Source organism: Parus major, chromosome 1 (assembly GCF_001522545.3).
Source record: "Parus major isolate Abel chromosome 1, Parus_major1.1, whole genome shotgun sequence".
Lineage (NCBI taxonomy): Eukaryota > Metazoa > Chordata > Aves > Passeriformes > Paridae > Parus > Parus major.
The window spans coordinates 97,364,706-97,436,794 of record NC_031768.1 but is presented as its reverse complement, the minus strand read 5'-3'; positions in this window follow the sequence as shown (position 1 = coordinate 97,436,794).

The window sequence follows — 72,089 nt, the reverse complement described above, 5'->3', positions numbered from 1 at the left end:
TGTTGTTGAACACTTTCAGGGATGGGGCATGTACAACTTCTCTGGATGACCAGTTCCAGGGCCTCACCACCCTCACAGTCAGGAATTTCTTCCTAATATCTGATCTAAACCTACCCTCCTTCAGTTTAAAGCCAATCCCCCTTGTCCTATCACTGCATGCCTGGGAGGATTTTTTTTGCTCTGCCCCACTCCCAATCACCTGAATATCTTGTGCAGCTCCTAAATCCCCTTCTGTCCTTTTGAAAGGCTGCACAGCATTTCAAAATTTCAGCAAGTTGCTCTAATGATCTCCAGGACAGGGCTGAAGGATAGATGAATAAATGAGCCCACTGACAGTTCCTGAGGTCCCCCTTGCAAATCACCTAAATAAAGCTGCGCTAGTCCATAACACTCCAGGAGCACATTTAATTAGTACACAAATTAAAACAAAAAAATGAAGCTCAACCCAAAACTTAGGTGCCTGAGTCACTTAACTGTGACCATGCATATGGAACAGGGGTAGTGCTTTTCTGCTGGCATGAACATCTCAGGAATCAGCACAAAAAAACTTTACACCCCAAGTGCAGGGAGTTTAGTCCTGGCTAGAGAGTGCTATAAGATGAAGCAATAGGTAATGAGGGGATGGATGACTGGGACTGGGGAGGAAAATTGGGGTAACATGGTTCCAGTTTTCTTTATAATTTATGCTAAAGTTTCGTTTAAAAAATAATTCTAAAACTAGCAAAGGGTTTGAATTGTTTTGCTTGGATCCAAAAAACAATTTTTTCAGAGCTGTCACACAGATGCAGCATTAAAACTTTTGGGATCAGAGAAACAGGAAAAATAACAACATTCTTTTTTTTCCCCATGGACATTTCAAATGCCCAGGATAAGTATTTATGACACATGCAACCATTCCTGAAATCAAAGGCTCATTAGAGCTGCAGATAAAATGCACTAATTAAATGGTTAGCTGTAAGTTTATTTTTAATGTTCCTTTTATGTTGATGTCCACAAACGAACTCAGCTAGGGGTTCCTACATTGCCAGTGCTGTAGAGATTTAAAGCAGCCATTGCTCTTGGATCTGTACTATAAAACTTGTGTTTGCTGTTTAAGATCTATTTTTTTTCATCATCCAGACTAAAGGATCTACTGACACTGGGCAGTGCTGTTTTCACTTTTCATGTCTGTACTCTTTCCTCTCTGAAATAGCTTTGCTCTTCTTTTTGTTGCTAAGAGAAAAGGAATGTTGCTGGGGAAAAAGTGTCCAGAACACAATGATGTGTCCTCTGTCAGATGTCAAAAGCATTCCTCCTAAATATTTTCATGTGCATACAGCAGAAAAGTCGTAAACATGAGGGAAAGGAAAGGTGGAATTCACCAGCCTTGCTCATTGATGTTCAGAACACTACTTCTAGATACTCTGTAGTGTACTTCTTTATTTTTTCCTAGCCCAAGCAAAGGATAAAGCACCAGACCTAAAACCTAGGAGTATTTTTATCTTATTCATTTGGAAGTGAAGTTTGTTCTTTCATGTTAAAATACCTCATGTTAGTGTTATGTGGTCGGGGTGTGCAAAAAACCCTCAGAAAAAAGAGCAGCCTGGGGCGTGGCTGAGGCAGTGGTTTGTTCCTCCTAGGTTTGCTCTTGAAACTGTGAGCATCCATCCTGTTGCTGGGGGCTCCCATGGTGTCTGTGGCACATGCCAGGAGCAGCAGGCAGAGGTGTTTAGTGGGTGGTTGGACTGTCCTTAGCTTGGATTTACTCCATGGTGTAGAGTTAAACCTTCCAGTTCACAGATTCTAAATCACAGGAGTTAGATGGCTGAGAATGTGCAAAGTCAAAATCTCCTGGGGGAGAAAGAGGCAGTAGTCCCTGTACCATCCTGGAACCAGGGCTGTGTGCTCTCAGTTACCAGCAGGATATTGCTGGAATATGGGAATGGCATCTCTGGAGCATGGAATACTCTTCCTCATTAGACATCCTGTGCCAAGGATGCTCCAGGACAGTTTGTGGTACCTTACACTGTGTGTGCTTGCACTTGCATGCATTTCATCAGTGCCTTTGGTAAAGACTTCAAACATAGTTGGTGTTTTCCACTAAACTGAGTTTTGGCTGCAAGCAACATGGAATGATGTTGGGAATTAAATGTAGGTAGGTAGCACTTGATTCAAGAAGTTGGTAAAGGCTGATGTTGTATAAAGCTAAAGAAGTTGAAAGGAAATGGATAAATGTTATCACAGTTTTATCATGCTATTTGCATAAAATTATATATCTGGTAGATTTTAGCCTATAAAGACTTTGTTCTGGCATATCTGGGTTATTGACCTAAATTAGCATTTCTGTTGTCTTAAAACAAAGAAGAAGCAAAAATAGTGGATTCAGAAATAATGATGTACAGCTGTGTGTTCGTATGGTCTCTGCAAAGTCTCTGGATTGGGTCCTTATATGGGAGAGTTGCATCCCATGACTTCTGCTGTAAGGAATGCTTTGAATCCTCTGGTCAAATCATCATGAACAAAAGGGGAGAAAATTAGCTGTATTTCTCCCAAGCTATTCTTAGGCCTCTAGCCTAAGCTAACTTTGGTCAGGAAACAACCAGAGAAAGGACTTTAGACTTTATTTCCTAGAATTTCTGTTAGCTGGTTTCCAACCATAAACAGTTTTTCCAATTTACATCTTAACTAATTTAAAATTGTTCTTCGAATACCTTTGAGTCTTGAGGTAAACAATTAACTCACTTCTGGTGCTCTTTTACTTGTCACAGCTGCATTATGCAGTATGGTTCTGGAGATCCCTGCCTGTGTTCCTGTCATGTTTTTTGCCTTGTCAGAGCAGGGCTGTGGAGACCCAGTTGACATCTGGAGCCAGCAGTGTCCTGTCAGCCCAGGGAATCAGCCCAGTGTCCTGCAGTGATGCTGACCAGCCGTGCTTCCATCCGTGCTTCGTGTTAGGACCTCAGCTCCACAACCACAACCCCTGCTTCAGCTCAGCTTGCAAAACTGTTTCTTGGAGAAACAAAAGCAATAAAAGTCAAAGGTGCTTCTAATGATAAGAAATGCTGATGAACAAATCAAGGTGATTAGGGAGTTTCAATCACACCTCCTTTGTGTTGAGCTCATTGTCTACTGTGGAATTGCTAGAAATCATAAAGTTTACTATTCTATTTTCTGTGTCTTGCAAAACTCAGCTATTATCTCACTCACCTCTCTCAAGGATTAAGATTACAGCTGGGTGTTCTCCCCTTTCATTTTAGAAACTAATATATATAACTTGTAGAAGATACTCTTTTCTCTTGTCTTGCTAGATCTGTGTACAAACAGCTCATATTGTCCTCAGCTGATTGAGTTTGTTGAACAGACAATTGTCAAAAGCAGAAATGCACAGATAAAATGTTCTTCAAATTTTAACTATTACCTGTAACACTCAAGTGAGGTTACTGTACTGTTTGTGCCTCATACAATAAAAAAAAGATTGTCTAAAAGTCTCCTGCAGAAAAGAGTAGTGCATACACAATTTTTAGAAAATGCTATCCTCCCTAGAAATTCATACACAGAAAGCAGGAGTCCGTTTTCATGAAGTATATTCTGGGGGTGCTTGACATCCTTTTCATTTGTAAAAACCAAACAAAAGGAATGTGGATAGTTGTGAACGAATCTTCATTGTGTTATTTGTTCCTCAGTAGCATTTCACACAGAAACAGAGACTTGCAGTTTAAGTAATTCTGATGATGAGTGAAGAAGAAACAGTTTCCTACATGTAAATCAGATTCACCTTTTAAATGGTTTACTTCTTCTTCCAACTTGGTATTTAGCAGCATGTCAGTATTGTAAAAAATACTAAAAATTAGTTGACATTAATTGTGCTTTGCTTGAGCAAAACCATTTCTTTTTTAAGAAATGTTATTGAAAGAAATGTCCTTTCAGTCTCTAAAATCAAAAAGTTAATTTTGTTATGCCTAAACAGGCTTTCTTTAAGGTTAGTGAAATTGTTTGTAATGTAGTAAAAAATGGTAAACAAAACTGACTTTACAGCTGGAAATTTCCTTAATAAATCTGGATGCAGTTCTGCCTGGTGCCATACACAGTACTTTTTTATACAAAAAAGCAAACCTATCCTGTCTCAAAAATTTAATTGATCAAGTATCTGAGAAGATACTGAACAAAAAAGCAGTTAGGGTTTTGGTTTTTTTTGATACATAAGCTCATTTTTATATGATTGAAATTGCTTTGGTGATTTTTATTCTACAGTGTAATGGTTAGTGGACTTATGGGCACCCACCGAAATAACAATTTGAAGTGAAGGTTTTGGCTGTGGGAAGCTTTGCTTCTTAACAGCATGCAAGGGCCCTTAAAAGTATTTTTTTTAGGCAAAAAAGAAGTTTTGCTTGCTCTGTGATTATAATAGAGATGGTCTAAACTTTGTGTGATTAGCAACAAAAATTCTGGTCAAGTCTGCTAATCTTTTCCTGTAAAATGTTAACCTCTTCTATTAAGAATAAATGGCAATACATTCTTTTATAGATGTATTTTCTCATTCATTTAAGACACTGTCAGGTTTTTGGTGCAGGATACTATGTTCTAAATTCTCAAGTTAATGTCACCAAATAGTTACTGTTATTTCTGAAGTTCATTACTCTCTAGTGATTTCTCAGTATTTTGCTGCTTTTGTTAGCATTATTGCTGGTTGTGAGGCACTATTAATTTGTTACCAGTATTAGCTTCTTAATGAAACTCTCTTCAGGTAGATTTTAATCTAGGTATTTGAAGATGCCAGAGAAAGGATGAAATTAAGGTCAATTTTCATGGGAGCTTGGGACATTTTACATATCTTCTTTTAAATTTTCAATTTTCTTTTAATTTAGAAACAAATTTGGATGAAGCTGTATTGATACATTGTGATGCCTACAATTTTTTTTCCAAGTCCTGTGAAAGAGAACTTGATTTGATGACCTTATTGAAAGTTAATTACTGCTAGTTGATTGAACCACTTCAGAAAATAAGCAAGGAAGTCTGTAACTCTCTCTAAAATATTGGTTTTGATGTAGGTGAAGATGACTTTGGACTATTCTGAAAACACAGAGAAGAGCAAGAAATTTCGCTTTTCATTAAGGTGAATGCTAATTTCTGTTCTTATAAATGTGGATATTCGAGGTTCATTTTTATATTTTGATGATATATGACTAATAGGAAATGTGTTATCTTAACACTGGTTTACATAATCTCTGAAACACTCTGCATTTTAATATTTTTGAGGGTGATATAATTGACAGATGGAAGTAGCAGCCAGCCATAGATCCTGTCAGTGTGTGGATGTAGTATTCTAGGACTAATGAAATGACAGATTTCAACATGCCTTGGCACACAACACACCATGGATTACTTGCTTTCCTAGGCACAAGTTATAGGTGAGGCAGTAACCTGTAAATATCAAAGTGCAGCTTTGCACAGTGTGCTGTGAATGGCTGACCTAATCATACACAATCTTTTGCTGACCCTGTCTCCTCTGTATGTTAACTGCAGGTTCTCACATGTGGTACTTCATGTATTTAGTCAGCAGAGTGTCCTGGGATCTTGGTTCTCTGTCAGAACTCCAGAGACCATCTCCAGTCCCATGGCATGTGTGAGATCTTGTGCTAGGTCTGTGTGCTTGTGAGCTATCAGTCCTGTTTTAGAAATATTGGGAGCTTGGGATGGTGCTTGGCCAAGAGATGGCTTTACTGTAATAGATGACTTGCCTTTGGTCAGTCCAGAGTTACCTACAGAGAGAGGAACTTTGGCAGGCTTTTTTTCTAACTTGAAATTAGGCTGTGCTTTTTTTGTTCCTAATGGATTTTACATCAGTTTCCTCATCATTCCATTTTGCCCTCAGCTGCTAACAGAATCTGATCTGTTTGTACATGTATTGAATGCAACATCACCACAGCACTTGAAATTGAAGTTTCAGATTTACCTTAGACTTTGACTTATTTATTTTTCTGTAGTCTTGGGACATTACTTGCTCTTGTGCACCAAGGCTCAGGCTCTTTGCCCAGTGCAGAATTAGGCAGCAAACTGCACTGTGTGATGTGGCCAGCAGCCAGATATGTTTGCTTTCTAGTGAAGTCTGTGGGCAAGGAATTTGGGAATATATTAAAGCTGTAGGGAGTTGCCTCATTTTCTGCAATGGCAGCAGTTGTTCATTGAGCTTGACTTCAGGTCCAAGGTTAACTGGTCTCAGGGGACCAGGAGGAGTGAAGGTGGATTGCAGGGTTTTGAGAGATCAGAATTTTCCCTTCGTGACAGGGATGTAGGAATGGACATATATGGCAAGAGAGCAATTGAAAGAAAAAGGAAACCTGTTTCTCTGCTGCTGTTTTAGTGTGCAAAGTGCCACAATAGTTCTCTTTACCAAATTTATTTGTTTGATCAGTTAGTCCTTTTTCCCTTTCAGTTTAAATGAATCAATAATAGATTTAAGCAAGAAATTAAAATTACTCAAAGTAATTAATTTTTTTCTGTTAATCATCTCTGTAAAATTTTCCTTTTGAAATTCAGTGATTGACCTGCCATCTCAAGTCTCTTGCTTTAGCTGGAGATGTCTCTGTTTAGGCAGCTCAAGTCCTGGCAGTGCTCTGTTCATCTGGCACACCTGCTTTTTCCATAAACTGCTGGTGCACAATCTCTTTCTATGAGTGGAAGGAACGAAGAGAGTAACACAAGTAGGAGGTGAAGAAAAAATTGTCACTCAGTTTCTCCTGCTACTTTCTTTGCCTATTTAGCCAGTATGTAGTGCTTTCTGTATGAATTGAGGATTGGGTTTTGGACAGGAAAGTGGCACTGACTAATAAATAAATGATCTTGAATTAGAACAAAACAGATATATTGGAATAATTGTTCAAGTGCATGTCATCAGTATACTTTTGTGTGTTTGTTTATACATCAGTGTGCTTGTGTATTCCCCAGTGGCCTTTGCTCTTTGCCCATTTTGATCCCTCTTCATCTTCTCGTCTTATAACTTAATCAGGGTAAAGTTTTGATTGTAAAGATATTGAAGGATAATTAGAGTTAGAAAAGGAAAGGCACAACATGAAGTCCTTGTGGGCTATTTCCTGCTGTGTAAAAACAAGCTGAGAGAAGAATGTCTGTCACAATATACTGCAGATAAAAACAACTATTCAATATGAACTGCTGCATGTTATATTTAAATGGGTCCAAACTTTATGTATCTAGTCACATTTCCCTCTGATCTCCCAGGGACAGGTGTTCACACTGTAACTTTACAACTGCATTTAATGCCTTAAAAATACCCCCAAATTTTAATATTTCAAACCCCAAATCACCTGCTTCACTGTGTGTTATGTAAAACAGCTCATTGAAATGACTGGTCATATTTCATTTTGTGAGCTATTGAACTAGAGTGCATTTCTGCTTTTTCTTTTTTTTTTTTTTTAAGGAAAAGTATGAGAACATTAAGTAAGAAATAGTCAGAAAATACAGCTTATAATAATGTGGCCTTTCTGCTTTTAAACCATTGCATGTGAGGATGGGTAGTACATTATTACAGGGACCAAACAAGGCAAAGGACAGGATGTGCATAGTGGAGAATGGGATCCTAACTCCAAATCTCATGACTAAAATCTTTAAATTTGGAGCTGTGCTGTACATGCCCTATGAAACTGCCAAAACCCACTGTATAAGATTGAGAGGGAGGGTAAACTACCTAGAGAGTCCCTTTAAAAACTCAAATACTATCCTAGAGGTAAAGAAACAAGATGTTAAATCTTGTGATTTTGTTGTTTCCTAATGCAATATATGCTGAAAATCTACATGGTAGATCAATAAACCTGGAAGACCAAACTGCAACAATTTCTGTTCTTGGGAAGATTATTTCAGTCCCCAAAAATATTTCTAGTCTTCTGTGCAGTGACATTTGAATTTAGGTTTTCAGTATGCTAACAGATTTGATGAGACCTGAATTATACTCTGAAACTGATAAGTCTGTGGGTGATCTGGATTTGGGCCACTGTTTAATTTATTTGTGTCTCTGTTCTTTCCCTGAACTCGAGTTTTTAAGTAATAGAAGCTGTCTGTGTATGACAAATGAAGATCATTATAAATGTGTGGAATTGGATTGAAATCAAGCCCAGCAATATTTTAGTTATTTGTTATTCCAAAATATAGTCACCAAGTAAACAGGGGAAAAGAGGAGGATTGAGTTTCTAAATTTTTGATGGAATTACTGTGATGCCCAAATGTGTTTTGGAGTACATGAGAAGAGGTAGAAAAGTAAAACCTGTTCTGTTTAGTTGCCTCTGGTGCTTGGGAAAGGGATTTATTCAGGGCATGAGTTATTAATTGCACTGGGTGAAGACTTCTGTTCCAGTTATATATTTCCATTCAATAGTTCTGAGATCCTGTGAGAAAAAGGTAGGACCTGCTCAGCAGATGTCAGATTTTAGTTTTCTTTGTCTGCAGAGCAAAGTTGCCTTTTAACATTTAGGAGTGAACAAAGCTCAGTATCATCATCTCTGTATACCTGAAGTTCCCTGTTTGGACAAATTGTTTCCAATAACAAACAACTTAAAGTGGTAGATTTTTAATTTTAGTTTAACTGAAACTTCACTACCACTGCTTAGCATAAGACATGTATGCTGTTCTTTGTTGAACTTTGAATAATGCAGGCAGAACTTCTGCCCTTGAATTTGTCAAATCTCATAAAAGCCTTTGAAATTTAGAGTAGGTCCTCTTAGAATTCGGTGTCTTCCCTAGATGACAAAAGCTGTTTGATTTTTGTAAAATGATACTTTCACTAGAACTGATATTTTTCAGATACCAGCTCAGATATTTCTACTTGAGGATGTTAGTTTTTTTCAGATAATAGGTTCATTTCTTGCCCTTTGGTGCATTCCATGTTTTGAAGTAAGCTATTCAGATACCTCAGGCTGCACCAGTTAGAAATCAGTAAAGTGTATTCTAATTAATATTGTCACTTTCCAAGGTTTCACAGTGAATAATAAATATAAAAATAAATTTATTAATATAAATTTATAGATTAGTCCCAGAAAAAAAAATTAAATTGGTACATCTTTCTAAGAGAGCAGAAAATGTAAGAAGGCTCTTGGAAGCTGACCTGCCCACATCAAGCCATCTACACCCTCTGAGTGAGACAAAGGCCAAGGAGACACAGTTTCTAGGAGCCAGTGCTATGTGAAGGGGATGGACATAAGGAAGGACAGGAAAAGGCTGAATGGACATAAAGAAATAGAGAAGATGAGGGTGGTAACTCCTTACAGACATTGGAGAAATTCAGAAAGCTGGTGAGGTGTTTCTTTGGATAATTACAGTAGGCTTCCAGGAGATATAAAGCTTACAGTTAATTTACAAAAGGATCAGATGCTCTGAGTGATGCCAAATCAACTTCTCAGCTGCACTTCCTGTGATTTTGCAAGGCAGAGAAATGTATATCTCTGCTGCTTCTCTGCATCTAGATTTAACCCACATTTTAGTAAGTGCTTGTAGCTTTATCTCCTATCTGACCAGTAAAAGGGGAGATTTGAGATTCCCTTGCAGCACTCTGAAATAAGAGATGTTTTCAGATATGAGTAGTGCAAGAACTAATGTGTCAGAATGGATGGCAGCTCCTGACTTCACAGGCTAAATATCTGCCTGCAGCCAAATCTTCACTAGAGAGCTGCAGATGCCTAAGTACAAGATATGTAAACATACTGAATACTGATAATTTTTGCAATAATTGCAAAGATGTAAACTGTGTGAAAGTTTTATATTTTTTTTTATTTTTATTTTTTTATTATGCATTTTATTTCCCTTTTGGGAGTTAGCATGTTTGGACATTGTCATTCATACCATGGTTACCCTACTGTTTGCTTTGATTATTCAGGCACTTGCATGGATGTGTGGCAGAACGTGACTCTTAGACAGTTTCCCAAGCTACCATCTGCCAGCTGACACCTTAAGTAACTGTGTGCATTCCTATAGCCCAGCATGGCTGTAAAGCTAAATGCATTTTCAGCCTCAGTGTAAAAGTTAATAGCAAAAAAACCCATTCAACCAAAGACCTCCTGTGCTATTATTTCCCACCTTTTAAAACTTTTATTAAGAACATGTTATTTATATTTGAAAATGTAATTGTGAGCTGGCATGGTGTCTGAGCTGGTGGTTAGTGACTAAAAGCAGCAGGACACAATTTTTTGGCTGTCTCCATGCACCTAATTTAGGATGTTTTTGTCTAATTTTTTTTGATATATTGATATCAAGCATCTTGGGATGTAATTCTCATATGTGAATGTGGTGATAAGTAGTCTGGTGTAGGACTGTGTCATTAAAAATGTAAATCATCAGAGTGAACACATTATCCCTGTGTACCAAGGGTTTTAAGAAAAAAAACAAAAATATATTTTATTTCATTATTCATGTTGTTATTTTTGTTATGATATTAGCTCTCTGTTGGTGATACACCTCTGCAAACAGACAAGCTCTTAGCTGGGAGCAGTGAGGCAATCACCTCAGCAGAACAAAATTTAACACTGTGCTTACAATAGCATCTCCATGTCTGATATGCTTTGAGTAGGAGCATATGTTTTGGTTTGTTTGGTTTTGTGGATTTGAGATTTTTGTGGTTGTTCTGTGGGGTTTTGATTGTTTGTTTGTTTTCAATACTGAAGAGCTCACCATGTAAAAAATAATTTAAAAATACTTAAAATACTTGACTCCTTTCTACTCCACAATTGAGAATGCCCATATCAGTTTGAATACCAGTACAAAACATTGTAAATAACATTTCACATGAGTGGAAAACATGCAAGATTTCATCTGTACACCTCTTTTTTTGTTGTATACTCCACTGTGAGGAATACTGAAAGATTTTACTAATAGGACTGCCAGTAAATCTCTTAATATTTTGTTCATAATTTTATTTTGGGTTTTCTGATTTTTGTTTGGTCTGTTTCTGATACTAGCTTCTGATTTTTCTCCTTCCCTCACGCCATTAAAATACTACTCTAGATATTGTCAAGAAAAAATTCGCTCATAATTACTCATATAGCACTCTATGCATTGAATTTTATCTTGGGCAATTATTTAATTAAAACACAGTTATAGGATGCCAACTTCCCAAAGCAGATAGATGAATCCAAATTTCACTTGGAAATACAAAACCTTCAAATTCAGCTGCAGAAAACAAAAGAATTACTGACTGTAAAAAGAACTGGCTTTTGGGAATGATGCTTATCTGCATCAGTACTATAAATGCATTTTACTTTGAAAAACTCCCCAGAGGGTTCATGAGGCTTGTTTGTTTGCTTTTTACTATAAATCTGGTAGGGCTCAAGGGTTCCCATTAAACCAGTGTTATGCATACAGCCTTCTGGTGGAATTACTAAAAAAGCTTTTCAGGTAATATTACAAATAAAATTGCAATTGAGTTACTACTTATTTAAACTAACCCAGGTGCTGGCAGAAGTTGGAGTTCCTTACTTAGTTTTTTCTTATTCTTTCTTGCATCATGTTGTGTTTTTTCATGCATTTTGAAGATAAACTTTCTAGAAGCATCAAAAGATTAACAGAGACCATTAAGCTGAGGCAGATAACAACTGGGAAATGAGAGAGAAACCTCACACGTTGTGGGGTTTTTTTCGGGGTTTTTTGTTTGTTTGTCTTGTTGGTTTGTTTTTTTTTTCTTTAATCTGCTGAGCCTTTCTCTGCTCTACCTTTGGCCTGGAGTTGTCAAGCATTTGGTCATTTTGGTGCTGGAGTTTAGATTTCTGGCTTCAAAAATATGAATGTGAAGTGAGTTAAAACTCAGCTTTGGTATTTAGGTACCATCAAGCTTAGAATATACTACATAAAAATTAAACTGATATCCAAGTTAATTGTATATCCATTTAATAAATGGGCTGCTTCCTTTTGGGAAGCCACATTTTACATTACAGAAAGAATGTTCCTATCATTTAGCTGAAAATACTTGCCCCAAATAAATTTGTTGTTCATGTAACAGAGCTCCAAAATGAAAATAAATCAGAACTGAATTAAATGGTTGGATTTCTTCCAGGAAACTTACAAATGTATTGGAAAAACTGAATATGCAATGAGAATTAAGGAAGGATTATAAAAACGTATTAAATTCAGTTAGCAGGATAATTTAATAAATTTCTAGTCTAATGAAAGAGTAGAATGCTGTCCTTTCACCACTTTTAGTAACGTTACTAATCTTTACTCATTCATATGATGCTGATCCTTTTTCTGCTAATGAAATAACTTCTGGGATACTACAGCATTATGAGGATATGTTAGCCTGTGAAAAGAACTGTAAGCCTGAGATAAAACCAGAAGACAAATACTAGAAGGAGTGTAAGTCTGATGCAGTTTCCTTCCCATCCCCCAGTTCTCCTAAACTGCCCATGTCAGTCCACACATGCACATGCTAAGCTCTCACTCCATCAGCATGATTTAACTGTACAAATCTGTGTTAAAAGCAGCGAACAAAGCAAGATTAAATCCATCTGTTCTTGCAACAAAACGTTGGTGTTGTGGAGATGCAGCCATGTCATCCAGAGAAATGGTTCTTCATGTGCAGGGCTGGGCAGTGAGGATACATTTGGAGGAGGAGATGGGCACATCTGAACTGCAGAGACTGGCAATGAGTATCAAGCCTGGAGCAAACTGAAGGCACAAGCTTATCAATGGAGACACTTATGCCAAGCTCTTGTGAAATTATTTAGGTAGGGATTGGCTTTTTTTTTTACACCTTTTTAAACATATGTACGATACAAAGTAATTTAAATCGAGGTGAGTTAAACGAGTAGGAGCACTATGATATCTGTAATTCAATATTTTCTGTTAATTTTTTAATGAAAATATGCTGTACTGTGACAGTATTTCCACCACTGAATTTTTCAAAATGCTTTTAACTCTTCTCTGTGTCAGCTCTGCATGTGAAGCCTCAGGGCCTGAGGCCGATGTTTGAGCCCTGGCACATTGTGCATGTCACACAGTGCCCCACAGAGCACCTTGCAAGCAGACAGACCAGCCAGGAATGGGATCCAAAAAGGGACATCTCCTATTGTTTCCTGTTCAAGCAAGTTGGGCTGGGAGCTGAGACTTTCATGTTTCCCAAGAGGAGGGAGCTAAACCGCTTTTGAACAGTTCTCTGTTTCCTCTCCCTTATCCAGGGACTGCTACAGCCAGTGAAAATAGCTTACAAACAACACAATTTCACAGTAAACTGAGTTTGTGTTCTGCATCACTGTAAGAGATGCTAATATTTTCCAGAGGACTTGCTGCTCCAAAATACAGTATGATCCCCCCCTGTTTCCAGGGGGCAATTGAGATGAATGGTCAGTAATTTCCTCTGGAGATGTGGAAGAGAGGTAGATTTTTAGTTTTAGAAAATAATTTTCAATATGTCTGAGTTTATTTATTGAATAACTATTTGAAGCATTAAAAATAAAATTTAATAATTTTTGATAAATTAAAAAATTGAAATGAATTTTTTAGTTTTTGATAAAATTCAATTTTTTATCCTTGATTTCAAGCCATTATACTGCAGGTATGAAGAAAATGCAGTCACAGACTGTCATTTTGCCCATATGAACTACAACAATGGCAGCAGATGCTGTTTTTTTCCAAAAATACTTCTTCCTGTTTGTGTTCAATTAATCTTTGTTTCCACAAAATTTTTATATTAATTATTACCTTAGTCTCTTCACAGAATTTTCATAGGCTGTGTAAAGAAAGTAGAATGATTTCCTTAAGAATAGAACAATAAATAAACCAGTTAAATACAATTTAACAATTGCATCAGAAAACATGTTCAAAACCAAGCACAACCCATTTTTTTTCTCCCTCTACTCTCTCTTCCACCAAGTGTAATATCAGTTTCCACTCCTGGAAAGACTGAAATCTCCTCAGTTTTTAACTTAACTCTTTCACTAGAAAGAGTTTACAAAACAGTGAGGTAAGAAAAGAAGGAGTGTTCAAAAGTGAGAAAAATTAAGTAAACTGGATGTTTTAATGTCATCTTATTTTCATATGTGGTTTTTTTGTTTTTAAATGGTTTCTAATATATATCCACATCAGAAAGCAGAGTGGGCAGGGAAATATCACATTATTTTGCAAGAACATGAGCTCTCAGAAATGTTTTATGTCTGGAGACAACCCAGTGTGTAGAGTACCCTCCAGATCCCGTTCCCCCAGTTCACGAACAAAAGCCAATCAGCAGGTAAGTGAGAATTTGGCTCTCTTCATTGTGACTTTCCAGCAGCTGGCAGTACAGGAGGCAGTCAGACCAGTTTCAGCCCTGGCCTGGCAGTTTGGGGCTCCTTGGTGTTCGAGCACCACCCTGGCAGGTGCCCAACAGCTCCAGTGTTTCCCTTCTCTGGTAGCTGTAATAGCCACATTCTTAGGCAGGTGCCTAAGTTAGTATAAATTAACCAGTCTCTATCATTAATGTGCTAAATGAGAAGTTTATCACTATGTTTTCTCTGATTCTCCTCTAAAAGCATGTAAAAATATTCATTGTACTGTTGCAGTGGCATAAACACCTGTGGGACGCTGGGGTTGCAGGCTCCTGACAAAATTGCAGTGGGATGCTGAAATTCTGGGGTTCAATGACAGCACTTTCTGTCAGTCCCAAAATGCAATGACAGCTTGTATAAGGGTATTGAGGTATAAAAGTGATTTTAAAATGGCATGGTTAAGAGACACCTGACACTGACAGTTGGGAAGGTCTTTAGGTGACATTAATGCGGTTTAAAGTAGTGAATTAGAAAATCAGTGATATGTGGTAACGCTTACATACATTTGATTTTTTTAAAAATGTTACTGTGCAAGTCACTGATTTTGAATGATAACTGTGATGCTGCTTTTGAAGCAAATAAAATTATACGTGGAAAGCTGGAGCAAATCAAGTAAATATGATTACTGCTTGAAGTCCTCTTCAGAAGCATTTTATTTGGTAATAGTTTAAACATAAGCTAAAGTGGTTTTCTAATGGATAATGCAATATTTCTGACCTAAAAGTAAGAAATAAAAACATTATCCGTTGTCCAAAAATGTCCAGAAAAGTATTAGGCTATTGAAGGATTGTTGGAGGTTTTTCTCCTCAAAGTGCACTTGAATATAATATTTAATTATTGTGGTGTCTTTCATTTGGGCTGTCTGAACAGTCCTCTGGAGCTGATGAAAGCTGGAAACAAGGAGTAGAGTTGTCTAGTTTTGAGCTGGCCAAAGGAAACTAATGGATGGAACTGCCACAAACAGTCATGGGATGGTTTAAACATAACCAGAAGAATAGCACAATGTAAAGAATGGCATTGGGAGGAAAAGTCATGCATGCTGGTTGATGCTGACAAGGAGGAATCTAGCAGTCTTTCAATCTTTGCTGAAGGATTCTGTCTTTTCCTACTTCTGCCTTCATTTCTCTGGACATTGTTTTAAGAGACACAAAACTATGAGTAGAAAGAGACTGCTGTTTGTTCCTCCTGGAGCTGTACTACAGTAAAGAAAACTAAAAGTAGAGTATTTCTGACAGGACTGAAGGATCATTTTAATAAACAGTAAAAGGATTGATATAGAGAGCTTGAATTTACATATCTGCACAAAGGGCCTCTTACATCTGAACACTGCATCTCTTAAGAGTAGAGATTTTCTTAGGAAGTTGAGGGAAGGAATTTTAGCAGAGCCATCGAAATTGAAATACACCACAAAAGCTGGTTTTATTTTTTGCTATTTCAAAGCCTTGATTTTCTTCTATAAGTAGTGCTTTGGGGGATTGAGAACTGGGATAAAACACAAGCCAGTAAACTCTCTACAAAAAATCACTTCAAGCACTTCCTCAAAAGTGGCCATAAATAGGGTGGGATTTGAATGTGACTTTAAGGATGTTGTAGAACTTAGCAAGAGAATGATGTGCTGGTTTTCCCTCTTTACACTCATTATATTTTATTTCCTAAAAATTTTCTTTTTTTCTGTGAGTTTTATACAGAAACTTACAGGGCTCCCAGGTTTTTTGCCAGAAATATATTTTTTTAGAAGTACAGCTTCAATCTCTCTGCCACAGCCATGAAAGCTGGTCTGTCACGTATATGAACTAGTATGTTAACAGGACAAGAGCCAGGAAAATATATCTTGACAGCTTTAAATTGTGTACTGAGAAATAACATGAGATAAGGAAAATTAATGATAGTAGCACATCAGCTGGTATAAGTGTGACTGGCAATTTTTATTTGTATATTTCTGGTTCTGAGCCACAGAAATTATGCAGAGAGTAAAAAAAAAAAAAAGACAACTTGAACAGCTGCCTATTGAAATTCAGTGCTTGATATTATGAAATTTGTAGATTGGTTTCATCCTGTGATTTCACTGGTCGTCATTGTGACATCTGCTAAAAACTCTCATGGTAGATATTTCTAACACATTCCTCTGAGAGCATTAATGATTCATTCTTTGGTCTTGCTTTTAGGGCTTTTTTTCCATGCTCCTTGCATGTAGTTCTTTCATAGGCTCATTATCAAAGTTCTGGGGACAAACTGATCCCTAGTGGATCTTCCTCAAATCTGAGCTGAGGGCAGGAGGGTTGAGAACAGCTAATTGCTAACATTAGGAACAACTATTTGCTGGAGTCGTATTGAGTCCAAACAGAACTACTGGATGTGAATGTGCTTGGAAAATACTAGATTTAGAAACTTGCTTAGGAGCCCTTTTGTCTAACTTGCACTCACAAATGATCATATTTGTAAAGGCTGTGTGCTAGATTTCTACCTAACTTTTGAATTTTCTATAGTTTTAATTGATCCCTACTCATTTATCATTTTATCTCAACATTCAGAATTCTACTTGTCTGTGGATGCTGAATGCAAAAAGCAAGCAGGGAACACAGAGCCTGTTTGAAACTAAATCACACAAGCTTCTCACTCTGGCCTGAGAAAGCATGAAGAAGAATCCAAACAGTCCTAGAAGAAAACAAACAACCTTTTGTAGGTGTTGTTTAGGATCCTTGTTGTTGACTCATAAGAAACAGTCAAGGGGTGGTGTTCCACTTGACCAGTTATAGTGATGTGCAAGTTTAATGACCAGTGAGAGTTTTATCTCTCAGACTTGTCTATAAATGAAGATCAGGGATAGTAAACTTTGCTTCCTTGGACAATACAGCTAAGAGAGTCTGTGTTGTACTTTTCACTGTTCCTAATATAGTGTGACACTTCAATCATATTTTGAGGTTGACTAACACTGCTTAAATTTTTCTGAGTCCTACCCTTTTTTGACTGAGTTACATGAATAAGCCACACAGGAGGAATGTGTTTTTACCAGATCAAGACTATTTTTTCCCTGGTGTATTGTCTTTCTGCTCTGCATGATAATTTGTTGGTTCAGAGTCAAGTGGATGCAAACCTGATGTTTTATTTGGGACTGGATACTTGAAGACATATCACATCTAAGGATGAAGAATCAAGCTGTTTGTACTTGACACAACCAACCATAAAGCATTTAGTAAAGATATGTTGATGGGGTAAGAAGTAACAGATATAATAACAAAGAGAAGAAAAGTCCTACAAGAAAGATCAGTAGAAATTATGTTGTTCAGTAATCATCTATTTCAGACTTGCTGTATAGCTTCTAGAGTTTAACTGGTGTAAATTAAGGTGTTCCTCTGTTTCTAGGGATTTGAGTTTGTTTTCTTCCCACTTAGACTTGCTAAAGATCCTTAAGGCTCAGCTTTGCATGTCCCCTGATGTACAGCAGTGGTGACATGCCAATATTCCTACTGTGCAAACAGTTATACATCACAAGAAAAAAGTGATTTGTTTTAGTAGATAGGGAAACCCCACAAAAATATTTTGTCAGTAATTAACTTTTTGAGGGCTTCATTCATATCTTAATATTTTCTCCTGGATAACTGGGTATCTAGATCTGTTTCTAATTCACTGCTCCTGGTACTGTTTCATTCTGCCATAAATTCTGCTCTGTTTTCTCTCCACTCTGTGATGATTGTTCTCCACGTCTTTGTTAATTTGTGCTGCTTTCCAGTGGCACACTAAATTTTACCTATTGCTTGGAGTTTTACAGGAATCTGAGACATTGTATACTCATTTTATTGAGGATTCATTCCCATGCAGTTCATTCTTACCTTGAATATGTGTGTGAGCTGAGCTCTGTGCTGCCCTCATTTTGTGAAGTCACCTATCACATTCATTGCAAAAGTCTGAAATATCAGACAGAACACTGGGAAGTTGCCCATATTTAAAATGCAATGCAACTGATGACAGCCTTCTCTACCTGGCCTCCATTCTTTAATCCTTCTTGAGCTATTGTGCTTCACTTGGAGCATAACAAACCTTTGTTATTCCCTGGCACTCTAGGCCAGTTTCAGGATTTAACAGTTAATCTGGATTTAGGGGTGGTGGGGGGTGCTTGTGTAGTTTTGTGTGTTTGGTTGGGGTTTTGTACCTCTTAATTTTGATGAACCCTCTTTTAGGTGGTTTTCTGTGCATCTTCCTAAATTTTACATAGATCTTTTAATATGTTGCCTTAGAGTATTTTTCCTACTTGAATCACAGTAGTTTCTCGGTGTTCCATAATCTGAATTTAGGATCTGGTTTTTTATTCATTATTTTTGATCCAAGTCAGAGGCACAACTCTGTCTCTCCCATATCCTGTCTGAAAGGAAGCCATTTGGCACTGAACATAAGCCTGTGTAGAGCAGGTGTTTACTTTGTGAGAAGGTGAGACTGCAGATCTAGGAAATAGGAAAGGTGGTGTGGTTTAGCTCCCCTGGCAACTAGGTACCATGCAGCTGCTCACTCACTCTCCCCCTGCTCAAGCAGGGAAAAATCAAACTTCATGTTTGCAATAAAACCAGTTTAATAATAGAAACAAAATAAAATACACTACTACTACTACTAATAATAAAAAGTATAATGATAGGAAAAGAGCAATACACCTGAGACAAACAAGTGATGCACACTACAATTGCTCCCCACTCTCTGAGTGATGCTCAGCCCATCCATGAGCACTAAATGGGCATTTACAGCCAACTTCCCCCAGGATATATACTAAGCATTCCATGATGCAAAATATCCCTTTGACAAGAGCAAGCTATGCTGGCTGTGCTCCCTCTTGGCTTCTTGTGCACCTGCCAGTGGGCAGAGGATGGGAAACTGAGAAGTCCTTGGTTTAGAGGAAGCACTACTCAGCAGCAACCAAAATATCAAAGTTTTATCAGTATTATTCTAAAGCCAAAACACGACACTTTATCAGCCTACTAAAAGAAAAATTACATCTATTCCAGATTAAATCAGGACAGAGGGTTACAGGAAAGGGAATTCAAAGCATAGGGTTGTGTACTCGAGAGTATGAAGAGCTGAATTCCAAGTGATTAACAGAAGGGTAAGAAAATTATCAGAGCACCTAAACCCTAGTGTTGTGGAAGCCTGTTAACTGTTGATGTTTTAATCCAAGTATTTTCTTGTTAATCAAACCCAGTCTACCCTCCTGGTCATAGGATAATGATGTAGTAAAGCTTAGATCATTAAAACAATGCACCTTTTTTGCTCTCAGGATGAGTACATGCACAGAAGAGCAATGTGCAACAGTAGATCAAAGAACCAATTAGGTTTGAAAAGACATTAGAGATCATTGAGTCCAATCTGTGACCTAGCACCACCATGTCAACTAGACAGAGTTAAATCCAGACTTCAAACATTCAAATCTAACAAGTGCAAATGAATATATTATCTTGAAACTTAGCCTTCCCTCTGATTTGCTGAGTTTACTTTGATTGATTGGAACATGTATTAAAATCTTCTGACAAATCAAAAGGAAAAGCTGAGAAGAAGATGCAAAAATTAGGTAACTTTACATAGTGGAACCAGCACTATTTCATGTACAAGCAGTTACAATCCCAGCTGCTGGAATTTTCTTAACTTGCAACTGAGTACCTAAAAATGGTGCCTTAAAGTTGTGGTCTCAAGTGATGGTGTAAATTGATGTAGTTCTGTCACTTGCCATTGTATTTTATTCCTGTGACTGAACAGGATCTATTTTCACTTGACTCATTTGAAAAGCCTCTCCCACTATGCATGATAAGTTTTGGAGCCAGAAAAGATGTATTTTTCTTCTCAGGCCGCCTAACTAGCAGCTTTTTGTGAAGGCAGAGCAGCTCTGTCAGTAAGAAGATGATTATTCTCTAGAGGTTTTCCCTTTGTTGTTATGCTCTGACTGGTAATGAATTTAGCTGTTTTGTGACAGAACTGGTGCTGACATGGCATAGGAACTCTATTTGCTTCTTCTGATCCAGTAGAAATGCATTGGTTGAATGATGCTGTAAAGGATGTGATTTCTCTATACAAACACTTCAATCAAGTTCAGCATGAAGTGCTATGGTTCAGCAGTCATTAAGAGATGTTCACATGTTTTAAAAAATAAAAATAAAAAAAACAAGGCAAGTATATTAAACTTCATGGATTTACATGGCATTTGGCTTGTGCATTTCTTCTGGAGCAGCATATGAAAGTTTAGGGCATTTATTTCTCCATCTACCTCCCCTCTCCAATTTCTCACCAAACTGGGTTATTCTACCATCTAGATGAGACTACTACTTGATTAAATTGCTTTATTGTGTTTGCTACTAGCTAATTTTATTGTCATTCAACAGAAATTAGTTTTTACTGATTGAGTATTTTAAACCCAGGAACACCTACTACCAGCTCTATGACAAATTCCATCATAATTCTGAAGCATGAGGAATATCACTTTACTGGGACAAGTATAAAACAGTTCCTGGTTTAGGTATTTAATATTATTTGTTTGTGTATCACGAAGTAATGATCTTGTTACAGTCATCTGGAGTCTAAGTAAATTTAAGCTGTAACCTGTATTCAGTAGTCCTGTAGCAGCTTTGCTAGTATTGGTTTTGCCAAGATAACTAAACTTATTTAGCATTGAATCAAATTCACTCTTTTCTGTTTTCATTACTCACTTTGAATGATTGCCTTGAACAATGAATATATAGACTGAAGGTTAATAAAAGCCACCTTATCAGCAGAGGTACTTTTATTCTGTCTGAAACAAGGCACAGCCTGTGTGTGTTTGGTAATTTGGCATTTATATTGTGTAATAATTCCTCTGGAATGGTTGAATTAGATGCTGGGTTTAATTTGATTCAAATGAGAAAAAAATCTTCATGTGTGAATAAGAAAGAATAAAATAATTTATTGTCCACGTTTCTGAGACAGATTCTGAAATTGGATATATCTGAAAACAGAAAATCTGTATGTGATTTATGTGCTGTTGTGTCATTGCTTTAGGCTTTCTCTTATATATAGTTAAATATTAGATTAAATGCATAACATTTTTTAAATATACTGATTATTTGACATGAAGAACACCTTCCTTTGGAAAGTAAGCTCTGGAGATAGATGTAATATGTTGGCTTGAAGTCCCTCATTAGACAGTAGTATAGCAAGGCAGAGGTGTTTATTTAAGGAAACAATTATTTCCAGAAAGAAAAATTAAAATCCTTCTTGAAGGTGAAGGAGAGAATGTACCTGTTTACCATTAGCAGACAAAATGAATAGTGTTCCAGCAGATAGTATTTTGTACATCTGTTAATGCAATTACTACCATAGTGTATGTGAGCCTAATAAGATTAGATATAACAGTATCTTTGTGAGGTGTTTGTCTTCTTGCTGAACTGTGTTTTGTATTTATTTTTCTTTATGCTAGTCTATTATGAACAAATAATATAGTTTTCTATAGGTGGAAATAAAACTGATTTTCATCTCAGTAAATGGCTTAATAATAGTACCATATTTTTGCTTTTGCCTGTCACCATATGAAAAAAGAGCATCCACTGCTCTGGGTAAAATTGGAGTTTGAATTAGGCTTGCCAACAAAACTCAGTAATTTTGTGAAAATCATGGTGATATTTTCCCAAAAAGATGACACTAGCTCTCATGTAGGGAAGTACTACATTCATATTTCCACTTGGAATAATGCATAAACACAGAAGCTAAATGTGAGCTAAATGTTAATACCAAGCAATATTCTGTGGCATATTCTTGAGCCACATTTAGATGCTTGTATAAGGAAATAATTATTTTTCTTTGTAACACCTGCCTACCAAATAACATGGAAGCATCACAGATGTGAAAAAATGCCTTCAAACCAAGCTTTGGAATCCCTGTCACAAGGAGCTGTTCTTTTATCTAAATACCCCTGTAGGATTTTTCCTGAATTAATAACTTTTGATTTACATTCAGACTTTACTTTTGGGCTTTTCTTCTACTTGATTAGTAGGGTAAGATTAAATGGATTTATTTGAAACAAACAAGCAAGCAACAATAAAAATGGATCTGGACAAGAATAAGCAGGTCTATTTTGGGTTTTATGGAAGAAGGCTCTTAAGGCAATACTGATGGTGTTTGCTTAGAACAAAGGTGGTCTCTGCCCTCTGCAGTGGTCCAAACTGAGAATTGATGTTTTTATCAAAATTTATCATAGTAGCAGAAATTATGTCCTGTATTGCCTTCTGGTATCTTGTTTTAATCTATAGATTGATATTACATCAGGGTGATGTAACATCCCTAGTGGAGACAGCCCATTTCAAATGTCAGGAAATGTGAAACTGTTAATGAAAGAATAGTTTTCATTGACCACCACAATGTCTATCACTTTGAAATTTCTCCAATACCAGTAGTACCAAAGTACTTTCTAGTTCCCCCACACAAATGTTATTTTACAGCATTGCTTTTTATTCATTTGTATTTACTTTCTACCTCATGAAAAACCTATTAGGTCAATACTTTCAGGGAGAAACTATACACAGAACAATATACTTTACTTTTCTGTTTAGTTATATTCATTTTTAACATGCAAAGTAAATCTCTGAAGACTTCATTCCTTCAATGTACATTCTTTTATTTATACATTAGAGTATAATGAGTTTGCAAAGCTGTGTTTTAACCTCAGCACATGCTGCTGTAGAAATTGTACCCTTTATTACAGTCTCTTTGAAAAATCAAGCTTGGAAAGTTCACCAGGACTTTTAAACCAGAACTCTGTGTTTAAAATCTGTTACTTTAGATAATCATTAAATGTGACAGGAGTAAAAAATTCTGAGGCAAAGAAATATATCGATTTGTGTGTTAACTCTGATAAAACTGGAAAATACCCTCAACCTACAATTCTCTACCAAATTGGTCACAACAAATTCTCTGTTTATATATAATTAACCCTTGAATTCATGACAAGTCTAATGCATTCATGTATAATTCCTAGTCCTCCAACAAAACCACCAAACCTAGAGCAGATGCCACTTGAGGGGGAGGAGGTAGGGTCACCTCACGTCATTACACATCATGAAGTTCAGTGTAAAGCACCTTAGAAGCAGCTGTTTTTGAGACATGTTTTGTGCAGACAAAGGGCTACTCTATGAACTTTTGAGGCCTGGGGACTGATAGTAAAGAGTAACTTTCATGTTTGATCTTGCTATGGTACTTGACATACAGATAAAAAGAAATCTAGAGATAAACATGTGGAGCACAGCTGTGAGTTTGATCTGCTTAGAATTTCTTCCCTGATGTCTCTGGATGGAATTTAGTTTGGGCAATTATATATTTTTTCTGCTTAGGTTGATGTTTAACTGGGGATTGAAATGTCAAATATAGATAAAGTTTTGCTTTTACCTGTAGCTGGAGGTAAATCCTCTCAGATTTGTTTTCTGGTCGTTTGCTCCAATAGCATCTCAAATTTGAGGGAAAATATGTAGTTGAAAAGCTACATAGCAGGACCTTAAGAGCAGAATTATAGAATTTAGACACAGCTTTTCTGAACTATAGTGAAAACAAGCCAGGATATTCTGATGACTTAATATTCCTTAATTTGAACAAATTAACACCTGCCTGTGTGAGAGGCCCCATTCAGCACTCCAAGCTGAAACTCAGATCTTCTTGGTTTCACCTGGAGAAAACAAGTAGAATAGCTGGTGTTTGAGAAAGGCAGAGCAGGAGGTGAGGGGTCAGTCCTGTGCATGCTCAGATCTGCAGAGGAGAGCTCCCTGGGTTAGGCTCTCCTGACTTTTCTCTTAAGAGTCTGGCAATGCTGGGGTCAAACATGACTTGTTATAAACATTGAGCTTTCTTGAGTTTTAAGACTTTCTGGAAAATGCCTTAGCAAGCTCTAAAGTGAGTTATAGGTGGGGAGATGGTGCCCTTTATTACAACTATTACACACATACATGTTCAAGTATGCTTCAAGTGGCTTGGCAGTATCTCTTACTCCAGGGTTCATCAGTCTTTGCCAATTCTATAAACCACTTTAGGGACAGTTTTAGTGCACTACCTTTCTAGTTAATTGACTAGAAGCTACCATTAAACCATATACACATTTGTGTATATGTGTCTGTATCTTTCATTTCGTAGGAACTCTTTCATTCAGTCTTTTCTGATTTAAACACTTTCATCTTTTATCACAGCTTCAGTAAGGAGGATGCTGTTTGGAAAGGGACAGACATCTGCTGTACTTGTGCATGTATTATTTAGTAAGTGTTCTCAATGTCTTCTAGAAGGCAGAAAGCATACAAAGTACTTTGCAATCATCAAGCAATTTTGTCAGGAAGAATCAGACCACGTTCCTCTCCTATGTTGTCTGAGAGCTACTTGATCTGTGGATGGCTCTTGTCTTGGTCTGCTGGACATCAGATTGCTGTGCAAGCCACATCTTACTGACTCCATCAGCCCAGCAAGGGTGGTTAATAGTCATTGATGACAAGTAACTTCAGATGCTGTAAAGTTGGGGTTTGCATTCCCTAGATAAATGCACAAATACTTGCTGCCTTGAGTTTCAAGAGGGCCTCAAGTTGCACGGAGTTAGGGCAGATTCTGGATGTCCTTGTGCTGTGGATCTTTAAATTGCAGGATTTAGCCTCATCTTTGCATTTCAATTATTCATTCAAACTAGAAAGCACCCTTTTAAATATTCAAAAACAAGTTTTGTGGGTGGAAGTTTGTTGAGACAGACTAGTCTCCCAGAAAGTCAGGGGTTTATCTCCTACAATTCCAGATTTATATGTAGATATTTTCTTTTGTGGACAGAAGGTTTCATTCCTAAATAGCCCTTGACAAGCTAAAGAAAGAAAGGTAGAAGTGAAATTCTACTCTTTCAATTCTGTGCTCACAAGAATGCTCACCTACTAATTTATGCAACCATATTTGACAGTTTCACATGTGACAGATTTTATTGTAAGTGGAATCTTCTATGAATGTGGAGGTGTTAGAGTAAGAGATAGAGTATTTTCTGAATCTGGATGTCTAAGAATTTAATCTGTTTATTAAGGAGGATTGTTCTCATAATATAATGTTTCATTTATTGCCATTAAACCATATCTAAATCATGAAGAGAGAATAAATTGTCTTGTAATGTGTTTTGATTGGGGAAGCCAAGCAGGAAGATTATAATAATAATAAAACAAATGCTAGTGAGTTGCTTTCCAGAAAGGTCATTAAAATAAAATGAAAAATTAATTGAACTGTGAATTCCAGATTGGTGTTATGATGAATCTCAGATCCAGTGCAAAGAGTAAACTCTGTGTATTAGAAAAATTATGCCAAGGTTGCTCCCTGCTACACCAATGTAAGAGAGATGTTTAACATCTTCTTAGATGGAACTGTGGAATAAGGGACTTAAAATATATCATCACATTAAATATTATCACCAGTGCTGAAGAACTAGGATTAAATAAGTTTATATATTGTAGAAAATGGATTAATTTAAAGACAGTGAGCCAGATTTTGGAAAAGGATGAATTCTCATGTGGTGCTTTACCTGGAGAATGTTATACCTGACTGGTTTTGGCGTTTGCCCCTTCTGTTGTAACCATTTTCTAGGATTGTAATGCCAGTAGTGTAAGAGCAATGTTGAGGATGAGAGAATGGTTTGTCACAGAGGAATGGGAACTAAACACCCTGTGTTGGCATTTTTAATACAGAAAAATGTAAAAGTTTAGAATAAAATGCTTCGGGAGATTCTTCAGTGCATGCACTGAACTTTTGGGCTTTGTTGCGGAGGGCACTGCATGGTGAGCAAAGAATTTGACTTCTGCTTTCTCCTGAACTTGCCACAGATCTGCTGATTTACTATTGTTTAAAGCCAGTTTGTCTTTCTACATCTATTCTGCCTTTCCTTGTCTTTTCCTCTATCCAACAGTCTACCTAAATGTACATACAGTTGTTTAAGATGTTTTCCAGTTTGCTTGGATAACACATAGTATAAGGGGACAGTTGTATGCTTCCATATTAATTTACTATTCCTCCAACATAAGCAGAAATATGAGATTTAATATGACAGCACTTCCTTAAAACTGATGTATATTTTCATTCAGTGTTGGAGGGTGGAACTAATTGTAAGCAAAAACCAACCTGAGAAAAACCTGTCCCCAGTTTTAGAAGTTTCAGAAAGCTAGGAATGAGCAGGAAACTGGGTACATGATGTGTTTCTGAAACACTGGAACCACAGAGAAATTAAGAAAATCCCACAGCTGATAAAATATACAGAAATTCCTACTGATAAAAAGCCTTTCTCCTTCCTGTAAAAGATACTCACCACCCTGATTGAGGTCAAACAGCAGGGAGAAAAGAGGGTAGGAAAGGGAATTTGTGGAAATGTTTGGCCCCAGTTTGAGTTGTTATTGAGACATAGATATCATCTTAGCAGACACAGTAACACTGAAGGTTCAGCAGAGACATCTGTGGCAGCTCAGTCCAGGAATATCCTGGCACACTAGCAAAGCACCAGCTGAAGTACTGCTGTGGCAGATGAGGGAGCAGTTTGCAAGCCACTGCTAATATCTAACTGCTAAACACATGTCCAGAGAGCAGATCTCACCAGGCTTTGCTGTAATTCCAAACCAGAGTTTCAGTACTGGTAAAGAGTAAAAAGAGACAATTGAATTGGCCTAGTGGAGGATCTTTCGAGAAGTTACTCTTGGCAAATAGCTCAAGCTACATGCTGATATTTGCCATGTGAGAAGTGCCAGTATCTAAAATGAGGGAAGCCAAACTATTTCAATAGTTTATGGAAAGTCTAGGAGGAACCTTCTGAGCTACCATTGAGAGTTACATTTTTTTTCTCCATGACAAACAAATAGTACAACAGAGGTGGAGTGCCTAAAAGACCTGCTGGAGGCCAGAAGTCCCCATGTCTCACTAAATAAACACCAGCAGAATGGATGTTTAGCAAAGTGCTTTGTGAGCTTCACCTCAGTAAATTTTTCTGCAGCAAGGCCAGCCAAGGCTTCATCTTTATTCTTACATATAAACATAAAAGATGGGTCATCTGTGTCAAAGTGAAGTGAATTAATAACCAAAGAAGAACTTGATATATTCAATCAATACTGTGCTTGTGAACCTTGTTGATAATAGAAATGTTTATTGCATTTAGTGAACAGTATAGTCTTAAAAACATACCTACAGCTTGCGTTATTAAGGGTTTTTTAAAAAACCCAAGGAAAAGAGATACTCAGAGCTTTGTGTTCTGGACTCTGCTTGACTTTAGAGTTTGGGACTGGAAAGGGACTTTCTATCAGGTCAAATGATCATATGTGTGTTTAGGGGCATGGTTGCAACACATTTCTCTAAAACTGCTTTTTCTACACAAAGTGGAGAAAAGTGTGTGGGAATTGGTGATGGGTTCTGACACCAGGAGTCTGATCTGCTGTGTAGTTTTCACCCCTACATGGTGTGGTGAATTGATCCTGGCTGGACACCTGGTGCCTAGCAAGATGCTCTATCACTTCCCTCCTCAGCTGAACAGGGCAGAGAAGATAAAATGAAAGGCACTGGGTCAATGTAAGTGCAGGGAGAGATCACACACCAGTTACCATCTTTAGCAAAACAGTCTCAGCCTGGGGAAGTTAATTGAATTTGTTACCAATCAGACTAGGATAACAAGAAATAAAACAGATTCTCAAAACACCTTCTCCACCCCTCCCTTTTTCCTCGACTTAACTGAACTTAACTCTCAAATTTTCTACCTTACCCTCTTATTGACACAAGAGCATGATGGATGGGGGCTGCATTCACAGAATCACACATTGTCTCTGCTGCTCCCTCCTTCTCAGAGGGATGACACCTCACACTCTTCACCTACTCCAGCACATTTCTCCTACTCCTCACACAGTTTTCCACAAACTTCTTCTACATGGGTTCTTCCCACATACTGCATGAACCTCTCCACTGAGGGTCCCTGCCATGGGGTACAGTCCTTCAGGAATAGATTGTTCCAGTTTGGGAGCCCTGCAGGTCCACAGGTCCTGACAGAAACCTGCCAGAGTATGGGCTTCCCACGGGGTCACAGCTTCCTTTGGGCACCCACCTGCCCTGACATGAACAATTCCATGGGCTACAGGTGGCCATTTGCTCTATCACAGACCTCCATGGGCTGTGGGGGCATAGTTTCCTCACCATGGGCTTCACCTTGGGCTGTAGAGGAATCCCTGTTCCAGCAGCTGGAGCATCCCCTGCCCCTCCCTCTCTCCTGACTCTCAGAGCTGTTTTTCATGCATGTGCTTATTGTTCTTGTCTCTGGCTGCACTTTCTTATGCAATAACTGTCTTTCCCTCTTCTTGCATTATCTTACATTATCCCAGAGGAGCTGCTACCATTGCTGATGGGCTCAGCCTTGGCCAGCAGAGGGTTTCTGAAGCCATCTGGTGTTGGTGATGTCAAACATGGAGGAAACTTCTGGCATGTTCTCACACAAGCCAACCCTGTGCCCTTCCCAACACTCCAAAACCTCATCACTTAAACCCAGTACACAGGGTTATCTGAATGGGTGCTTTCCTGCACTACCCCATCAGAATACAGTTGCCATTGCTTCTGAAGAAGTGTAGTTTTTTCATATACAGGATGACTTTTCCTTCCCAAAACTGTTGTTTTCTTCTCCCACCAACGACACTCTCAACAACCCTCACCATCTTTCTCTCAAGGTTATGTACTTCTGTTCTTCATGTTGTGCCAAACCATCCTTCTTTGTCAATGACCCGAGTTTCTTCCAGCCAGATTTTTCTGCAGGCATAATAACCCATCCCACACAGCAAACACTGTGCCAAAGTCTTCCTGCACAGCAAGTTCTGGTTCCTGAATGCCTTGGGGTGATGCTGATTAAATATGCCAGTTTGAATAAAGCCAAGCCAAATTTAGATCTTAATGAGACCTTCGCTTCGTTTATACTGACAAAACTTTGTAACACCTACTAAGAACTCATGAAATGTTAACCCTTAGAGCAATTTATGTGTTACCATTTATGCATTAGCAATTTTCAGTAAAGCAGCAGATCTATGTAGCAGTTTAGAGTGGCATCCAGGGGTTAAAAGCGCTAGAACAAGAGTCATGCTCTGCTTCATCTTCTTCAAAGATTGTTCTAGGATGGAGAAATTGCAGCAGCCTGATCAGGAACATCACTTGTGCCCCTATTAAATACTAATGATAAGGAGAGCTGATGAAACAAAGTACTTTTTTCCTGTACTAAAACTAAAGTTTTAGTTTCTGGTTTTATTCTGTTTTTCTGTTTTATATTCTTTTTATATATTTCTGTTTTAATATCCTTATTAAAATTTCTGTTTTATATTATTTCTGGTTTATATTATTTCTGTTTTAATATCCTTGTCCACTTTCCTACTTTTCTTGATGCTTCTCTGGAATAACAGGAAAAAATAAACCAGGGAAAAAATAGTTGAAATAAACAGGCACACTCATTTCTGCTGACTGTTGAGGTTCACCATAAAAGTCTACAAACCCCAGCTTGCTACCCCTCAGTAGAGGCTGGAGGATGAAGAGATTGAGATCAGCCCTGCTGAGAAGGACTTGAGAATGCTAATGGATGAAAATCTGTCCATGGCTCAGCAATGTGTGCTCACTGCCCAGAAAGACAAAAAGCATCCTGGGCTGCATCAAAAGCAGCATGGCCAGCAGGGTGAGGGAGGTGCCCCCCTTCACTCTGGTGAGACCCCACCTGAAGTCATGTACCCTGTTCTGTTTTCCTCAATATAAGAAAAAAATGGACCAGTTACAGTGGATGCAGAGGAGAGCCACATAAGTTATGGGGAGCTGGAACAGCTTTCCTGTAAGGAAAGGCTGAGACAGTTGAGGTGGTTCAGACTGGAGAAGAGAATGCTCCGGGTGCCCCTTCCAGTATTTAAAGGAGGCTTATAAGAAAGACAGGACCTGATCTTTTAACAGGTTCTGTGGCACTAAAACAGGAATTGGTTTTTAAATGGAAGAGGTTCAATTCAGATTAGATATAAACACTAAATTTTTGTGATGGAACTGGTTGTTGAGAGAGGTTCCATCCTCAGAAGTATTCATGGTCAGGTTAGAGCAATGTGATCTAGCTGAAGATGTCCTTGGCCTTTGCAGGAGAGTTGGAGTAGATGACCTTTAAAAGTCCTTCCCAACAGTTCTGTGATGTTCAGAAGTTGACTCACAATAAATTTTGAGGAAACAGTGGTCAGAACATGTACAAGTAGGTATGATATGAAACTTAAAGACTGATTAGTTTTCAGGTAAAAGAGATGTAAAGAAAACTCAAGCATGTCTCAGAGCAGAGGATGTCTCAGAGCAGAGGCTGCAGTAGGTTGTGAAACAGCAGCAGCATGGATCTGTCAGCAGGACCTTGGCAGAGGTGAGCTGTGCCAGTGTTACCTTGATTATCAGGAGGGTTTCTCGGGGCCTGCTGAGCTCCACACAGACCAGCTCAAGGCTGCTTCAAGAGCTGAACTGAGGGTACACTTCACTAGCCATGGACACACTCTCAGAGAACAGGTGGTGTCAGTGTACACAGGTAGACTTCCTTGGAACTTGAGGATGCTCTGGAAGGTAAATGCAAAGCTGTGTGGAGTATAGCTGGCTCTGGGAAAATCTTGCTCCAGTGTAGAGCACCATTTCCATGGCTCTGGTATATCTGGTTCTAAGGTGGTCATTGCTTTACTCTCTCACCCTTTTTCTTTCTGATATAATATACCCTTTAGGCTTTGAAACATTCTCCACTGAGACAACACAGACATCTCAGTTTAGGAGAAAACATGGCAAATTCCAGGATCATTTTGTAGATAAATCAAGCCTTTCTGAGAAGTGTGTGTGAATAACAGCTATTGAATGTTCTTTGAAATATATGATAAGGGTATTTTTTATTGTTGTTTTGATAGGGTTGGGGCTGCTAGTGCCTTTATTTTCCATTGCTTTTCCCTTCTTCCTTAACTAGCTGAACCCTTTATTCTGTAAAGTTTAGGCATATGTGTTTGATGAACACTGGCCTACCTGCATATCAGACATATAGCTGATATATGCATATCAGACATACATAGCTGTCTGTGGAAGCTGGGAGAATATCAGTGAGTGGTACCCTGTGCTATTAGATTGTCAAAGATAGAGTGGGGTGGAGAGGGTGCTTATATTCACAGTTTATTTACAAGTGGAATGTATTGCATTTTTTAAGCTTGTCCTTTCTACTGACAGGTTTTTTTACCATTTTTCTGTTTAAGAGATTAAGTCTCTGGCAAAGTATGGTGTAAAATTTTAACCAACTTATTTTCAAAAATGATAGGTCTCTAATTGTATCTTTAGTTCTTAATTAATTTAAATTCTTTATTTAACTCAACCTATTGAGTCTTTTGTTGAAATAACAAAATGTGTGTATGCAGTTTCTTTCTCACCTGGGATAACATAATGGAAAAACTGGAGCATACTATGCCAGGAGAAGATGGTGCTATGGCATGCTGCCATCACATGTCCATGGCTGTCAAAATGCTTGGTGCAGTCAGTTTTTATCACAGTCTGTCCATGTATTGGTGTGATCTTAGGTACACTCGTGTGTAAATGGGGAGGAAAGAGCTCCGTGTACTATTTCTCTAGGGATCTAGTAATCAACCATTTGCATTCTACTCAGCATTGAGGTTCTCATCCTGAGAATCAATTGCAGACCTCAGATGATATGGATTGTTTTTTTCAGATATGGAGTGTTTGCATCAGCAGTGATCTTAATACACACAGCAGCTTAGTCAGAAATGAACATAAGAAAAGACTAAATCAAAACCATGGCCCTTCCAGTGATCTTAGCTGGAACTATCAAAAGAAAGTAATGTCTCCCATTTAATGTGTCTTGTGCCTTCAATTAAAGAGGATATATAAACAGTTTACGTGACCTTGGCTGATACAGTGGCAAGAATAACTGCAAGAGAGGAAAGAATTAAAAGAGCCAAGGACAATCTAAACTGCTTTTCAGCAGACAGTGCTGACAGCAACACAATAAAAACATTCCCTCCTAGAAAAAATCGATCTTGAAAATCATCACGGAAGATCTAATCTTGACTCCTTTTGGTACGCCTACGACTGGGAGACTGCTGATGCACTGGGGTTTCTGGGCAGAACTCTTTACTCTTCAACATGATTATTTGCCCTGTGCCTGAAAATTTCATGGAAAAAAACAGGCTTTATAAGAGTTCATATTTTTCCACCTTGTTTTCTAAATGAAAGGATGAAAAATGTGCACATTGGTACTTCTCCTTTCCTGTAGACCAATTTTGTTCTTCTCCACCCCTGAAAAAAATTCAGCTGATTTAGAAGACAGGTGAAAATGTGCTGGGATGAACAAAATGAACTCCACTAATGGAAAAGCCAAAAAATGTCCTTTGATTTCATAATGGTTTTGATAGACTGGTTTTGAGGAACAAAGGGATGATTTATATTTGGTACTGCTAAAGATGAAGAAAGCTGTTGGTTTTTTTTTTCATTTTAGATAAAGGTGGTAACTGTAAAAGAAGACAATGATCAGTCTCTAAAACTGATTTCTGAAAAGTGTAAATAATTTTTATAAAAGTCCTTCAGAGGGTTTTTCCAGTTAATTATATTATTAATGTCATATTTTCCAGTAACTTGAACCAAGAAACTTTATTATAAATTATAATACTGTGTAAGAACTTGATATTTATGCTCAAAAATACTGCATATCTGTCCTCAAGATTAAACTGTTTATATTTAAGGAAATAATATCTTAAGTTATAGTAGTTTAGCCTGGGATTCTTCCATATCAAAGCCAGGTTTGCAGCATCTATATTATGTGAGTTACAGTATTCTGTACGGTGTTTTAGCTTGGATATGAAGGAGACAAGCTCATCAATAGGGAAATGGTTATTGCAGTATGAGTAAGTAAATAATGGGAAAAGGAAGATAAGGAAGCTCCTTCTGACATCTCCCCTGGCCATAATCACCTTGTACTGATATTCTATTTGCTCTTTTTTATTCTTGCTTTGTACCTTCAGCAATTCATGAGGAAATTTTAGAAAAAGATAATCTTCAGGCTGACAGAGAAAATATGTATGACCACCTCTATTAGATTTATGGAGTTTATGTGTTTTTCGCTCCTTTAGTAAAAAAAAAAAAAAAAAGGAGAAAAAATGTTCTTTTTGTAGTGGTTAACACAGAATAAAATGAAAAATCTGCCCAACCTCTTTCTGATTCCCTTGTTATAAAAATGTCCCTATATTAAGTCCTATCATCTGACTGTAGAAGACCTATATGTATCCCCCACTGACAGGCATCTTTGTATAATAGAAGAAGAGGAATAATTGGAAATCCTTTGATGACACTTGATTTTCCCTAATGGAATAGTTGTAGAATTCTTCAAGATGTCATTAATAATTGTCAGTATGGGAACTGTTACAGCCTGAAAAGCCCAGGAGCATTCAAAGATGTAATGGCAGCATGGGCAGCCCTTCCAGCATATTTTTCATATGCCAGGAATACTGCTGAATTAGCTGGAAAGGCATATGGACTTTCTTTTTTTTTTTTTTTTTTAGCATAAGCAATTGTTTTAACAAAATCTCAAACTGTGAAAAATTGCCATTGAAGTTAATCAAAGGATCTTACAGGAGTAAGACCTGAAGGATTTAACTTAGGAGCAATTTACGGTTTCAATCTGACTACACAAGATGACCTTGGAGTTTTGCAAAGGTTGTCTTTGTAATCAAAATTGGCTGCTACATTATAAAAAATGCAGCAATAAGTTTGTGAGGAGGTTATCTCAGAAACAAATTTGTATGACAAAGAATTTTATTTAATTATACACTTAAAGACTAATCAGGGAAGAGATTTAATATATATCCAAAACCAATTGGTCTGTATGCAGTCACAGTGATCTAGGGTCAAGAGCCATCCTCTGAGGACTCCAAGTTTTATTCCCAATCAAGCAAGAGGCATTTTTATAAAGTAAACTTTATTCAGCTTTAATTAAAAACAAGTGTAATCTACATGATACTTCTGAAATCCATGTTCAGACAATGATGTAAGAATACAGTTGAATACTACATTTTACTTATGAAATGTGGAATAGTAAAACTTGTTTGGTGCCAATGCTGCTCTGGTTTAGAAAGCAAGTTGTGAGTGTGGGTGGTAATATTTACTACTATCAGACCATATAAATGCTTAGAAAAAAACAAAAAGTCACCTACAATCTTGAAATGACAGTAAGTGACTTTTTCAGCCATGAAAAGATTAATTATTTGAGATTATTAGGCTAAAGAATGATCCTTGTGACTGACTGAAGCTTGTATTTGATGTTGCCATGTGGAAATATTACATTTTTTATTTTATCCACTTTATATAGATAGATAGTGATACTTTTGTTATCTATCAAAAGAGTGGAGCTTTATGAATGTGAGCAAACAATATGGCACAAATGGCTTTTTACAGACTGTTGTCACAAATGTTTTCAGGAATATTAATTATAGTATTAATTTTAAATAATTAGTGCTGTAGATCTGATGATGATATTAATTGGTGCAGAGGGCTGGAGTGGAAGGAAATATTGGCAAGCAGTGAAGTGCCTCCTGATGTGCAAGTGTCCCTGTACACAGACAGAGTGTGCATAGTCTGCAGACTTCTGAGAAAGTTGTCTTTGCCATTGGCTACTCATCTTGAAATTTCTCATTTCCAAAGATGATGTTTACTTAACTGCCACTTGACAGCACAGTCTTTACTTTTGGAGACCACTGTTAAGACCAAAAGGTGTGGTGAGGAAGAAGAAATAATATAGCTGTCAGCTCAACTGTGAACTTCACTAGCTGAGTGCTTTGTACCAAAACAAAATGAAATGACGTTCTGTTATTCCCAAAGCAACTTACTTATTAGAGGCAAAAAAGCCCCAAGACAACCAAAACCCAAACTCACTCTAAAACTGTAAGCATGAGTGCTGCTGGAAGAAGCTAACACTAAGGTATTTCAGTGAGACAGATTTCCTTCAGGAATCTCAGTACCTCAAAAGCAATGGTAGTTTAATGGAGTGTCCATCTTATGTCTAGCCTGTAGTCAGAAAAAAGGGTAGAACAATATGAGGAGGAGTATGATGAGTAGTTACCCTGACAGAATGAGTGACATAATTTGTTTCAGTATCAGAATATGTGTTGAAAATTTATGAAATAGTAAAACATGAGGAGATTTTTTTTCTTATTGCCTAATCAATCTAATATATGATACAGCAGCTTGAGATTTTAAAATGAAAAACATTATTCAGACAAAGGGATATTTGCAGTAAACATTCATCTTCAGCTCTGCCATGTGTGTGTAATGTAGCCTTTGAGAGATGACTTAAGACTGTAAGCAGTGAATAGTGTCATCAGAGAGTGCAAAACTGTGGAGAAACTGAAAGCTGTGTCTGTGTTGTAGCTAAGTCAATATTCATTTAAACAGCATCGCTATAACTGCCTGAAGCCAATATGAAAGTATTACTAGAGTCTGGATAAGACAAGTGACATTTTTCAGCATTGAGCTCAAAAGTTGACATATGAATAGAGATGAAAGGAGGAAAAAAGGAAATTCTGCTGTTCATCAAAAACTGGAGAGCACATAAAACTGTCAGCTGTAGGAAGAACAAAATTGGCTGTAGCCTTCCTTTTCAGTTGCTGCTGCTTAAGAGCCTGCAGACTAAATATTACCCACCATCCATGAAAACACTAGTGGAGTTATGTTATATTTAACACAAGTAGATTTGGTATCTGGGATTGGGCTGTTTGCAGGTGGCATGTTAAAATTCCAGACTGGTACAGAATCATTCCTCCAGGTCTGCATTGCTGACCATTTTGAAGGCCTCTTTACAGTGAGATCTCCCAGTTACTCTTATTAGAAGAGCAAAAATATATAAGAGAATATTTTCTTTGCAACCCATCTTATTATTCCAACTGAACATGGAAATATTTAAGACTTAGAGAATATTAAAAAAGGTAGTGAATATTAGTGAAGGGAATGCATTGATGTGATCTTTTGAATTTGGCTGGATTCCAGGTACCTTTCATAGCCACCTTATCACTCCTCTCAGCTGGACTGTGGAGAGTAAAAGAAGATATTGTGGTTGAAATAAGGCCAGGGAGGTCACTCACCTAGTACCATCTCAAACAAACAAACTCAACTTGGGGAAATTAATTACCTTTATTTCCAATCAAATAAGACTAAGATAATGAGAAATAAACACAAACCTAAAACACTTTATGCCCACTTCTTCCCCCTTTCTGGATTCAGCTTTACTCGTAATATTTCCCTACCTCCTCTCTCCAAGTGGCACAGTGAGATGGGGAATAGGGGCCATGGCCAGTTGATCAAACATCTCTGTTGCTGCTTCCTCCTCACACTCTTTGCCTGCTCCAGTGTGTGGTCCTTCTCAAGGGAGACAGTCCCTCACAAGCTTCTCCAACAGCAGTCCTCCTCACAGGCTGTAGCTCTTCATGAACTGCTCCAGTGTGAATATCTTTGCACAGGCTGCAGGTCTTCAGGAAAAGGCTGTTCCAGCATGGATCCCGCACAGATCTCAAGTCCTGCCAGCAAGCCTGCTCCTCCTCTTTCCATGGCTCCACATGTCCTGCCAGCAGCCTGCTCCACTGCCACAGGGTCACAGCTTCCTTGGTCATCCACCTGCTCTGTATGAGGTCCTCCATGCACCTCCTTCCTCACCATGGTCTTCACCATTGATTGCAGCACGGCCTCGGCTCTGGCCCCTGGAGCACCTCCTCTCCCTCCATCACTCACCTTGGGGACTACAGAGCTGTTACTCTCATGTATTCTTTCTCCTCTTTGTGTTTGTTTTCACTCAGGGATTATTTTACCCTTCTTAAACACATTACCCCAGGGTCAATGCTGCTGTTGCTGAGGGCTCAGCCTTGCCCAGAAGTGGGTCTGTCTTGCAGCTGGCTGGCACTGGTTGTATCAGACAGGTGAGGTTTCTGTCCTCTTCTCACAAAAGAGAAGCCTTCCCCACTCCAAAACCTTGCCACACAAATATAATACAATTGGTGAAAGTGAATGCAGTCGTGCAGCTGAACTCAAATGAACTCAGACTTCCTCAATTACACTGGACAAAACTGATGATCAATCAACTGATTGTCAAGTAAATGCTGAAGCTGAATCCTTCATGATGGAAAACCAGAAGAGCATAGATGAGAAATTTGTTATTTAATGAACCATCTTTTTAAAGTAGATTCCCTCAACAGGAGTTGAAAACTGTTCAGCCATTGCCCGTTCAGTTGTGCAATGTGTGGCACATGAGACAAGACTGATTATTTCAGTCCAGTTGCTGATGAACAGTTGTCTGCATGATGAAAAAAACCCCTGATGTTCAGAGGTGTTGTATGCAATCTTAAGAGATGTACCCAAAACTGTATGATCTCCTGTGCATGATTGTTCTTGCTCTTTAGAATGCTGAGGAAATAGGGGATCAGCTGAGATGGTATCAGGGAATATTCTTTTATCATTTCAGAAGCAAAACTGCTTCTGTGAAGAAATACAACTTCAGCTGGTGAGCGTGGGAGTCTAGATCTTATTTTAAGTTATCAGAGATTCATGGTTAAACTCAAAAGCAAAATTTCAAACTATAAGTACTGTACAAAGTCCCTCTTGTGTGTAGAACTCTAGTGGGTTTTAGAACATTATTGTTACTAAAAATCTTGCTACTATGTCAAAAAACTGATAAATCAGAAAAGGGGAAAAATACTGAGCCTTTCCCTGAACTTATAACGCTGAATGTCTCATTAGGGACAGTACACAAATCCTTGCAAGACTTGTATCATAGAAGTTTACTGCCCTAGTCAAGAGCCTGTAATCAAAAGTATAATTCCATTGACTTTACAGTGCTTGTCTCAGGCATTTCACAGAAACATGTGTGTTAAAATTAACATGGGCCTTAAACTTTAAAGAGGGCCAGGATTTGACATTCATTAAAAAGGAAAGTTAGTACTTGAGTATTGAGTTTTTGCATTGCATTCTGCTCCAACAGATTATAGACACATTGGTTAGGCATTGTTCATATGATTAAAGGTTTATATTGCTAGGAGCTAATTGCTTTTCATTAGACTTTGCCAACAAATGACCTTGCTTGGGACCATGACTTGAAACAAAATGGCTGATTTCATGTGTCTCTTAACACACAGGAGAAAAGGGAAATGTCTCAGTAAAGGAGCCTGTACTGCAGATCTGCTATCCTATAAAAGAGGCATCAATGTGTATCCACTATAAAAAGCTCTGAACTTTGATATCTGACTCTGATGTTATAAAGTCTCATTCACTTTATTGCTTGTTGCACAGTGCCAGTCACATTTGAGATCTCTGCTGTTTGTGTGAGGTGATTTTGTCTAGTTGCTCCTTTGGGTTTTTTTCTTATTTTTTAGTCACCAAAATGACAAGTGACTTAGTGTTTAGTTTCATGTTATCTGCCATCGGTAAACATTACTTGATTTATTCAGTCATTAACAAGGCAAAGCTGCTAAGAGAAAAAAGGTGTTAAGGAAACCACAGACAAGGAATCCCCTAAAAGGTGTATTGTATATACTGAATTATTTTTGCTCCCTCCTGTTATTTCTGTGAAGCTCTTATATCTACTTGAAAAATCTCATCAAACTGAGCTTGCTTTTAGTTGACAAGACTCATGCATTTTGACACACAAGCAAGGTTTCTTGCACTTAGAAATTACTGTTTTGTTTGAAGGAAGCTCAGGGCTTTCACATTTCAGCCACAATTGTGAACACATATAAAATGTATTCCTCTATAGCAGCAACAAGCATAAAGTTTGGTAGCAGAGGATATGTAGTCAGAGATTCTGCTATTCACACAATTTTTTGTCCTGTAAATCTAACACACCTTTTTAATCTTGTTAACATCACTACTTTGCTAAGCTGGACTTGGATAGGGTTTTTTTCCAAGGGACCTTGGTTTCATACAGAATTAACTCCCTTGCTTCATAATAATAATCATCATATGACTGAGATCATACTCTGATGGCCTATTTATCTCTTCTTCTATTTAATTTAACATTACTACCGAGCTTGAGTAAAATAACTAGCCTATGTGTCTGCTCTAGTATTGCAGTCTGAGAGGGTAAGAGAAGACAAGAAATGAATACATGAATAAGATACATGGATTATAAACTACCCCTATCACCTATAAAGTGTTGAAATGAACATTTTGCTGTCTATATTTGAAGGGTTTATTTGCTGATATAGTCCCTGACAATTACTGATTTGCAGGAACCAGGGGTGTGGAACTTAATACCTGAAGACTGCAGAGAAATAGGTCTTTTTTCTGTCATGTAAAAAAGGAAGAAACATTGCTTTAGTTCTGTGTGATTATTTCTCTGCTTTGTCTTATGTGGTAACTGCCCTTCAGTTTCTGACAGCTGTATGCCCTTTCCTCAAAACCTGGGCAAAGGCAAATATTTTTTGCAGGAACTGAGGGAAAACATCTTTTTGATTCCCAGTGTTTAAGGATGATAGTAGAGAGGTCATATCAGCTCTATAATCTGTGCTCTCACCTAATCAGACAGCTTTGAAAAGAGGGCTGAGCACAAAGGAAGCACAACTTGTGACTTCCCTTGGATTTTCAAACTGGAAATGTATTTTTTATTTTTGTCATTTTTGGTTCCATATATTTGGATTCATATAATCAACAAAGCCTGCCTGGGCTCACTCTAAGCCAACCAACTCGGAGCTATAGAACATTCTCATACCACGCTAAAGAATTAAAGTTTCCATATTCTTTGTTAGTTAGAGTAGAAAACCTTAATTTAAAACAAACTTATTTGTCAGATACTACTGAAACCTGGTGTCTGAGGCACTGTTGCAGAATGAAAAGTCATGGGAAAACTTTAAATTAAAGATCAAGTTCTAAATCTAAGCTTACCTTTGGAGGAAACAACATATTATGTAAATAGCATCAAGATTAACCTGATCCATATGCCCAAAGAAACCCAAAAAAGCTCACTTTATCCATATTGACATATGTTTTGCCATGTTATCTATTCTGTCTATAAAAACTGATCCTAAGTAAATAGATATTTGCATATTAATCTGGATTGTAGTTTGCCTGAACAGCAAAAGATAACATTTTAAAAGTTCATCACATTTTGGCTTACGCCAAGGAAAACTAATCTTAGTATAGCCAGTATTGCCAAATGCAATACCCATGGAAAATGAAGAAATGTTTCTTAGTTGTCTTTTGTTTGCCTATTATCTGGTTTGGATTTGGTTTAACTAAACTATAAGTTGTGGACTTGAGATGTGTGGTATTTATGGTCACAGCAAAAGCTTCTCTTAAAGCACTTGGTAGTCCAGCCACATGTTTTGCTTTTGAAGAAAAGTGTCTTCTTCCAAACCCAACGTCCTTTACCATGAACAATTCATACATTAACATTTGCTAATAGCTTAGTTGATATTTCACTCCCGTGTTTAGATCCTCTGATATAACCTCTTCAGTTCCTCCAGACTTCTGTGTTGTTTTTCTCATTTCTCAGCCTGAATCAATGTGAAAGTCATCTTAACCTCAATGGTTCTGTAACAGCACCAAAGTTACTGCCATAAGTGCTTAATAGTGTATTCCCAAAATTTCTGTTTAGCATTTGATAAATGCAAGCATTAGAAAAAAAACCACTTTTTAAAAATGAATAAGCAAATAATATTTTCTATTGAGATACTTAAGTGAATCCCCTCCTTGGACTTTACTTTATTACCACCTTTGGAGACTATGGCTTTTATTTTTTTAAGTTGGCAAGATGTGCTGCATTAATGACAAACTTCGCTAAGACATTCACATTGATTTTGGACTGTTCCTGAGTTATCAGGGCTCTTGCCTAAGGAAAACAAATACTTTCCTAAAAGGATTTGAAAACTTATTTCAAAACAACATTACAGCACTGTTTTGTGACCAAAACCACATTAATCTCACTAAGTTAATACATCTCTAAGTCAACACACTCTTTTCTAGATTAAATTTTATTTGTTGGAACCAATTTTTCCCTAAATTTTTTAAGAAATACTGACTAAAAGATAGCAGGTGTTCATACTGTGAACAGCTCCCTGGAAAAATAGAGTATCTCTGTGCTATTTAAACATACTTCCCAGCAGTGGAAGCAAATAAAACCAGTAAGAAATAAAGGTCTGTAGCAGAAGAAGCTTTAAAGTTTACACATCAGAAAGTACAGGGAGCTCCATGTTCCTTAGCTGACTTTATTTCTCTGAAACAGCAAAGTTCTCTGGCAGTCTAGATCTGTATCACTTTACTCACCTGCAGAAACCAAGCTGCAACACATACTGAGTTTCCTAGTCTAGACACAGAAACAAAAAATATTAACTTCCATGTTTGTGTGTCAGTTAATGAAGGTATTTAAATTGTCAGACACCGCATACTTTAGGAAGCAATCTTCCTGTAGACCACAGCAAGTTTTCTTGTTTCCTTGGGTACTGACATTTTTAATATATTTTTCAGCTAGCCAAAGGGAACATTCTTGTCAGCTGGGAATCCAAAGGGTTACACCTGCTCGAGAATCAAAACCATGAGCTGGAAGGCTTGACTATGCCCCGATATTGTTGATTTTTTTGAAGGCTCTGAAAAGCTCTGATGTACACTAGAAAATAGGTGTCAAAAACTTTTTCTTCCCCCATTAACTGCTACTGAAGTTAAAAAAAGACAAATAAAAACCAGCTTCTGCTTTTGACTGAGAAGGGGCTGTCAGCCTCCTGAAGCTGTGTTATGAGGATGCACCTGAGCAGCCTCAGGGGCTGGTTGCTTGGGGCCAGCAGTGCTTCTCAGAGGGATGAGCCAGAGGTTGCAGTCTGCAGAAAAACTGTGGTGAGGAAAAACACTGCACGTTCAACAGGCTGCTGAAGGTGTCATACAGAGCCTCACAATGTAGCTTTTTGTGTCTGAATGTTTGTAGTCTTTCTTTCATAAATTCTATGGGGATAACCTTCTGCAGATGTTTAGGGTGCACGAGATGAGAATCTCTTTCCCATGTTGGTCATATGGCCTAATGGTCTGAATCTAGTGACGTCCTCCTCCATACCCTGAAAACTCACAGTGGTGACTGGGATTGAAAAAGACTGGAAAATAGACATCAAGCTCCTGACTGGTGTCCTTCCAGTGCATGCTGTTCATCTTGTTTAATAGACAGCAGTAGAGTGTAATTGATCAAGAATAGCACATCCTTCCCCTAGAAGCAGGACAGGAATTATATTATCTGGAGAAGGAACAATTTACAACAGCTCAGTTTCATTGGTTTTGTCTTTGTGGAAAGCCAAAAAAGAGGAGGATGCAGAGCTAGACATGATTTCTGTGCTTGTGGTGGGATCTTGCTTTAGTCCTCTGACTCTCTGAGTTCAGAGAGTTCAGCTTTTGGCAGTAGGAAAAGGCTGGCTAATAGGTCTCCTTTTCTAGCTTTTGGACTAGGCTTAAGTAGCTCTTGATAATAAAAATTAGATGAGAATTTTGAAGAGCTGCCTATCTGAACTACAGGTTATTTCCTTTAAAAATTCCCCAGTTATTTTTTTTCCTAGCTGAGAGAGGGTGCTCCTATGAATTGTCAGTACTTTGTTTCTCATTCCTTCTCTCCCTCAAGAGTGAAATGTTTCTCATTGATTGATTGATTCTTAATTAAGGGGTTACCAAAAAAAAATCTCTGAAATAGTTTTTTAGTTTTACCTTTTCTCATTAAGTTAAAGATTCTTTTAGATAGGCTCAGCCTTGTTTAAGGATCTGCAAACTCTAAAAGAATAACACTTTCCAAGTGTATCTGTGTACTAGTGGTTGGGCACATCTTAAGACATCAGTTTAAAAATTATACACACAGGAAATCCATTTGAGAGCTGCTGTGTATTCCAGCCTGTAAAAATAGGCCTAGAAAAAGTGATTCATCCTTTTAACACACTGTGTAAGTAGCCAAGTTGTGTTTTACTGGTATTCCAGTCCTAGGAAAATGCTGTGATAATTCCACAGTATTAACCTGCTGAAGTTAAATTGACTCTCAAGATTTAACTGGATGAGTGAAATATGAACATTAAAGTTAAGCAGATGCCTCTGCAAAGATTGACCTAATTATGCTGAATGCTGTTCTTGTCTTAGAGCAAACTGTTTTCAGCTTTTCAGTCTAACCAGTAAAAAGAGTGACTCTTTGATCAGCCTGGTGTTTGTATACATAGTCAAATCTAGATCATATGCAGTTGAGCATGTAACTGCATGCTGACATTTCCCAAATCCAGACTTTCATGCAAAACATTACCTACTTGAGAACCCTAGGAAAAGCTTGGGAAGTCATTAGGAGATCCTGGAAGTGCAGTGTTACAGAGTCATCCCTTAAAAAGCATTGCTAAATTGCATTGTATTACTTGCAGCATTACCAAAACACTAAAAAAAATCCTTAAATTATTATTTTACTATCTTAATTTAATTGTTTTCAAAAACTGAATAATTTCTTAAAACTCATAATTTTTTATTCAATCTATAAAAGTCTATCTTGGTGTCCTTTTTTTTTTTAAATAGGATTACAATCACTGCTTAGTAGCATAATAAAAGCAGGTTGGTTTTGTTTTGTTTTCAGTTATGTGATGTTCTTCTCCTGATCAGGAAGGTAAAAAATTTAATCCTTGAAAGATTCTTTTCTATCTTTTTTCTTTCTTTTTTTCACTGGGCATTGTGAGTGCCTGATTTTTTTTTGCTTTGCTGGTCTGTGTAGCCTTTCCTGTAGCTGAGTTGTTTTTTGGTCAATAAAGGGCAAAGAATCCCCTTCTTGAGACTAAATTCACCAGTTCAGTATGTGGTATTCTCCCTTAGAAGAGAAAGTTTCTAAAAGCTAAACCTATATAGAGAACTTTGACTGCTCCGTGTGACCACAGACTTCATCATATATGCCATGATTCCAGGAAGAATGAAATGGAAGGCAGGTCCCTAATGTGATAGTTTTTAATTATTTACAATGCTGAGTGTTTTTTAATAGGACTTATGTACCTCTGCTTCAGATCATTTCTCCATCTCCTGCCTTCAAAACTCAACAAATAGTGGGGCTGTAGCAGAGTTCAGCACTAATACTCCTTCTCCCAGCTCTTAAAGACTGATGATACTTAATTGGAAGATGTGATGGATAATCAGACTAGACACCTTTTAGTTTGTTCTCTCTTTCTCTCTCTGTTTTTTGGGTTTTTTTAATGGACAGTTTTGTTGCTCAGTTGGAAACCTATGATTCTTTTACCCATCTGTGCAATGCTAACAAGTTTGAAAATTAAAATAATACTTAATCAACTAGTAATGATGTAAACCTTAGAAAATGAAGACCACGGCTGTTGTGTGTTTTACTTTGGGTTCAGCTGAATATACAACTCCATCCAAACTGCAGGCCTTAATTCGTGAAGGGTTTTCCTCTGCTTTTCAGGGCTTCATAGGCAAAAAGAAATTTACTCCCATTGTTCAAATTCATATATATCCCTCTCATATACATTCTTTTATAGGTATATTTTTAATGCTCAAAGCTCTGTAAGGAGAGGAGCAGTATCAGCCTCTAACAAATGAGGAAACTGAGGCACAGAGCATGGTAGAGACCAGCAATCTCTAGCAGGAATGTACAGGGGAACCAAAGTTTCCAAAGTCCCATGAAAGTGATCTCAGAAGTGAACCAGTCTGGGAATTGTTTTTGAGAAGAACACTCCAGGTTGGCCAGTTGTTAAGGTAGCATAGTAGCTATGCTTGCACCAGATTCAGCTGGTTTCCTGAAGCATTATTTACATGTGGATGTCACATAGTGCCTTGGCTTACTGGAAATGAGACCTTAGGACTTGATATGGTGTGTTCTGCCAGGTTGGGACAAACATGAATTCACACAAATATCTATGGAGAAAGCATATTTAACAAAAACAAAAACAAAAAAAAAAAAAAAAAGGGAAAATTATTTTAATGTTTCTTCCCAGGGGGAAATTAGCCCATATTCCATGCTGCTGTACAGTATAATTGTTTGCTTTATGATTATTTATGCATGACATAGAATGTTGCTTCTTTTCACTGACTCACTGATACTTGAGGAGAACAGTTACAGTAATATATTTACATTTATAGAGCATTATAAAATTGTGTCAAACACAAATATTTCACCTGATTGTTAATGTTCCAAACAGTAGGGTGTGCAGAACCTTCTTGTCTTGACAAGAAATCTGTATGGCTAATGTGAGTTTTATGGATCTGTGAAAATAAATAAATAAATCAATCAATCTCAACATTAATAATTAAAAACAAACACTAGAGCATAATTCAGGAGGTGTCACCATTTGCAGATAGTGTGACTCATGCAATAAGTGATCCTTATTTAGCTTTTTCAACAAAAGCAGCACAAGTTTGAATTTCCCTTCAGAAAATCAAATAATATAAATACAAATCTGGGAAGAAAATAAATAGATCCCAGAGCAAGAAAGCTTGTCTTTACAGCCAAATTGCAGGCACTGGGATGCTCAACAGGCTATTATTTTGTACTAGAACATTTGGGGAGCAGAACAGAGGAACTGAAAGGCAGGTTGCTTATTCTGTTTCAAGACCATTATTTGGATAAGGAAATTTTCTCCTTGTGCAAATGCTAATGCCTGCTTGCTTGAATTTTGTGCCCAATTGACAAGGGTGGTGGTTTCAAAGTATTGTCATTCTTTGCTGTATTTTCTACATGTTAATTGAGCACTGGTATAAAGGATAAGAATCTTGGTGCAGTACAGAATTGTTTTGCCTAGGTGCAAGCTTATAATTTTTCAGCTGTGTCTGCTCAGTACTTTCAAACACATCTTTAAATGCCTTGTGAGGGAATACAAGCCTGTAGTTTAAAATCATAGTTATTTTGAGGTATTTTGCTAAAAATGGGCATTGAGCTACTGTGAAGTAAAAAGAATAATTGAATGAACAACATTCAGTTAAACTAAAGAGGTTGTGTCAGTATTCTAATTATTGTGGGCAAAACTGATTAACTTAGTCCCATACTCTGGACATGTATTTATGCAAATTGCAAGAAAAGGAGAAAGGAATCCTTTCTCTGCAATGAACTCATCAGTGCAGGGAAGCTTGCAGTGGTGGATTAGTCTGGAAAAATTAGGAGTCAGACTTGGCTATATTCTTTAATGGAAATATAATCAGCAATACATCTTGATGAAATGTGCACTGCCATCACATAATACCCACTTGGAGGTGAGGTAAGGGCTGGAGGCAGTAGTCCAAAACCATTAACATCCCCCAGGGTGAATATAATAGGATGATAAATGCTCACTGGGAAAGGATTCATTTCAGTTTTCAAATGATTTTGAAAGTAGAACAGAAAGTCAGTAATTTTATATCAATTTAGCCAGCCCATGCTTTAATTCAGTAATGAAAGACTTTATGTCCATCCAAGCTCAGTGTATTTGTAATGCCTGAGTTAGGTGTTGGCATTATTTTTGTTAGCTCAGTTTCACAAAGGAAGGTGCCAGGGTAGAAATCCTTCCAGTGTACATCTTGATTCATTCTTCTACAGCACAGCATCAATCGACTGAGTTTCTGTAATGGAACAGAGTAGAAAGGCCCAGTCCCTGGACAGATATTTGGGTCAATGGACTTGCCCTGACAGCATCCTATCTTTTTATTTCTGCCAGCTGTGATAGGGGCTGGGATGGATCAGAAACAAATGTTCATCCTGGATATTTTAAAACCCTTTAGAGAAGGAAAAAACTGGCTTGACTATTTTGTTTTTCATATGAGGAGGCAGTACTTTAGCAACTTATTTTTCAATGAAAATAAATTAATTATGCAAAATATTTGGAGGTGCTATAGATGTTAGGGAATCTTAGTGCTTCAATTTACCTATTCTTGTTACAGCAGTAGGCACCTTCTGGATGACAGCAGAACAAATATTTGATTTTAGCTGGATCTCTAAAGTGTCATAAATCCCAGTGGATTAAGTTTTCTAGAATATAGACTGTATAGGTCATAACATAGAGAACCATATAATTGTGTCATTTGATTTTAAACCTTCATACTTTTTAAATCTTCCTCCTCATTTTAAGGGACATGAAAGCAGAGGAAACACTGTTTTTCTGCTTCTGATTGGATATAAGGAAGTGTTATTACTTTGACTGAAGTATTGGGCTTTGAGAGAGATATTAAAAATAAAATTACCTTCTCATGAGCTAATAAATCAGTCTTGCTAATAAATCAGGGTCTGGTATCTACATTACTCATAACTGAAAAAATGGGGAATTTTTTGACCTTCGCTTAGTAAAAATATGATGCTGCAAATGGATCCAAATTGACAAATATTTATGTGTATAAAATTAGCCACTTAGATTTCTCCTTTCTATTATTGAGGAGTTTAGTTCTCCTGGGCAAGTGCATCATGGACTGTACAGTGTCTCAGCACATCTGAATCCTTGTAAGAGCAGATCCATCCATCCATGCTGTTAGTAAAGCAGCAAACAGAAATCTGGGACTGCTTACCTTTGACTTAGAAGAAAATAGAGAAGCTGCATGAAGTAAGATGTGTAGGAGAGATGGCACTTGTAGTACTCTCTACCTTTTTAGTTTACTGCCATCCTGGATACATTCAATAATATTGTTGATGCATAATATTTGTATCTTACTACTACTTAAAGTAGTGTCCTCTTATCAAAATTTAGGCACAACTGTTCCCACAAGCTCAAATTCTCTCTTAATGGTGTTTTTGTACATCTGGAAAATAGTGAACTTTCATCAGAGATTTAGGAATGCTTTAGCATCTGGCTAGGTATGGTGTAAACTAGAGCTTTAAGGGAAACAATAATTACATTTTTTGTATTCAGAATGGGCATCAAATGTTGACTCCTAATGTCTGTCATTACAGTATTGAAGAGAAATGCTAATAATGAGATAGAGTGGAAGCAAACAAGTTGAATATAGTAGCTTCCTATATGGATACTTAAGGTTTTTTGTGTTTGGATACTTGGTGGATAAATGAGAATCCTTCTTAACACTGTATGTATGTGTTGCTCATGTAGCCAAAAGTTTTGCAGACTGTCAGGGAGTGGACAACGCTGCATGGTCTGGAGAAGATCAGTGAAGTGCAGGCAATGTGCCAGGCAGGCATGAAAACCTCAGTGCCTGAGGCATGGAGAAAAAGGGAATGTGGTACGTCTCATCTGAAGGAAAGGCAAGTCTTGCTGGTTGTAAAATCCACCAAGTCAACATCACCTGGAAGTCCCTGTGCTGAACCCTAGCCAACTTCAGTTCACCTAAAATGCACCAATACCTGGTTTGGTTCTGGAGTCTGAGAGCTGAGCCCAAGGAACACAAGGATGAATAAAATCCAGGTGTGCTGTGTATTTCTTTCATTTGCTTTGTGACTGCACCTCTTTCTGCTGACATTGTGGTCAGAAATTGCAGGGTGGTTTTGCTTTTGTTACTCTTGTACTCATCTCTTGAGCTTCCAGAGGTCTGGGGGGAAATGGTTGCAGAATAAAAGGTATTATTATTCCTTCATGAGGAAGGAATTCTCTTTGTTAGGCATGTCTCTGCTCAAGCCTTTTCAGGAGAAACCTACTGATGAGATTCAGGATTGTAGCTGGCATCCGTTTCAAAGGATTTGCTTAAGCCCTGGATCCCTCTGTATGACATCCTTTAGTATTGCTACATCAGTTTCCAAACAACTGGACTAAATACTTGTCTGTGACATGTCAGAGGTGCCTGACAGACTGCCACTGTTAAATTACTCAAGGCAGATACCTACAGTGACCATTCTTTCTGTTTGGTGATACAGGGAATGTGTTGTGCCTGGCTGAGAAAAATGTCAGACTTGTGGGAGAAGCAGAATCAATTGCCTACAGGTCATGTGTCTTTCATTAAGGAACCTGTGAAAGGAATTGGGTCCCCCTTCAGAAATTCTCTACCACCATTTCCTATTAAGCCTCTTATCCTAGAGACAATTCTCTGGGAGGACTAATTGTGTGTAGCTGTAATGGAGCATAAATCATTCCTTTTTCAGAGTGGTAGATGACTTGTAAGTGTAGTGAATGTGTGAGGTGAAGTATAGTGAAAACGGTGTGAGGTTGTACATGATCTGCCTCCCCAGCCAAGGGTAACTTAGGTTCTTGCTAATAGGTTATTTGGGGTGGATTAGAATGAAATGACACTGAGTGATTGGTGTTGATAAATAAATATATATGTGCTGGTTGCAAAGGAAAGGAGGTATGCAGCTGGGTTTTTTTATTATCTATAGAAATATAGTAATATCAAAGCAGAAATGAAAGCACTTCAGAAAGGGTACAAGGAAAAGAAGGAAGAAAAAAGGGTAAGAGTAGATAGCAGATCACCACTGTAGCTCCAGTGATGAGACTTGATGTTTGCAATTTTGAAGTCTGTTGGCTGAAGTGATGTCAGGGGTGGGAGAAGCCCATGAAACACAAAGTTCAGTGGGTTAATATACACTTTGTTTTACATGGGAACACCCAGCTAGCTCTCCTGGGGGGGCAGTTTTACACTGCCTGATGCAACACTGTCAATCATGTGGAGTCCTCTGGTGGAGGGCCCCAGAAATGAGTCTGGGGGTACTTCAGGGGTCTTTGATGCTTTATGACCTTCTAAGGCATGAGAGCTGCCTCACTGAGTGAGTTATGCCCCATCAGAAGGGATGAATACCTTCAGGCCTGCATGTGAATGTCCTGGTGCTTCCCCAGGGGGAAGTTTTACATCTGAGGCAGGTGGATAAGGGAGAAGACATTGGCATGATAAAAACCATTATCCCACCTAGCAGATCTGTCTTTTACACTTCCCTTATCTGGCTCAGCTTGTTGCTAAAGAAAGGTTGGTTTGTTGAGGTCATTCTCTGGTGAGGGATGTTCACCTCCTCTGTCCTATGCAGATCAGAGGTTTTGCCACCACACAAAAACTCTTCTCCCTCTCATTTGTGGGGTGCAAATCAGTAAAGCACTCTCTGATTTTGCAGATGGCTGAGTTTTTGAGTCCTTAACCATTAATATTTCAGTGTCTCTCATGTTTACTCATTTGCCAAGAGACAATAATAATAATTGTTGGATAGCCAGCAAGTAGAGAAGTGGTTGATGTGATTAACTGCTTTTTCAAGTGATTTAGATTATACAAGTTTGAGAAAGGCATTTTTGCTGCCGTGCTCTAGTTATAAAATCTCTTTCAAATTCTCCTTTATTAAAATAAATAAATTCTGAAGAAGAAATAGCTTAATATATCCGTAAGAGTGTTTGACAGTTCTATGCTGATTTTCTCATAATGGTATTTTGCAGCTGTAGCTTTATGGAGCTGGAGATGAGAGCTGGGAGAACTGTGCTGAGGGTCAGGCTAGAGAGAATTAACAGAATGGAATCTTAAAGTAAAACTTCCCTCGGCAAGTTTCAGGTCTGAAAATGCTTGTTAGCCTAGACTTTACTATGGGAAAAAGAGAGAAAGTTTTGTTTCGACCAGAGCCACTCTGGTCTGTACCTCTCCAGTGTCATGGACTGGAGAAAAAAGAAAGATTACATCAATTTTAGATAGTATTTTAGACTGCAATGAAAATTAATTTTTTGGATGTTCTGGTTTTAATGGTGACTTTTTAAAACAAGGCAGTCCATTCTGTAGAAGGACATTGAGGGAATGATCTCCTGGATTGCTAAAATCTGTATAACAAGTGCTATTGTAATTTTAAGGTTTGAACCAGGCAAGATACCAAGGATTGCTGTCTGCTTTTTTCACAGAATTTAGGCTGAATTTGAATTTCTCCAAGTTCAAAACTCCAAGAATTTTAATTAGAGACTCTTAATTTCTCCCTCACTGGTATTTCATAATTTCTGAGGTTTAAAATGCAGAGGAATTTAAGGATATATATATTTTAAAATTTTTTTTATTGTGTCCTGTTAAGCCTACAAGTAAACATTCAAAGACCTGTGTTTACAGATGTAGTGCTGAATTATCACTCAGACTAAGGAAAACAGCTGAATTCCATATGAAGATTGCTATCAATTTTTGAGTATTGAGGATTAATTTACTACCACTTGCCTTTATGTTTTAGTCAAGCACTTTAAAAAATATAATAGACTGAAGTGTCATCCTTAAAACAAGAAGCTGTAGAAAAGAGGAAAACATCTCTCAGATTAAGAGGAGAAAAGAGGTATGTGTCATTTTCAACCCACAATGCAGACTTTTGCAGCTCTGCTGTAGTCATGGGCAGGAGTGTAAAATAGAAAAATGGCAGCTCAGGAGGAACAAAATTATGCCTTGATGACTCCCCCAAGGATAGTTCGAGCTTTAAGTCAGGGCAAAGAACACTGATTCAAATGCAAGCTACCATATCTCTCCCCCTTTGTTGTATATTTCTCCTCTGAGATTCCTCTTGCTTCTGGTTTTTGTAAGCGTGCTGCATTTCATAGTAAAACTGGGGATAAAGACAAAAATAGAAGTGGAAGAGCGATGGTGAGTATTTTATGTTAAGGACCAAACTTTGAAGGGAGAACATAGCTGAGAATGAAAATGTGAGGGGCTGGAGCTCATTTCACCCAGTGTAAAACACCTTCTGCAAGGTAATGATGAGAATGCTTTGGACTCCCAGGATGAGGCTGTGAGTCAGCTAAACCCTCCTGTTCCAATCTAATAGGTCTGGTGTAGTCTTTGGCTGTGAGCCAGCTGTTCCACACAGGGGGCCCAAATTTGTCCTTCTCAAGCAGCTGGGTGCAGCTTGCCAGGCAATGGTAACATGGTTGGGTGAAGGGCCAGTGTGATGATGCAGAACAAATGAGTCCATCAGACTCTTTGGTTTATTTGCTTGAGGTTTTTTCTAAAGGACAGTCACTTTAAAATGTGTTTCATTTCTAATTATGTGGCCTAAAAGATTGAAGACATCTAATCAAAAGATTATCTTAATTACACTAATTACAGACCCTTATACTGAGAGAAATCTCAGGATATTTCTAATGTGAGGAGCTAATTAAGGTCTAGTAGAATAATGACAGTTTAATTGCTTATGTTTGTGTGGAGGTATCAATTTAGAAAAAAACTTGTATATAACCTGCTATAATGTGGTAAAAATAGTAATATTCTTAAGTGCACTTAGGATAAAATTACAGGTTTTAAATTGGTTTATTATTATCAGCCATCAAGGGAAGTATCATTAACTTAAGGTTTTTTATTGAGAACTACTTTTGATAGAGTGTGCTTCTAGATCAATATGAGATACTTGATTTGCAAAATAGGATAAATTTGCCTATTTAATATTACAATTTAAGTATTGAACACTATTTATTTATCACTTGAAAAGATACTTTGCAGTTTAAAGTTTTTGCTAAAGAATAAATTTTGAAACCTTGGGAAGACAGTCAGTGAAGACAGACCTCTGATGACTTGTGGTCACTCTGACTTTGGGAACTGAGTTTAAGCATGTCAGGTTTTTTGAGAGGAAAGTCTGTTATTGCCCTCTTTATGCTACAGAATACACATTAAAGAGTCAGGATAAACCTTGCTGGAAATGACATAGCCAAAGGAACATGTGATAAGGAGATAAGGAATTGGGTTTCCTTCAGACCTCTGCCTTAGTCTTCATACATTGGTCAGGGACTAAATTGGAGTAGGAGCTTCTGGGTCACTGCCTGCTGGTCATCATGCCCAAAGATTCTGTTCATGCTTGAGGGCAGAATTAATCCAGAATTTTGGCTTACAGGCCACATCAAAAATTTGCTTTGGTTTAGAGGAGGAGAAGCTTGACTGTTATTTTACTTTAATTCAGTTCTTTAGCTTTAAGCTGCTTTCCAAATGTAAATTTAGTAAAAGGACAAATATAGAGAGTTATGGTTAAACAAGCTGCTTAAGACCTGACAACACCTGACTGAAATGGTCCACGGCTCCTTTTAGTCACGGTAGCAAGATGAGCAGGTCCTGAAATCTTGGCTGCCAGGAATTGTTTGGCTCTGGAGCCATCCATAGGCTTTAATTTCCAAGTCCAGCCTCTCCTGAGAATCTCAGGGATGACGTTTTGGTTCAGCTGTGGCCCTAATCCAGCCCTGAGCAGAGTCAGGAACCCCAGCCCATCTGCTTGGCTGGGCTCCTTGGGCACCAGCTTGGGATCCTCGAGGACTGTTCCTGGGAAGCTGTGCCTGGATGAACCCCCATGGCAGCCCTGCTCTGCTCTGCACCCTCACAGCAGGGGTTGCAAAGTGTTATTGGAAACAGCTCTCTGCTTATTGCTTAAAGAGGGTGTGTTGGAGCCTGGGGAGGAATCTACTGCTGACCAAACTTGGAGAGAACTTCTTTAGAAAGAGGCTGCATTGTCTTGGAGCAAAAGTTAATGCTGTGCCCTCAGCTGCTCAGGCAGTAATAAAAAAATTAAACATCTTACAAATCTGTGCTGTGAAATAATCTATTTCCTGGGAAGATTAATACAATGCAGGCAAAGGCCTCTCCTGCCACAAACTGAGAGTACTCCCTATCCAGCTCTGCTTTCTTTTTGTGTCTGCAGGAGATTCTGCCCATTGTCATTATGAAGTTGTTTAACAAGTAATTTTGGTCATTGGAAATTGATGCTTACAATTAGATGCTTTTATCTGTGAGATTCTTGCAGATTAGCACAAACCTTGAGAATATGTGTGGCAGCTCTTGGGTGCTGTATTCATGGATGAAAATCACCTACAGAAATCCAAGAATCATGGAATGGTTTGAGTTGAAAGGGACCTTTGAAGGCCATCTAATCCAAATTTCCTGTGATGAGCAGGGTCACCTTCCATTAGACCAGGTCGATGAGACCAGAAAAAGGACATCTACCACATCTCAGAGAAAGCTGTTTCAGTGTTTCACCAGTCTCATTGTAAGAAATCACTTCTTTATAACTAAGCTATAACTGAAATCTTCGGTTTCAAACCACCACCCCACTTTCCATCACAGTAGGCCCTGCTAAAAAGTCTGTCCCTATCTTTCCTATAAGACCCCTTCAAGTACTGGAAGGCCCCACAAGGTCTCCCCAGAGCCTTCTGTTCTCCAGACTGAATGACCCCAACTTTCCAAGCCTTTTGTCATCTCTATGAGGTATTAATCTCCAGAACTGTTGAGCATTGCTGAGAATGACTGGGTTTTCCCTTTCAATGGATGTAGCCCTGGAAATGATAGGTAAATACTTGGCATCTGTTTTGTGTAGGGATGAAGCCAGGAATTAAGAGGTTTTCCATGAATTTTTAAATTATATTTCAATATTTTTTTTGTTCTATTTGTTTCATGAACAAGTTATCCCATTTATGATTCTAAGAGTACTGTCCACTCATTATTTCTGAATTAATTTTAGTAGATAGCACACAGTTTGGAATAAACATTCACTCTGATGGCCAGCTGGGCATACAAACTTTCAGGCCAGCAGCAGTAGATGATGAAGCCATTCAGTATCTGTTTGATGACTCAGGGCAGCCCTCATGCTGGGAAAGAGGGGCTCTTCATCAGAAGGAGCTTTGCCCACCTAGCCTCCTCAAAGCTTTAGTCTCAGCTCCATTAACACAGAAGTATTCTATTCAACACTACATCTTCCAGGAATTCTGCCATCACCTTTCCCCGCATTTTGATTGGATTCTGTTATATTTCTGGCCTTGCAGCTGAACCAAACCTACTCACACACTATCATCATTGATTGCAACATTCCTTGTGAAATACTTCAGAGCCTGTTTTCAGGTTCAATTTTGTGTCTCTTGGACCTAGTCTTATTGAGTGTCATATCTTCTACGCTGAGAACAATTCAAAGCTCAGTCCTTAACTTCAGCTTAATCCTTAGCATCATCTTTCTTCATTGTCATTGTCTCCATGTATGATGTCTCCCTTCCTTCCTACAACACCTTTCATTACTCTCCAAGATCAGAGCTGTCTTAAGGGAAAACTGTAGTCATTTTTCTTTGATTTCTTAGACTAACTAGCAATAAAAGCACAGGCTGTGAGCTGGGTACTTTCAGGCTTGATTAGATTTCAAACACAAAATTTTTTTAGCATAGCAGCTGGAGGAAACAATAGAAGCTGCAGAGGTAAAGGAACAAATTGTTCTGATAATATATTTAAAAGTATGGTGAGAGTGCCTGTGAATGTATAAACAAACAAAGCCCTGCAGCCTTCTTTTACAATGTCTACATCAAGTCTTCTTTCTGAGGTAGTGTCTTTCAGCTATTCTCAGTCCCTTTATTTATATACAAAACAACCAAAACTGTTCTTGTCGAGTGTAGAGCTTACCTCTATACATAGTGGTGTTGTTATTTTGGGACTTCATGGATTTTAGTATTCACAGAAGCAGTTTATTCTCCTCCAACATCTTTCTAGATTTGAAAGAGTGTAAAATTATCAGTGGATAGAACTTCAGCTGTGAAGGACCTCAAATTGTCTTGGATGCTGGCTTAAAATCCAATCTTTCATGCATAATTCAGGTTGTCTTGGTAGTGTGATGGGTCCTTGAGGCTACAGCCTTGGTTGTAATTGACACATGCAGTTGTCACATACTCAGCTTTTCATGATAGAAATGCAATAGAACATTTTGGAAGTCCTCTAGTATTAATCTCCTTATCTTATTGAAATTTCACTTTTTCCATGACTGAAATCAATGTCAGGAGTGGGAAGAGGAGGGTCATTAATTGAGAGTGTTCATGTAACCCTGTAGCTCCATCTGGCCTGTATGTTCCTCTGTTGTAATTTATGGGTACCTTGTGGATGATAGGCCTGGTCTTGGCTCTTGGAGAACATATCATCAGGAACCAAATTGCCAGAATTGTTCTTACAGCCACAGCCATATTTCTGTTCATTTCAGAAGGACTGCACAAGAACACTGTGATCAAAGAGAGCTTCTGTGCAGGCTGGATCTGGAACATGTTCCCTGAGCTTGCTTTTTGTACAAAAAATGGGAAAGTTTTTCAGAGCCATATAGGATATTGTAGTGTCTGGGCCTCCATGGGATCCATAGTCTCTATTCTATGGAGTGCTCCTGTTACAGTAAAACAGCAATGCTTTTACTTGGCATTTCTGATAATCAGAAACTTTTTAGCATGCAGTAAATAAAAGGTTAAATAGTGAGCCTCAAAAATAGATAATTAGGACAAAACCATCAATCCACTTTGTATGTGGCTTTCTCACTTCATAACATTTCCGTGAGAGGCTCAGCATTATTGGCAATGTGTTTAATACCATGTCTTTTAGGTTTTTTCTTTATACTCTAAATTCATAATTATGACAACTGAAATTATTCATCCAGTTTAATTTCATCTGTTTTAATACACTGGAGATTTTATTATTTGCTTGCCCTCACACTTGTCTAATTTAAAAATTACAGATAACTGAATATTTCTGTATTTGTGGTCTCTACAGTTGGGTGATGTCAGTTCTCACATTCTGTGAGATTTTAATAAAGGAATTTAGGATGAAGCTTGTTATTAAGTGTGGGATGAATCTTGCTATTAATATCAGTACTATGTTACTTTTGCCAAGAACATTCAAGGCAACAAACCTGAAAAGAACACAGGGAAATGACTAATAGGTAAGCATGGAGTTGTTAAAAAAAAATTGTCAAACTAATTTAATTTTCTTCTCAAATTCTCCCAGGGTAAGAGGCATTCTGGTTAGAAAAGAGATGGTAGGTGCCATGGACCCTGACTTGCTCAGGTTTTGTACACTGTCCTATATGACAGTTTAATTAGCAGACTTGGGAAACATAATATGGAAGAAATTAATAAGGGGGATGAAAGGCTGTTTTGAAAATTTTTGATCACTGTTGGTGATTAGTTGTCAAAATTAAAGAACTGACTGGGATTCTGCAAGGACTTGCCTAAGCTGTAATACAACTCAAAATAGCCTGTATGTTACCAGATTTGAAGCTAGGATGGACTGCAAGAATGACAGAAGACGAGGTCAAAATTGAAAATGATCTCTACAAAATGAGAACTTGGCTGTAACAAATAAGATGCTACTAAAGAGGGAGGAATTTCTTTGTAGAAAAATGAATGATCCATCATGATCTTGGAGCATGATCTTGGAGGGGTTCACAAGCTGAAAGGTAATCAACAGTTATGTTGATGAGGAGAAGGCAAACATCTCCAGTGGTGTATAATGAGAGTTGCATGTTGTCTGCTTAGCACTAGTAGGGTCCTGAAGGGCAGGAAGGCTTCAGGTAGACATCAGGAAAACTACTTTTGCCATGTAGATGTTTTGCACTGAAACAGATTTCCTGCACAAATTATGGCAGACAGTAAGAAGTTTTTTTTAAGTAGGAAGCAGAAGGAGCTGCCAATAGGGTGGGAGGATGGACTTAAGAAGGATCCTGTCATCTGCCCTGCTCTCCTGCCTGTTTCTGGCATCTCTAAGGGAAGCCTGCAAAAATCAGTTACCTGGATCAGGGCCAAGGCTCATCATGCTAGCCATTAATCATAAGCTAGACAAAACGTGTGCCACAATTGCCCCAAAGATATGTTTTACCTCAGCCTGCTGATCATGGAGCTTCCCAACACTGGAGTAAAAAAGATCATCCAAAGTTCTGTAGGAAATGCCATATGCTGACAGTTCATATGTTCACGGTGACAAAAGCATAACTGAAGAAATTCCCTAAAATGAATTCTGTGATGTTTCAAATGCTTGTTGTAAATGTAGTGAAAGCATAATTGGAGATTTAAGAGTTGAAAAGTTGAATTCATGGCAAATTAGGTATTTCTGTAGTCTTGAGTTGTGTAGTCAAGTAGGTATCTGATGAAAGAGGGATCTTCTCTCCTTAATCATTAATTAAGTACTGATGTTAGTGGGTTGCCTAATATCTTTAAATTATAAACAGGGCTGATATATTACCCTTTGAATTTTCTTAGCTTTTCTTAGCTTTTTGAAAGTCCATTCTCTTTTACACTTTTTAGTGCATTATTAGAGCAATGCACCACACACATTTTCCATAAAAATGTAATTGTAATTATCCTTAGGAAAAAAAACTAACAAAACACACATAAAGCAAAGTTTGTGCTCTGTGATTTCAGCTGTTGGCTGTGAAGTTGCCTTTGGTTGTAGAGCTGTATAAACTGTGCTCTGGTGGTGGTGGCAGACAATACACCCCAGCACCCTCTTACTGCAAATGATAAGAGAAACATCCCCTTCTTTCTCGCTCTCAGAATGTCTCCCAGCCTGAAGTGCAGATCACCACACTGGTCTGGCTGTGCTCACCCTTGCTTTGGTGTCTGCGAGTGGATTGGGGTTTAGCTGTCTCCTAGAATATAAATAACTCTCCATGACTGCAGGCATGGCAGAACCAAGGGCATTTTAATTAACTGATAACTAACAAATCCAGAAAAAAAACCAAGCAGTGTACTTGAGATGATGATGTACTATAGTATAATCATAGAATATTTACTAAACGTGAGTATAATGAGCAGAGTATCTTTAGTCCCTACATCTGAGTTTTTTGAAAGTTGTAGAAAAGGAAAAAGTGACAGGATTTTTTACTATTGCTTTGACAATGCATAGATCAGGGTTTTAAGATTTCTGCACCATGATTATAAAACCTTGTTGACTTTTGAGATTAAAATTTAGCAGAAGAATTTCCTGCAGTTTCTGAACAGGCTGAAACAGTTTTAAATATATACAAAAGATATACTGACTTAAGAAATTGAAACTTTTCTCCAGAGTATGTCTTTATCTTTAATCCCATATTTTTTTAAGTATTTTTAAAAATAATTCATCCTTTGAAAACAAAGGGGGTTGTTTTTGGTACCATCTGATGGGCCTGTCTATGCCTGTCATATAATGTAGTTAATTTTATATGTGAGTAATGAATGCCAGTTATTCTCCTGGATAATTGTGGCACATATACGGAGAAGACTTTAATGTCTTAATTGCTTGACTCTGAAATCAGCACAGGCAGATGGGCCTGAGCAGATAGTGAAGCTGGCATGAGGTAAAAGAAGAGACCACTAATGCAGTCAGTAGCATGGAGTGTGTGAGAAACTATTTTCTTGATTGAAATAATTTATTTCTCTTTCCAGTCAATTTCACTCTTCTAATATCTCACGGTTGGCTGATGTGAGAAGGATACCAACTTAATTCTTTAACACCTGTAATATGGTAAGTTGGAATGATAAGGCTGTAAGGGAAATTGCTCTCTAGTATCTAGAGCATAGAAAAAGATATTACTTAATTATAAACTGAAGTAGAAACTTTATTGTGGACTTTCCTCATACAAATAAATTGTTAATTGCCTATATCCCTGAGTATGTGGGGAAGAAGATAGTGTTTACTTTTAATTTTGGATTTTACGTAAATTTTAAGCTGTCTTTGTTTCAGAAATGCCTTGTGTATAGGTTACATTGCCTTCAGCCAAGCCAGACAATATCAACAACTTCCAGCCTTTGCATGTGAAGTAATTCAGCACCAAATGCCATTTGCAGTCTATGTCATATTAAGAAGAGGAAGTTGATTGGGGATTTGGGGGAGGGAGAGCAGTTCTGTAATAAATGTGGCTTTGTAGAGGCTGCTACTTGATGCTGGATGTCTGTCTGTCTGCTTCGTACTTGCACCTTCTTCTGACAGTTCCTCCAGGAGCTGCGGCACAGGAGAGAAGCAGCCTGTTGTTGGCAAAGATAGTCTGACCTCATTACGGGGGCAGACAGGTGTATTCTTTAATCACAGCCCTAAAGCCTCAGGAAACCCTGGAATTTTTCCAGGATCAGCTGGGATTAGCCTAGCCCTTTGATGTTGCTGTAGACATCCCGTGGAGACTCCAGTGGAAGAGGGTGAGTGAATGCTGACTGGCTACGCTCCTGAGTTTCTTAGGCGAGACATCTGTGAGAATGATTTGTGTGGGAGAAATTGGACCAAAAAGGAAAACTGTTTCATGCTAATTGCAATTTCCAGTGGTAGACCTGGAGGTGAGCTGCCACTGACAGGCTCTTAAACTAATTAACCAAACAGTCCAGTACCCCATGCTGTGTAATGTTACACAACTATGCATAAACAACTCTGCTGAAGATTTATTCCGACTCCAAACTTCCAACAGGCTCTGCCGAAGTTAAACAGGCTGTTTGAAGTGTCACGATGATCTGCAGTCCTCCTGTCTGATGCACTACATGCTTGACTCTAATTAACAGTAATCAAATAAGGAAAACCCTAATCAGCATTCAGCAGCTATTACCTTCAGTTTAGCAGAGAGAAAATATAATTTCAGAAGAGAAATAAACATGTGGTATGGTGTGGAACTATAATAAATCCTTTTAAGTGGCTTTGTAAAAAAAATTGTATTGTTGTAACATGCCACTAAACAATGAACTAAGGATGTAGGGGATAAAAAGAAGGGCTTGGGGAGGAAGGAAATACCATGATATCCAGAGTTGGCTTCTACTGAGTCCTGTTTTTGGAATGTAAGCAGCATTTTCTATTTCTCTTTACTTTGGACATAGAAAGCATCAGTTATCCTGCACTCTTAGGAAATACAGGCAAAATGTTATTTTATAAAGAATTATCCTCCTCTTTCTTAAAATGCAGTCATACATAGCTCATTGCAATCTATACATACTCATGATTTTGTGATGTAGCTTAAGAGGAGGGTTCACACATATATCAGTACTCACCACATCATGATTTGATCTCTATGCTCTGCTTCTCACCTTCATAGGATCTTAAGGAGCCTTTTAAAACTATTCAGGGTGGTGGAAAAGTGCTCCATTAGATAATGTTCATCCCTGGATATGAGCTTTGAGCCGAGCCCCTGCACCTTTGTGCTGTACTGCTTCTTGAGGCTTGGAGAGCGCCCAGAGAAGAGAAAGATTCTCAGCAGAGGCCTGTGGTCGCTACAGTTCCCATGGTCTAGAAGACAGAGATGTTTTCAGGAAATATTTTTTTCCTTTGAATGACTACAGATGATGAGATTCCTGACCTTCCTGGGCATCCAAAGAACATGGCCTTTGATTGTCATTGGTTCATTCTCTGCCCACAGGTCTATGCTCTCTTTACTGCATCTGAACAATTGTTTTACATCAAGTTCTTCAAACCCACTCTCAAAAAGACATTGCAGATGCTCAGCTTCAAGTTCTTTTTCTCCTTTCCCTGTGTTCCCAAGGACATAAATGGATGCTCTGTGACTGAAGGCCTTTATTTCCTCCTAAGTACCATGGGTTTGTGCATAACTGTAAGCAATTTCTCTCCTGACTGTGCAATTTCCCTTGGTGATGTTTAAAGGAACATTTTTAAATTCTATTTTTAAACTGTTAGAAATAGCTCTCCAGAGCTTCCACTGCTGAATGCTAATAACTTTTTATATTAGCATAAAAGGATATCTTTATCAAGATCACCATTTTAGGGGAAAATGGTAGTATATGCATCCCAAGAGGCATGGGGAAGCTGTTTCAAGGCTTATGAAGGTTTTTGTCCTTTTTTTCAACTTCCATAGTTTTGTTAATACTAAATTGAATTAAATGTGCCAAAGGACCTGTGGTGAGCTTTTGCTAATGTGCATGCAAGCCTTATCAGAGGGTGTTAGAGAATGCTGATTTCTCCCAGATGCTTATAATTTTAACACCTGTTCATCCTGGAACTTAGATTACTTTGTCCTAGGACTATTTATAACTGAAGCTGTTGTTGGTGACTTTGGTATATTTACATGAGCCCATATGGCTGCAAGGAACTGCAGAGACATGTACATAATGGAACAAAGAGCAAATAATGGTCTGGAAAACCCAGACTGCTGTTCAATATGTCTGGAAATCGTATAGCAGCAGGCAGAGTTCAATTAAATCATCTTGGGTTTGTGTAGGAAAAGGATTTGCAGCCACTGACTTGCCCCTCAAAATCAGCTTTCTTGTTTACTGCAAGCATATAACTCATTCAATAAAACCTAAGGTGATATTGGGAGGCCTTCATCCATAAAAGCTAAGCAGTCCTGTCACTCAGGAGCCCTGGAAGCTGTACCTGGTGTGACCTTTTCCCACACAGTGTTGCACAAGTGATGTGAATCTCCAGCTGAACCCAAGTACAAATGAGCAGGGAAAAAATGCATCTTCTCTTGTTCAATCCAGCCCTTGCTTTCAGGATTCCTTTAGAAACATGTTTTGTACAGTGAGCTGCAGAATTTAGGGAATGAGTTGAAGCTGCTAATATACTTGGAATATTTGAAATAATTATTTTACAGGTACATTACAGGATATTCTCAAACACTGCATATTTCCAGGAACCTGTAGAACCTAAACACATTCTTTACTACTCCTCCTTCATCACACCACTCAGTTTTTTAAGATTTTGAAGAAAAGTGAAAACTACTCCACACAAACAAAAATATTTTTGGCTTTTTAAATTTCTCCTCCTGCAACCCAGGCACCTGATGCTCCTAGTCTGCAATGTTTCAGTGTGATCTGAAATGTATCTGATGTGTGATGTGGTCCCAAGGAGGAGCTGAGCCTCTTGTGAGTGCCATCTGCCCGTGATTGGTGGAGTTTCACTGCCTAGTAGCAGAACAGATTGTCAGTGTCCCCTCGTCTGCTGAGTTCACATCCTGGTTGAAATAGATGGGATTTGAAGGTAGCAGCACCCAGCTATGAAATGTGTTGGCACAGCAGTGGCTGCACGGCGGGGACTGCGGCGTTACCCGGGCGCGCTGGCACGGGGAAAGCAGCTGGATGCACTGACTTCTGCTGCCACCACTGACAAGCTGTCACACACCATGAGCCAACACACTGTGCTTCTGATCTGTGAATCCTCTGACTTGAACAAAAAAACGTTGCGTCTAGTACCTCTCATCACAAATTTTTATGAAGCAGCATGAGGTTCTAGGCTGGAGGGAGCTCAGGAGTGAGAAAGACTGCACGATGGGGTTTTTTTTTCATCTGTTTCTGTCTTTTTTTCTCCTTTTTGCTGGAGTAATACATTTCCTCAGAGACAAAATATACAATTACTCTTTGTGCAGACCTTTCAAAGCTGAAACGTCGAAATTGATATGTAAATATCACATACTACTTTAATTGATGACTGAAATGCATCATTTTAGTCAAATTGTAGCTTTAATTTTGATGAATGAGGATTTTAGTGCCTGGATCTGGAAAGCCCTTAAACACTACATCAGCCAGATGCCATAGTGCGATATTACCCCTGTGATAATATTTTAATGAATTAAAGTAAATCTAAGACTTCTCTTCTAACACCTTAGCTTCCCTTATTTTGTCAGTAAGTATTTCATTCTATGGTTTCTAATATCCATAGATTAATATGGGAGAAGACCTATGACTGACACCTTTTAAGATTAAAAATGAACAATTTAAGCATATTTCTTAAAAGTGCCCATTCTATTCTTTCTCTGTTTTTCTCTCTTTATTGTCCTTATTCCCTAGTTCTTTTGGTGCACTACAAACATTTAATTGGTCTTTGAGAACTGGCAAAATATGGAATTGTTTCTTTCCCCAATGGAGAAAGAGTGCATGTTTTAATTTTCAGTCTCAGTTTTATTACTCTCTGCTGCTTTTGGCCACAAATACTTTTTCATTGCTCTTTATTGTTGTAAGCATTGTCAGCATGAATTGCTTCTTTCATTGATATTTTAACATGACTGCATGAATCATTCAAGTTTTAAAAAGAATCAATAGCTGCCACTATAATTCATATTTTCTTACAGATTAGAATTGTATAAATTCTATGGTTTTAGCTGAATGCTGATCATGCTAACCTTACTCCCTACTGCAAAAATTTTAGGATTATAGACTCCTTAGTCTTTTTCCTCTGGTAATGCAGAGAATGAAGCATCTTGGGAGGGTAAATCAATATTTCTGAAATTTTGAACAATCTCCTGGAAATGTTTCTTTCAGCTATATAACAAGCCTGAAATACCAGCTCCTGAGAAGAACCTTCTTAAAGCCAGGCCAGCCCAGGCACCTGTGCCTGTCTCAGGTTTGTGGGAGTGCCTTTTGTGGTACCTCATACTTCTCATTTTGCAGGAATAGTTGTGCCCTGATCCTTACTGGGTGCTTTAGACAGCTCTGAATCACTGAGCTTTCCTTAACGTAGGCTGATCAGACACTTTACCCTGGGAACTGCAGTATTTTGGAGCACACCTCTATGTTTTAAGCCTGATAAAGATCAGGTTAAAATAAATCTGCTGCACAGCTTGCATCTGCCCTGAATTCTTCCACAGTGGTGGTGTGTTTCTGGCAAAGCAGCAGTGAAGTGTCCCTGGCCAATTGCTGCAGAATACGATATTTTCAGTGTCATAGTGTGACAGGGTTATTGTGCACACAGTAAGTCAAAACTTCTGCCCTGTTTGTTGCATTTTTTTATTTTTTTTTTTACTCTAGAGAGACTGCCTCTGAGAATAAGGATGTTTTTTCAGTCTCTTTTCTGCTAAGGCTTGCCACAAGGGTAAAAATACTGTGTGTGATGGACTGTCTCTGTTCCACAGAGCATGAGTAAACTTTCTCATGTGTTTCATATGGGCCACTGTCATGTTTTAAAATGAAACTGAAACTCTGAATTAAGAGATTCTACTTAAAGAGGTATGAACCAGTTTTGCATTGGTCTTAATACATTCCAGACTTTGTTTAGAAGTCAGATTTGATTAAATAGTGATATTTCCATTAATAACTTTTGTTTGATCTGATGTAAACATATTGTAGCTGGATAAATTCTGTAACTGCTGGTAAGATCGTGTTTTGATTAAAAAATCCCAGAAGTATAGATTCCATTTTTTTTATTTTTTTTTTTATTTTTTTCTCAGTCAAGATCCTTTATCCATTGTAACATCTGATCTCTTAAGAACTTGACAAGAAATTTTTCAGTGAAGGATAAATTCTTACCTTTAGCATCATAAGGGAGATTAATTTTTCTTAGCATCACTCTTTAGTTCTACTAAAAGATGTCAAAATGTCTGAATTTCAGAATGAAAGTGTCTATTTTATCAGCACAACAGATAGTGTACATGCAGTAGTGCTTTCAGATTTTAGAAATGTCACTGTATTTTTATTGCAAATTATCATGGGCAATGACAGACTTGATGCTGAGAGTTAGAAACCAAGATATTAGAGGGGAGAGTGTGTCTAAATGAGATGATGTAATCTTAAAATGTGAGTAATTACATGGTAAATTGAGAAGACTCCAAGTAATTCAGTTCAAGGTAAGACTCTTCTGAACTGTGATTATTTTTAACACTGAGTTAAGTATTTTGTTCACTTATTTTAAGTCGTATTTGGGTGACAGTCTGCCTGCATATATTACTCTTGGTTGTTGCAGAACAAAGAGCATCAACCATGTTGACACACAGGTACTCTTGGGTCATCTAAAATCCCTGAAAGGATTTGGTAGCTGTGTATAGTGTCTATATAAGGCACCCAAAGTGTCATGTGAGTGCCTCCAGCTGTCATGTTTCCAGAGCCACAACAGCAGGGCTGAGCACTGGGCTGGAGAAGTGAACCAGCCATTCTGTGTTCTGCTTCCCCTCTCCTGTTTTGCTAACTTGCCTGCTCACTATTGAAATCAAAGCTTTTGCCAGTGATCCACATTTTTTTTTCTTTTTTTTTGTAGAAAATACCTGTTGTTAAAAAGTTCTTTTTTCTGTACAATTCAGCTCTCATTTCAATACACTTCTTACAAAGATAAAATATACAGTATGGTTCAGTTCTATGTGAAATATCATTATAACAGGAAAGCAAACTTACCCACTTGGTTTCCAATGGAAATTTTTTGTTTAAAAGGCATGTTTGGATAGTAATCAAAGTTTTGGTCAGCAACCTGGATGCTAAGGGATTCAGACAATACTGGTTTAATCAAATGAACACACTGTTGAATAATTTAGAAAACTTAATTGTTTTCTGGGCTTGTGGCCTATTGTGACCCGAAGATCCAACTTCTGAGAAAACAACTGTTAAAGGAAGCCATGTAGAACAAAGATATAATTTGATTATTTTTTCACCAGAGTAGTCTGCTTTCACAAAAACTATTACAGGGAGGGTGCTATGAACAGAAAAACTTCTCTATCAAACCAAGTCCTAAGGATCAAGAAGGGAAAAAAATAAGGGTTAAGGAGGGAGGGAGGGAACTTCTAAAGCAGATGAGGGATCCAAAGTAGCAATGCCATTTTCTCCACAGAGGAGGAATCCCTACAGAAGACAGTTGATGGCATTTTGCAATTAAGCCTAGAGGGAATGGATGTTTAGCAGCATCTAATACACTTCAGTTGGCTGCAGCTAATGGCCCTCTGGGCTAGAAGTTTCCCAAAACAATGAAACACAAAATTCTTCAAATAAAACATACTGTGTGTCACTGGCAGTTTAAGCACCCTCTTGATAGCAACCCTGAATGTAAAACTCTTCTAATAGGATTGTGTGGCAGCTGTCACAGGTGCATCTCTAAAACATTAAGTTTAAAACACTGCACCAGGTTTGTCTTTGCCAGAGTACAAACAGTTTTTCCATTTCATCTGACATACAGGTCAGGGAGCAGAGGTGCTTTTTTTGTGCTAGGTAGGTCTGCTGTTCACTGGGGAAATGGGTTCTGTCAGGGAATATATCTCCCTGAGGTTTTTGCTGGCACACAATGGAAATTGGAGAAGGGACAACTGCAGCTGTAAATTGGCTGCATGGGAAGTCTTACAGAGTAAGACTCTGGGTAATATTTAGGCATGTGATAAAGTTCTTAGACTTCCAAAGAGTTCCAAAATTTCAATGGCTTCTGTGAAGCATGTGAGCCAGATTCAGAATCACTCTGCTCTGGACCAAAGTATTTAAAAAAAATGGGACTGCTAAACTGATCTAACTCAGAGATAGAACCATATTTGTTTTCCTCACAGGTCTTCTAAACTCTGGTCTGGTTGAACCTTAACAAGTTTATTGAGAATAATGTTGTTTTATTGAGCTCTGGTTTCTGCAATAGCTTACTCTGTCTTCTCATCAGGTGTTTAGGAGAACCTAAAGCAGTTAATTCTGTTCAGGCACTAAAATATTAAAGTGGTATCAGCACTCCCCATTTGATTTGCTCATCACAGCAAGACAAAATACTACTGTAATGTTCTTTTTATCTGGCTGTAGGGAAGTGGAGGTGTCATGTTTGTGTTTAGCTAACTCTGTGTTCCTCCTTGGCTAATAACAAGCTTCTCTTTCACACCTGTAATAGCTGGCTTTTCAGCCCTTGGGATTTTTGCTTAAAGGTAGATTGCTGAGAGCCAGGAGGCTGAATGTGGCAAGGTACATTTGGTGTAAATGGGCAGGTAATTCCCTTGACTTTGGCTTTATGGCTTTGCAGCTGCCCTGCCCTCACCCTTCCAGGCTATGCAGCAGGGCAGGACTGTGTTGTCCCAACCCTGCTGTGGTACCAGGAGACCAAGAGCATCCTGGAGCTCCACTGGGCATAAGGTTTGCCCTCAAGGAGTATCTACACATCATTATCTGCTCCATTTCTAACAGAACACTTGGAAATAAGTTATCCCATCTGCCTCTGCTTGTTTGGTTGTTTCTGGTTTATTTTTACTTCTGGATGAATGAAGAGTAATCCTGAGATGAATGGCCTGGCTTGTTTGCAGCCCAGTTTATTTTTTCCCAACAGCATATTCTGGATTCTAGGTGTGTTTTCTACATTAAATTCTCTTCTACTTAAGGTACAGTGCCATGGTGCCATTGGATTGCCTATCACACAACCTGTTTCTTACTGCTATTTGGAAGATCTCTCATGCATTATGTGTATTTTGTTTGTTGGTTTAAAGATCTTTAGCAACTTATTTATTAAAAGAGGAAGAAAAACCAAAACACACATACAAAAAAAAAATAAATAAATCCCCAAACCCATCAACAAACTAAAACAAAAAACCCCCCAGTTTTCCTAGCACCTGCTACACTGATGTTTTGTTTCTGTGTCAGACTCAGGTCCTGGAACTAACTCTCTGTGTTGATTAGAGCCTTAAAGACTTTCTGATTTATTTTTTTTTTCTCTGCTTCATAAAACATATGATTGATTACAGAAGACTCTGACACACAGAATAGCTGGAAAAAGTTAAAGTGCTGATTTTGGAGCCAAATCTAAAACCTCGTGTGTAATGCTGAGAGTCAGCAGTATTTTCCAGATTTGCAAACTCTAGGATTACCAGAAAGGGAAAAAAAAAATCTAATGTCTGCATGAAAGCAATTGTAGAGATGTTGCAGGCTGTCCAAACAGTTTTCAGGGTTACTTTAAAAGAATCTGGAGTACATAAAATGAGTAGAGCCTTTAAGGAAAAGCTCGTATCAGATGATTGGTGCCACATTCCTATCAGTTGTGTCAAGGCTGTTTGAAAAATCACTTTGCTCTATGAATATCATGATGGTTAACTACTGTGCAACATCTGTCAAAATGCATATTGATGAAGGAGCACACATTCCCCAAGATTTTTCAGATCCCCTCCTCTGCTTTTTTTACAGGTAGTTCATTAATTGTTAATTGATGGTTTAGACTTCTAATCAGTGTGGCACTTAATTATAAAGATGCCGCCTAGAGTTACCAAGATGCCATTTTTCATGTTTGTTGGCTTGTTCCTTGGCTCTGTTAAACTCCTGCTAGGATTGCTCAGTGTGTATTTACAACTACTATGATTGCAAAATGGACATAATTTTTCATCAGCTTTTGTATCAGTTCTCCCCAAGACAAATTAAATGCCAAAATGCAGACCTTGTAGTCTTGCATCCCTGTGAACACAATGACATGACTTACAAATGCTAACATGCACAAATTATTCATGTAACAGTGTCTATTTATGTAATGATTTGATTTTAACAAAGTAGGATGGAAATCTAAAAATAAATGAGCAAAAATGACCAAAAACCATTAGGGATACTTAATGTGACTATTATTTGCCTATCAAGGAAAAAAAGTATTGCTAAATCAATTTTCTGCTTATTACTAAAAAAATATATAAAATTATATTAATTTTCAATGTTTTCTGCAGCTAATATATAAGAGAATTTGTCCTGTATATATATTTTTTACCTCAGCAAAAAGCTGATCTCCCATGTTGGATGTCCTATGAGAAGTTTCTAGTGGACGCTTTGTTGAACTCATGATGATAAGGACAATGACACAGAAAAGCTATGAAATTAGAGCTGATCACTTTTAAATATGACAAACTTAACTTACTTTGGAAACAACATACAAGCTATCAGGTGCACAAGCTGCTTGTCAGGTTGCAAAAGGTAGTAGCAAGCCCCAAACCCCAATACATGTTGGGAACAATCCTCATGATTTCCACTGGGAAGGCGGTAGGATTGATTGAAACAGAGTAGTGTTTAATACCTGTAGAGCACAGAGTTGTGGGGAAAGGAGATGAAGTGGTTGTCTGTATGGGAAGGATAAAGTTATGATTTGAAATGCCCAGTAGAACTGTGATTTATCACTCAGGAATGAAAGACCAGGAAATGGAGGGATTGTTTTTGTTCCCTCAATGGCAAGTAGATATTTTTGCTGTATGACTTTACTCTTGTTTGGAATGGTTGTTCAGATTAAGACACAGAAAATTCAGGATGGGACCAGAGGCTTTTACTGAAGTTCTTACACTGTTTTGGTGCTTCTTTCAAAATCTGACTTAATTCCTCACATGGGAGCTGCTGTGTAATCATCCTTCTGGTTGTGAGAGGACTTCTCAGAGCAAAATGAAGTCTGAGGGTATAGTTATATAAAAGGGATTTTCTTTAGGGATGCTTCAGCTGTTTACTGGGTTTTTAATAAGAGTAGATATGCTTTCCTTTGGGGTTTTTTAAACTACTTTAGTGTCTATTGCTACTTTTAAACAACCATTTTGGTGGCTGGTCACACTACAAGAGAAATTGATGGTGATAAGGGATACTATCACCATCATATATAAAGATATACTAAATTTGCTCATACATACAAATATATGAAATAAATTAGTGTTAGAAGCCAGGCTTTTTGTGAAGATAATCAAAATGTCATCTGATTGTGCTAAATTTACCACCAAAGAAGCAAAACTTGTCCTTCAAAGCAGGTGATGTAAATGTTATATTTTGGGTCTTTCTTGGTGCTTCTGTGTCTTACCATATCCAGTTCTATTCTCTGGATAGGATATGCCAAAGAAAAAGGTTGGAATGGTCTTCTCAGGAGGGTAGGATGCAGTAATTTTGTGATCAATAAATTTAATTTCTTTTAAAGAATATGACTTTGTACCAGTTTGCATTGAGATTGTGACTGTCAGTGATGGTGATGACTGTTAGAGATCAGCAAATATTGTGAGCTGTTATTAGTTTCCCTTACTTTTTTATTCTTGTGCCAGTGGCAGAACTTTCTGTCAAAGAAGTGAGTGCTTAGCATGATCATGGCATTGAGCATAATGGCTCAAAATTGTGTATCATCTTGTTCATAGGCAGCCAAAAAGTTCACATAATATGTAGCTCAAAAATATCTCAGAAGCATGCTTGAAAATCTCCAGGTTACCTTTTTCCCTTTTCTACCTTAAAACATATATTATGTATTCATTAAAGTTAATCATACAATGAAGAACCATCACTGGAACAAGCAGTCAGAACTTTGAGTTCCACTTATTGCAAGTTGCAAGAAAAATAAATGCAAACAGGGAAGAGAAAGTATGTTGGCAGATATAAAGCCAGGTATAATCATATTTAGCACTAAAAAATCTCTGTATGACTTATTAACAAAATTCTACCTGTGAAAAACAGTCTTTGCTTGGGTTTCTGGATCCTCTGACATTTGATTTAAGTTGGAATTAAGCAACCCTTATTAGAATTTCAGTGGAAAGAATTATGCTTAATAAATGTACAGTATGTGTACCTGATATGCACACCAGCACTGTACACTTGATTATTAACATCCAATTATGTCGATGAATAGCAATTTAAACCACAATTTCTTAGATCTATAAATTTTCAGTTCTAATGTGCTGCCACCTGTAAGTTTGCTGTGTTTGGAAGCCAAAGTAGTAATGTGACAAGAGTGGCTCAGTAACTACCAAACCTGTGACACGACCGAGGGAAGGGGTGACTCTGGGTCTTGGTGGCAGCAGGAGAAATAGTGGAAGGAAAGAGAAGCAAAAAAGCATCAAGGAAACATGTTTTAAAGACTTTCTGTGAATGGAGTTCTTCAACTAAAGCTGTTTGTGGTTTAGCAAGCTCTCAGGATGGATACATTCCTGCAAAACTGTAGTGCAGCTGGAAATACTTGCCACTGGGCTGTTTTTGTGTGTTTGGCAGGAAGCATTGATTTAGGTTTCATCTTCATAATACATTTTTATGCAGGGTTTCAAATTAAAGTCAGGAGTAAAATAAAAGTATACTGGCTTTGATTAACTCATGTAATTTTCTGAGTGTTCCTCTCTATCTTGAATGATAGAACAAACCCAAAATATGCCACTATCAAGGCATTCACAAGCCTTTTAGGTTTCTGTAGGTTCATCAATGGCCATAAATCCCATACCTATTTGGCAAAAATTTTCAGGTCTAATGAGAAGTGCACAGAGCCTTCCAACTGAAGTTGTTACTGTGGATTTCCATCTGGAGCTGTGGGAAGCAATCTAGGATGCTTGAGCACAGGCTCTAGTTTCCACAGTGACTAGCTGTCATTGTCTAAGGAAATAGAAGGCCCAAGAGGAGAATTAGAGAGGCTAGCTCTTTTTTCTTTCTTTTTTTTTTTTTCCACATTCCATTTCCATATTCCATTTCCACATTCCACTTCCACATTCCTTCCCTTTATAAATGGTGAATCTCTCTTGAAACTTCATTTCTTTGGAAGTAGATGGCACATTCCAGGAAAAAGGTGTCTGGCTGCTCCCAGGATGAGGGGTCTAACTGGGTGTGTGTTTTTGAATGCATTATCAGCAACTTGAGCAAATGGGAAGTTTTGGCTGACAGA